General features: G+C 40.3%; 1 protein-coding gene across 1 annotated transcript; it reads right to left on the bottom strand.

Annotated features, from left to right (window-relative positions):
• Nucleotides 1-25,810: 25,810 nt before the first annotated feature.
• Nucleotides 25,811-55,924, bottom strand: HNRNPLL (heterogeneous nuclear ribonucleoprotein L like). Its single transcript, XM_081101405.1, has 13 exons — nt 55,433-55,924; nt 50,206-50,324; nt 46,773-47,010; nt 45,411-45,491; nt 44,124-44,225; nt 43,963-44,035; nt 39,526-39,597; nt 34,735-34,952; nt 31,490-31,611; nt 30,809-31,010; nt 29,802-29,859; nt 29,618-29,716; nt 25,811-27,798 (listed from the first exon to the last, which is right to left on the bottom strand). Exons 1-13 carry the CDS (start codon nt 55,613-55,615, stop codon nt 27,743-27,745), a joined length of 1,623 nt encoding a protein of 540 aa, XP_080957531.1. The 5' UTR covers nt 55,616-55,924; the 3' UTR covers nt 25,811-27,742.
• Nucleotides 55,925-72,089: the final 16,165 nt, after the last annotated feature.

The raw sequence follows: 72,089 nt of genomic DNA, 5'->3' as shown, positions 1-72,089 counted from the left end.
CGCTTGAGGTCAGCTTTACTGTTACAAAACAGCATGATCCCCAGGCAAAGGCGCAGAGCCAGCTGGGTTAGACAGGGGCTGCCTGGGCGACCTGGTTTGAGGTTGCCGTTTCTTGATTGGCCACATCCATGCTCTCCTTCCACTCCCCCTCCATGAAAAGGCCTTGGGGACATCAGAAAGCAGGCCAGAAGGAGGAGGCAGCACCGCGTTGAGAAAGGGAGTCAGAGTGAAGTCTGCCCTCTGCCCAGCCCCCACCCCTGCTAAACTCTCAAGTTGTTCCCCGACTAGGTTCCCCTGTCCATCTGGTCTGACTGCTGAAGGGCAATTGGGCAGCTTCGAGAAACCTGTGTGAGGCCAGGAAAATGTGTCCTGTGGACCATTGGCGTTGGGGTCATTGTAAGTAGATACTGGAGAGAGAGAAAGAGAGAGAGAGAGAGAGAGAGAGAGAGAGAGAGAGAGAAGAGGGGATGTCCATTTAGTGGACGTGCCTCTCATCGGCCCTCAGCTGTCTCCACAAAAGAGTCCTGAGGCGAGGTGACCTCTGCCGAGATTCCATTATCTCTTCTCTCATTTGTCACTGGCTTACTCGGGTGTCCTGATGACTTAGTGTGTAGGCCTAGGTTTGATTTCCGTCTCCATCAGAGCCCGGAGCCAGTGGGGTACAGTGAAAAATGCATGTTTGTTGAGCCAGACGGATCTGAGTTCGAACCCCCATGAGATCTCAGGCATGGTGTCGTCAGCTCTTCTGAGCTCTGGCTTCTCCCTCTGTCTAAGAAGAAAATGCCTTCCCCCTGGGGTTGTTGAGAGGATTAAATGAAGTCCTGCCCGGCACCAGAGTGGACGCCTGGTCAAGCTGTTTGGGAGGTTTGTGGGGAAATCACTGAATCCCTTCTCTAGTGTGATGGGGTGTCAGTGCTGGCCAATCTCACCTCTTTTCCAGTGAACCAAGAGTAATGAGGCCCGTTGAAATGAGCAGCCACTACGTATGGAGCTGTGTGCGTGGAGTGAGTTTTATGTACGCAGTTAACTCATGTAATCCTTACGACATTATGGCCATGCGGTGAATAAACAGAGGTCCAGAGAAGTCCGGTGCAGGATATAGAAGAGCAGAAGTAAGGAGCTGCATCCCTCCTGGGAGCCTTTGCTGACCTAGGCCTGTCCCGTCATTTCCCTCCTCTTATCCTGACACCCTAGGCCCAGACCTCAGGTAACCCCACAGTTTTTACTGGAAACTGTGCTCCAGGGCAGCCCTGACCTCTCTTTTTCAGATGACAAATTATTTCAATTGCCAGGAGCAACAGTGCACTGCCTCCATGACCCTTTCAGTCGCTGGTGTTTTCCTGATAACAAGAATTGACTGAAAAGCTATTGTTCTTCTTGTTCTTGATTTCACAGGAACTGCTATTCTGTGTAATGTCTCCATGGGCTGCCAAGAGCAGGCAGATAAAGAGAAAGGGGAGGTGACTGGGAAGAAAAGAGAGGCTGCTAGTATAAGAATCAGCAAATCATTATTTAAACAAAAAAAATAATTGTTCTTCTTCTTCTTCTTGACTTTATTATCATATTCTAGCCCACTCATCCAGACTCCCTTAAGAATGACTGCTCTGGGGGCTCCAGCAGTCCCTGGTTTACTTATAAGATCCACTTCAGCCCAACACCCTCAACTTCTAAGAGGGACCCACTTGCTGGTCCTTCATTCAGCAAATACATATTATTGAAACCCTATTGTGTGAGGAGAGAGTACAAATATTTTTAAAATACAAATTTCTGCCTTTGATTATTTTTTAGGATTAATTATGGATGAATCAGGCAAAGAGCAACCCATAGAGATCCCTGGAAACAAAGCCTTCAGTTGGGATGGCGAAAAGACTGTCAACAAACTAAAGAAGAAGAGAGTGGGGGGCAAGAAGATCAGGTGTGGGGAAAGCAGAGAAGCCGAGATTTCACGAAAAACTAATAATGGACGATTCTGGCCCATTCGACTCATGGGAGGGAGCCCAGCTTGGTGATTAAACATGTGGGCTTTTGAAGCTGCTTAATTTAAGCACCAGTTCAGTCCCTTTCTAACAGGCAGTTGACTCAACCTTTTTGAGCCTCAGTTTCCCCGTCTATAAATAGGCTAATAAGAGTGGCTCTCTTGAAGGGTCATGAGTAGCAAATGCAGAGGGAGCTGGCATTTCACCGGGCTTCATCAGCTGGTGTGGCCACAAGATCACAAGAAGCATGCAGTCAGTGGGAACCATTATGGTTCTAAATACCTCCTTTTGGCAGAAATCATTTCCAATCTAATTTATCTCTCAGTCAAGAGAAAGGCCAGATCCTTGTAGATCACCCATAGGATGACAAGTCCTGTTCCTGACTTTAAAAACAGTCCATACACCAATAAGAGATGTTAAACGCAACCTCAGAATGAGAAGAGCAGAGCAGACAGGGAACTTACACCTGGAATGGTGGGGCCCAGCAGCCCTTGGGGCCTCCCCTTGGGCTCAGTTTAAACTCAGCTGGACTTCATCCCAGGTGCACCTTCTGTTCGCAGCCCTCGGCTGTGCTAAGCAAGTTCTTTCCAAGAGTTCAATCTGCATCGCTTGCTGTTCCCTCCTCCCCACCTAACGCACATCTCCAGGCAAAACAAGGTGAGTTGATGAACTAAAAGACAAGATTGACAAGAATTTTATTTTCTCTGGGAGACCTCCTGCAAAGGGGCAGGCCGAATGCCACCTAGAGCAGGCAATATAGACTCTTAGTCGGTTAGAAATACTACTTCCTGGCGGGCTGGTAGCTTACTCTCCACCAGTGGTTCTCACACTGGAGTGTGCATCCCCATCTCCTGGCAGGTGGTTCCAGCAGAGACTGCCAAGTCCCAACCCGCAGTTTCTGATTCCGTAGGTCTGGGATGGCGCCTGAGAATTTGTCTTCCTAACAAGCTCCAGGGTGATGGTGATGCTGCTGGCTCCGGGGCCGTACGTTGGAAACGAATGCTCTACATTTTGGAGAAAGAAGCCATGACTAATCAGAGCTCCACATTATCATAGAAAAGTCCAAGAGGAAGATGCTCTTCCTCGGTGGCGCATTGCGGGGCTGGAAGGAAGCATGAACTAATGTCACTGAGTAGGTGGCGGATCGTCTCCATTGTGGCATACTTACCCAGAGCACGGGCCCTCTTCATCAGCGCACAATTTAGTTTACTTCTTAGGAACATGATGGCTGTCTCACATTTTTGTTTTTAATTTATGGGAAACTTTGGTATCCGGTATACTATAAGGGTACTTGAATGACCCACGGGCCCCAAAGCAGCACCCACTTTACGAGGGATCTCCAACCTCAGAATCACAGCGTCAGGGATGCTGCGCCTAGACCTATATAGATAGGGACTCTAAAGGAAACCGGAGTTCCTCTAGTCTCCAGCATTTGACTTGGAAATATTAATTAAATTAGTTTGTTACCATTTTGGCGCTGAGATAGTGAGATGCAAAGAAGTTCTTATGGGTAAGACCATAGCTAACACCAGCCCCAGGAGAACATTAGATGGGGACAGGGTTAGCACGAAGATTGGGTGTGAAGATGGCTGCCCAGGAGCAGAGGAGGAAAGGAGATCCCAGACTAAGTTTACGGGAAGGTATTGGGGCACCTGCTGCTGTGTACCACCATCTTGATTACCAAAGGGGACGCAGATGCAAAGGTGAGACAAGAGCAGTTCCTGACTGCCCCAAAGGGAAATCAGCAGAGACATTAACGATTTGGCTCCTGGACGGCTGTGCGTGTCCTGTTTAATTCACGGGAGCCTCATCGCTCCCTCTTGCATTGTCCCAGTTCTCCTCCCACAGCAGGCATGCTGTCTGCATAGGTCATTTCACAAGGAGACTGGGCCGCTTATTTCTGGGAGGATGTGGTACAGGTCCATGGGGGGAGAAGACAGCGCAGCCTCAGACAGAAGTACGGACCCTGAAACTGGAGCTGCCTTTTGTGAATTCCCATGGAGACTGGTGTCAGGCAACTGAGGTCAAGATTGTAAACAGGAGCCTCTGTCTGCTCCAGTTCTGCAAGCAGCGTCCAGGGGACATCCTCTCCTGGGGCTGACGCCTGAGGCCTAGAAGCCAGTTCTTGGTGAGAAACCTTGTCTGGAAAGGAATGTTACCATTGTACAGGCTCTGGGTGCGCTCCGTCGGCAGGATGGATAAGGCTGGGGGACTCAAACACATTAGCATGGGGGCTACACCAACCAAGGCTTTTGACCATATCAAGGAACTGCCGAACAAACTCAGGTCTAAAGACTTTGCTAGAAATAAACGAGAGATTTATTCAAGGGTCTTAGAGTTTGCAAACCAGAAGCACAGCGAGGCAAAAACCCACAAGGGTTCCAAAGAAGAAAGAAAAGTGAAAAGTTTTTATAGCAAAAGGCACATTCTTGAGAATTATCAGTCCTGCCTTCTGAGCACTAGGATCGATCCAGACAGTTCCCAGTCATAGGACAGACAGTCAGGATGATGGGCGCCAGGTGGTCCGGAAGATGGGTGCCAGGGGGTCTGGCCCCGCCCTGGTGGTCTGGAAAATGGATGTCCTGTGGATGTATGTGTGACTCCTTCAGGGGGTAATACATGAGTCCTTCGGGGGAATTACAGGGTTACCTGGAGGTCCGGAAGCATGTAGCCAGGCATTGATGCAGGACTGGAGAGTTCAAAAAAGTTTACGTTTCCAGGCTAGTTAGAGCAAGGAGGCAGTCTTTCCTCGTGCCACCACCTTCATAATGCTAATAATTTTCGCAGCTTGGTTAAAGTGAGTCCATTTTATATATTCCCTATCACTCTTTCCTCCAAACTTTATTTTGTTGCGTTTTACTTTAGCCTGACACTTTGCCTGTGTAATTTAGTCCTCTACAACCAGGCGAAGGTATAGGAACAGGCTCAGAGCTAAGTCACTTGCCCGAAGGTGTAGGAACAGGCTCAGAGCTAAGTCACTTGCCCGAAGGTGTAGGAACAGGCTCAGAGCTAAGTCACTTGCCCGAGGTCACCCAGCAGGTAATGACAGCGCCAGGCCAGGGCTCCTCTGACGTGACAAGACCCATGCTGTCTGCCCTCCCCGTGGCCCTCTAGGGGGAAGAGCTATAGAGTCTGTAATTAAGGGGGAAAGTGGTGCTCGGGTACTTTCCATTTCTGCAGCATGAGAGCATTATGTGAGACATAAGTAGGAGCCGTTTAAATCGGAAATGGATTGTTCAGGGAAGTTACTATAAAGAAATCCTTTGGGAAGTGATGGGGCAGTATTGCTCTGCCCTGAAATGAAAAAATGCACAGTGAGGGGGACCCTTAGACTTGCCTGCTCCTCCTGCGCCCCAACATAAATGCCGTTGTTTATCCTGATACTTGAAGGAGGAGGAGGGAGACTGTGCCCAGAGTCCTGAGCAGAAGCCCATCCAAGCATGGTGTTTGCCCTCCACCGGCTCTGCCAGGCAGCTGCTGTGTTCCCAGCATGAAGGTGGCTGTGTCCTGGTGCAGACTCAAGGTCCTCACACCATGGTGCCAGCCAAGAAGGGGGTGACTAAGCAACGTCACATCCAAACCTTGATGTCTCTTTGCCTGTGGGCTTCAGAATCTGCAAGGAGTTCACCTCCAAAAATGAGCTCCTTGGGGAGGGGTTCTCTGTGTAACTGGATCCCCTGAGAGGCTCCCTGTGGACTGAAGGCAGCCTGGCCCCCTGGGAGCAGAGAGCTTTGTTCCCCAGTCACCGGGAACCGTGCTGGATGCTCAAGGCATGTTCTCTTTGACCAGCCTTGTCTACCTGGTCCTCCGAGTGGCCCAAGGGGCTCTCATTCCCTCTACTCAGTTCTGTCCTGGTGTGGATGTACCGCTGTTTTCTCGCTGTCAGTCCAAATCCTATTCATTGTTCAAGGACTAAGTGGGAGACACTTGCTCGCCAAAGCCCCCAGGTCCCTCCGGCCGCTGGAGAGCTCTCCCTCCCATGAATTCTTCATCCTCTGTCTGCACACTCATTTGGCTTTTTGAGTGGCCCCTGCTCCCCTCAAGGTTAGTGGACTTGACTTTTTAGACTCGTGTGCCCAGAGATTGTGCTTTTCATTATTCCCCCAGCACATAGCACAGTCCAGTGTGCACAATAGATACTCAAATATTCATTGTTTGACTGCCTATATGTGAATTATGGGGAAACTTCTTTAAAAATATCCTTACTGGGCTTGCATTATGTCCTCTCAGAAATAACTGTCCCAGCTCTGAGGTGTATAACAGAGAAAGGGGGTCCGCTGAGTAGAGGAGAACGAAACAGGGTATATCTGGTCGAATGGGGGAAAGATGCAAAACAGAAAACATTCGTTATCCCACCACGTAGAGTCAACCAGTGCGTAAGTGTCGGGATATATGCTTCCAAACAATTTTAGACAGATGATAGATTTTTATAACAGCTTTACTGAGACATAATTCATATACCATACAATTGGACAGCCATATGGAAAAAGATAACATTGGATCCATTTTTCCTTTTTTTTTTTTTAAGGGGAGCAAAGAACTTTTTTTTTTTTAAGATAGGTGATTTTTTGAATATATTTTATTGATTTTTTACAGAGAGGAAGGGAGAGAGATAGAGAATTAGAAACATTGATCAGCTACCTCCTGCACGCCCCCTACAGGGGATGTGCCCACAGCCAAGGTACATGCCCTTGACCGGAATTGAACCTGGGACCCTTCAGTCCACAGGCCGACGCTCTATCCATTGAGCCAAACCGGTTTGGGCTGGATCCATTTTTCACACTAAAGACCAGAAAATTGCCAAATGGGTCAAAGACCTAAATGTAAAAACGAAACCATACAAACAAAAGGAAAAATGGGTGAAATATTTTATAACCTAGGAGAGGCAAAATTCAGAAGTAATAAGAGAAAAGATTAATAACTTTGTCTCGATGGCAATATAGAAACATCTTAAGTAAAACCAAAAGGCAAACAAAAAGCTAGGAGAAATCGTTTCAAATTATGTTATAGACAAAGGGCTAATGTCCTTAACAATTAAAGAACTTCAAAGAAGAAAAAGCCCAATAACCGGATAGAAAAATGGGCACAATATAGGAACAGGCATTTCACAGAAAAAGAAAAGCAAATGAAAATTTGTCTCCATTGCTCATAATAAGAAGATTGCGAATTTAAACTATACTGAGAAAACATTGCTTAAGTTTCAGATGGGCAAATATGCCAAAGTTTGACAATATACTCGTGGGAGAGGCTCTGGGGAAACGGCCACACTCCCATGCACCGCTGATGGGAATTCAAAATGGTCTAATCTCCACGGAGACAGTTTTGTAAGGTCTAGCAAAGTTGCTGTGCCTTTTCCCTTTAACCCGGCATCACAGTTCTAGGAGTCTACCCCAAAAATAACTACCAAAATTGTGAAATGCCATGTGCTCAAGGTTATCCATTGCAGCACTATCTGTAACAGCAAAGGCTGGAAACAGCTCAAATGTCCGTCACTAGGGGACTTAGCGCTAAGCAGCTGTGAAGAGGAAGAAAGATGGTCTCCAGAAAGACAAGGTCACCCGGGGAAGTGTGTATGCTACCTGTCTTTGTTAGAAAGGGAAGAGGAATACAAGCATACAACATACAAATAACGCCGGGAGAATAAAGCAAAACTAATGAAAGACTGTTATCTCTAAGGCCAGGAAGAGAATGGCGGTCGAAGAAGGGGAAAGGCAGAAAGCTATACATCTCTGCTCATATCTTTTTTTATAATTTCAACTTTCAGCCACATAGACATTATGCAGGATTAGAAAAACAAAATTATATTTAGAAAAGGCCACCCCCATCAATCAAAAGCAAACCGAGATAAATAAAACTGACAGTGTATCAAGTGGATTTCATAATCACATGGAGGAGAATGATTTCATTATATCCTGACTGAACAGCCCAAAGGGATAGAGCCTAGAGACCCAAAAAGTGACAGACATCTTAAACCCTCTTTCCCAGCCTGCCTAGTTATTCCACAGGATAAATGACCCAGTCTTGTCAACGAGTAAAATGTACACCAACTAGCCCGAGCTGGTTTGGCTCAGTGGATAGAGAGTCGGTCTGTGAACTGAAAGTCCCAGGATCTATTCCAGTCAAGGGCACATGCCTGGGTGTAGGCTCTATCCCCAGTGGGGGACTTGCAGGAGGCAGCCGATCCATGATTTTCTCTCATCATGGATGTTTCTATCTCTCCCTCTTCCTTCCTTTCTGCAATCAATAAAAATATATTTTTAAAATGTACACCAACTAAAAGGAAGGCATTCTTTTATGGATTAGAGAAGACTTAAGGGACCTACAGCCAAAGGCAACTGTGACAAGACAGTTTTGAAATAATCAGAGAAAATTGAACCCGAGTATTAGATAGCATTAAGGAATTGTTATTACTTGTTATTTAATGGTATGGTGAGTATGGTTTAAAACCTCTCTCAGAGATCTTTCCCTTATGTCTACAGATTTTTTTTTAAGTTATTTTTTGAAGTGTGGCTTTAAGTGAGGTTCCCAGGCATCTGGACAACAGAGCGAAGTGGTGACTTTGAACCCCCCAGGGAAACATTCCTGGGGCTCTGTGACACTCAGTCCTCCATCAAACGCCCAAGTCAACAGGGAAGTCTTCAGAAGCTGCAAGTGAGAAACTGGAGTCCTAAAGAGAATGCTTAAAAAAGGATTTATTGTATTTAAATATTCTGTTAGTGCAAGTTGATTGAAGTGGGAAAACTTTCTTGGCAAATGAAAACCAAACCGTTCAAGGCCATGAGCACAGGCTGCAGGTTCGAAGTCCAAGGCTGCCACTCCCTGCTCTATGGCCTTGGGCCAGCAGCTTACTAGTAGCTCCCTGTGCCGCTGTTTCCCTGTCTACAAAAGTGGGTGGGGGTGATAATGCCAACCTCATAGGGTTGTTGTGAGGAGGAATTAAGTTACATAGCTACATACATGAAAAGTGCTTAGAACAGTGCTAGCACATATGAAGCGCATTGTGTTATTAAATACAATAAATCCTTTTATAAGCATTTAATTTTTGGAATAAATTTACCAGCCATGTAGATTGCCCCTTTTAGTTTTCCAAAGGAAATAAAGTTTATTGAGATTCTTCAATTACTGTCTCGAATTTAAATAGTGAATGTGTCAGTGGGGAACTGTAACTATAACCACAGGTCAGGACATCCTCCCCTACCCCTTCCTGCAATGGTGCGCCCTCTTCTGGCTGATTCCCGGTGGTGCTCCGGTCTGAGGAGTGGAGGAGCTCAAGGCAGCCCTGAGGACCACCTCCTACCCCTTGGTCCAGGTTGGATGCCCTTTGCCATTTTTCCCTGTGGTGGACAACCGCCACGTGAGGGTGCAGTCATCACGTTATGCTGAAAGTCCCAACTTGTTTGCCTTGCTCGGCTTTGTAACCCCTGACACAGAGTCTGACACCCAGGAAGTGTCTTACGACCACATGTTACATTGAACTGAACTGGGTCACCCAGTGGGGAGAGGACCTAGTGCCTGAGCAGAGAGGAGCAGATGGGAGAAAGGGGTGGGAGGGGGAAAGGGTACACAGGCAAACAGCATTTCTACTTGGGGTCCTCCCAGCCCATGAAAACTTAAATCCTGCCTCAGTGAAAATATGTTTGCCACATCACCCTCAGGGTATGTCCCTTGCTTCTCTCCACAATCCTTTACTAGAGACCCCCCCCAAAAAAAAAATACAATTCTGCCCCCGAAAAACTTCAGACTGATAAAAGAGGTAAGCCTCATCTTTTCAGTCAATAGAGCGAAAAGGCAGCTGACAGAATGGGAGGAAATATTTGCAAATCCTATATCTGATAAGGGTTTAATATCCAGAATATGCAAAGAACTTCTACAAATCAACAACATCAACATCCCGCCCCCCTCAGTAACCCAATTTAAAAATAGGCAAAGGACTTAAATAGACGTTTCTCCAAAGGAGATACACAAATCACCAAGAAGAGACTAATGCGCCGGTGAAGGGGGGTGGGGAGGAAGCAGAGGGCATTCTAGAGGGCGGACCCAGCAGAAGGGAAGGTGCAGAGACAAGACTCGGCAGGACTGTCGGTACACCCTGTAGTTCATCAGACACGCAGGAAGGCGGTCATAGAAGTGAGGGGGGGATGTGCCCAACCACGCCCAGGATTCTATTTCATGTGCCATGCGGCTCCGTCTACTGTGAGCAGAGATGGAGGCAGCTGTGTGACCGGCCTCGGGACCGGTGTGTGGGTTAGCACAGGCCGATGATGCTAGGGCCACTGAAGCACACTCGAGCCGGCTGGGAGCTGTGTGGATGGCTGTCAGCACTAGAACAGGATACATTTACGGCTTATGCTTTCCTTTGTCTCAAGATATAAAATGAGCAAAAGGTCTTCTGCAGCCGATCCCATTTTTCTGTGGCTTCATGCACAAGCACTGGCTGCTTCTACGTGACCCGGTCACTGCGCACAGCCCATTCTAACCTGGATGTCTGCGGCCTGCCCCGAATTCCCGTCACTGCACAGCCCATCTCCACACCTGGAGGCCTACGCAAGGCAGCAGAGCGGCAACTGAGCTCTGACCACTCACTTGCAGCGCGACTTTGCACAAGTTCATCTCTGAACCTCAAATTCCTCAGGAAAACAGTGATTGCTATTCCTGGTGTAAGACGAAGTGAGGGGAGTAATGTGCATCAGTGTGCACCGGAAAGTGTCAAGCGACACACAGAAGTAAGAAGCAGTGGCACTGATGGATATCCTTATGCGCTGAAGTCAGCCTCTCTCCACCTCTTGAGACCCGAGGCTGTAAATGCACAGGAAGCAGACGGCATTTATGTCCCGGGAGAAAGGTTGCAGGAGGCACGTAGCAATAATACTGCCAGCTCAGAGTAAATATTGATGTTATAGAAAGACTGCTCCCAGCCCCCTGGCGTTTGGGGTCCTCCCTTTCTCTGTTCTACTTCTCTGCTCTTTCTTTCCATTTCCACGGTCCCTGTCACCATGGTGTCCAGGTACTCAAATAAACACAGTCAGCTGAACACAGAGCCATGTATGGGAAGACACGCTCCCCTTCTGGAGCCTTATCTGCGGAAGCTGAGCCGGAAGGAGGAGGACAAGGTGGACCAGGCTCCCTGGGTGATGGAATATTGAGAAAGAAGAGAAGCCAAAAGCACATATCTAGCAAATGGCCACAGGGTGTAACATCTTATCAGCTGTCTGGAGATTCAGAGTAACGATTCCTGTTCCTTGCCCTCAAGGACTTGCAGACTCTAAGGCAGACTCTCCAAACACACAGCACGGGGACATGAGATGACACCAGGGCTGTTCCTGCCAAAGGTGGACACGCACAGATGAGAGCTCATCTCCAGCACGACACCAGCCCGACCCACACGTGAGCTCTGTGTCGTCTCCTCGGGCATCCCAGCTAACAGATAAAAGCCATCACCATGGAGATGTTACAGGAAGGGGAAGCTTGTTCCAAACCAAGATGAATCTCACCAGAAAGCCAGCCCCTTTTGAGCCAGAATTTGTAAACGTCTCAAAGAGCTCAAATACATAAGCCAGAGCCTTGGTTTTAGATCCCCTTCTGCCATTATGTCACTGGGTAATCTCAAGTGATTACATAAATCTCATCTGGTAAATGGTTTTTTAAAACCCTGCAGAGCTGGCTGAATCCCTAGCACCTTGACCACATTTTACAAACCACAGGTCAGAGTATGTGAGACCAAACATCCCTATTCTGTTTCTAAAAGCAGGAGGTCTTCCGGGGGGTGTGGAGTGAATGTGGGTGTAATGGCGTTTCTGGGACCTATGCCTGTTTATGGCCACCATCACAGCAGACTATTGCAAATAGGGCTGTCCCAGAAAGCCCGCCACAAGGGATTGCACGAAGGGGTGGCCTTCCAGCCAGGAAGTTCCTTCCCATGCACGCCAGGTAGTCAGCAGCACCCCCATTGAATGTCTCCTGGAGAGCAAGGAGGACTCGTTTTAATACTGAGGCAAAAATCTGCTTCCTGGTAACTTATTCCTTGGTCCCAGTTTTTACCTCTGATCCTATACAGAATAATGTTGTCTCTTCCACAAACATTCTACGTATTTCAAGAGAGGTGGGTCCTTGCACATCTTCTTTATTCCAAACCAGAGATTTTCAACCAGTGTGCTGCAAGAATTTTTAAAACATGCAACACCTGACTATTTACTGACCTCTTTTCCCTTAGATCAGGGGTCCTCAAACTTTTTAAACAGGGGGCCAGTTCACTGTCCCTCAGACCATTGAAGGGCCGGACTATAGTTTAAAAAAAAAAAAACTATGAACAAATTCCTATGCACACTGCACATATCTTATTTTGAAGTAAAAAAACAACACGGGAACAAATACAATATTTGTATTTGCATGTGGCCCGCGGGCCGTAGTTTGAGGACCCCTGCCTTAGATCGTCAAATAAATAAATGACAACAGCCAACATAGCAATAGCTGTCAGGTGTGAATGAATCAAAATTATACCTTTTTTTTTATCAGATTGGCAAAAAATATATTTTTTGGTGTGCCACAGAATTTTAGTAATTAGCTTGTGTTCCATGAGATGAAAAAGGTGGAAAATCACTGTTCTAAACCAACCATCAGCCAGAAGGAAAGGGGTGGAGGGTGTGAGGGGGGCCTACTATGTGGCGATGGAAGAAGATAGGACTTTGGCCGGTGGGCACACAGTGCAACATACAGATTTTGTACCATAGACCTCCACACCTGAACCCTATAGGAGCCTATTAACCAATGGCACCCCAACAGATGTAATTAAATAAAATAATAATGAAAATAAACCAAATGTCTTTACTTCAACTGTTGCTGGGTTTCCAGGCCTGTCACCCAGGAGGTCCTTTTAGCTAACTGTCTGCTTGTGGACCACGCATCTTTTTAGAGAGACGGTTTGACCAGGGACAGCAGGAGGGGAAGCGCGAGGCTCCCGTAACCCACCCTAGAAGGGGAGGAAGCTAGGACATGGGCATGGGCGCGGAGTTGGGCAAACGTTCTTTTAGCCTCTTCCATTGGGGGGGGTGGTGGGGGGGATGTTTCTTACTATCCCCACCCGCCCAGAGCGGGGCTGCTTTTCTAGAAGTGTCCCTATCGTTACATTTCTTCCTTCCACCCTGTCCCTCTGAGGCTTGCTGTACAGGACACACTGCGTAGCACACCTCCATCATTCGTTCCTCGCCCGGGTCCAGCGGGACCATCGTGGAGCTCGTGAGACCATCTCTGCAGTGGCCAGTGAGTGCCAGCGGGGCCGGAGTGTCCAGCCTCTCCCGGGCCTGCCTCCGCCTCCCACTTCGGTCGCCTTGCACGCCCCCATCAGGTCTCGCTTCCTAACATGCCCACTCCCCTGAGGAGGCTTCTCGTCCGGGATCTCCAGTGGCTGTGCATTGCCTACTGGGAAGGAAAGAGCCGGCACTTTTGGTGAGCACGTGCCAGGGAGTGCCGGTGACTGACATGCTCAGCTCAGGTCTGGGAGGCCAGTGATTCCCTTCACCCGCTAGGCAGGCTCTGCAGCTCACAGCGGTCAAGGCCCCGGCTCAAGCCACAGACTTCGCAAGGCGCAGAGCTAAGGCTGCAGCGCTTGGGGAACTGACGGAGCATGCGCGGTCTAGTGGACCTGGGGGAGCACGGAGCACAGACAGCGCCCCCTAGGGGAGGGCGTCTACCTCGGTGGTGCTCAGGCCCAACCCAAAACAGGACAGGGCTGGCCCCGAAATCTCTGGTAAGTTTTAGTGGGGAGCTTGGGTTCTGTGAAGCGCAATATGGGATCCAATATACATCCACACACTGGTGAGGCCTAAGGAAACAAAATTTCGTTTTTGTTTGTTTTTAAAAAGCCCTTGAAATTATAATACACATTCATTGTAACAATTCATACAAATTGAATTACGGAAAGATTTTTAAAAGCCTCTCTTCTATGTCCAACTCCACCCACTTAAAGTAACTGGTATTACAAACATCGAATTATCTAGTCACAGTCTCATTTTTCCTTTTTACAAAAACATGGTCCTGCTCTTCATATCACTCTACCACCTGCTTATTTGCACTTAACGAAATGTCTGCTACACCATCCAACTTGATACATATAAATGTGTTTTGTTCTATTTGATGACTACACAGTATCCCATAGAATGGATAGGCCATAATTTACCAAATCTGCCCATTGTTAGTCGTGGGTTATGGTTATATCTTACCAGCTTTGTGTACTAACTGTTTCATCTACCTCCACACCATAAAATTATTCACATAGAAACATCAATGATGAGAATCATTGATTGGCTGTCTCCTGCGCGATCCCTACTGGGGATCGAGCTAGCAACCCAGGCATGTGCCCCTGACTGGAACTGAACCTGGGACCTTTCAGTCTGCAGGCTGATGCTCTATCCACTGAGCCGAACCAGCTAGGGCCTCTTTTGTTTTTAATACAGAAGGGGTTATCCAAATAGTGAAGAATAGTTTAGAAACATATCATTACAGCAGCAGAGTCAAAAGTCACCTGTAGGGGCACCGCTGTGACGGTTCTGGTTGCGGGGTAATAACTTGGCCAAAGTCACACGGCCACTGCTCGGACAGTGCCGCTTACTGCCCACCCCTCTGACAAAGGAACGCTTTCCACCAGACCCCGTCTAGCCTTGTCTCTCCCCAGGGGTCTGCTCTGGCCCCAGCTTGCTGTCTTCTCTGCACCCAGCAGCTAACTGGTGGTGGGTGCCCCCTTTCCTTGCCTCCCACCCGACCCTTGGCATTCCAGAGTGCCCGGCCTGGCATGGGATCTGCTTACCGTCTGGTTATGTGCAGGTGATGTCCACCAGCCGTGGACAGAGAGGAAACCCTGTCAGGCGCAAAGCAGATTTAAGGGGCCAAAACCTTATAAAATATTTGAGATCATCTTTAATGGGGAAAAAATACAAGAATATCTTATTTTTGCTATTTATATAAAAACATATGAACAGGATAAGAGTGCTGAGGAGAGGTCAAGGGGGGGCGGGGAGACATATGTAATACTTTAAACAATAAAAAATTAAAGGGAAAAAAAGGGTACATGAACAAAAACAAAAAACATATGAACACATCACTAGGTCCCCTCCCAGTGCCTCAGGAAAGACCAGGCCCTGGCAAGTGAGGGGTACGGAAGCTTAATTTCCTTTAGTTTCAGGGTAAAATTTCCCCTCGGCCTTATATGGAGTAAAGTAGGACACACGTGGGGCACTCTTCCTCACCCCTCACATGTACTTGGACAGAGCTGCTCACACCCTCTGGGAGGTAGTACACGCAGTCACCAGGGTTTTTAGGGCAGTTCTAACTGTGTCATCAGACCATGTGATATATCCCAACTCCTCATAAAATATAGGCGAAAGTACAGAATGACAGAGAAAACAAAGCAAACAAGACAATGAAAACCAAACAAACCCTCGCCCCAAAGGAGTACAGACAGGGCAGCACCGGCAACTGTTTCCTGTGATATTGTGTTTCCTGTCTCAGAGGAAAGACAGCCCAAGAAGGACAATGATAGCGCCCAGCCTCTACCGAGCCCAGAAGTGTCCACCAGCTAAGGAAACAGCAGGAACCTTGGAGAACTCATCTTCCCTTATTGGGCAACAATAATTATGTTGCCAAGAAAATCTTGCTTCCTAAGACTTACGCTGGATACGAAATAAAATGTAGCCGGAAAGGTCAAGTTGAGTTCAAAAGACTGGAGAATCAGACAATAAAGATTTAAAAATAAATAAGTAAGTAAGTAAGTATAAATAAAAAGAGACTAGAGAATCTCCTTCTAGTCCCCCGCCCCAGGTTTCCATTGCATGGTAACCAGACCGGAGACGTCAGAGCAAAAGATGGAAATGGCTGTGTGTGTGGAGGCCTCCCATGCCAAGGGCTGGGCAACTACCCCCCCAACCTCTGCGGGGCTGTCAGGATCAGAGGTGCAGGGAATGCCGCTCAGCAGGCGTTCATGAGTCATGCTGAGGAGCGGGGAAGAGGGGCTCATTTTGCTTTCCAGAAGACGCCCTATATCTGCAAGGCTGGTGGCACAACCAAGGTTCCAGGGGTAGTAAGTGCATTCGCGGCCTGTTCAGTGACGGAAACAGTGATCCTAACAGTCAGAACTACTCCTTATTGAGACTTATATATGCTTTACGTGTTTTCTCACTGAATCCCCATGACAACTCTGTCAACGTTCCTAACTGACCTACAAGAAAACAGACTTAGAAATGTTCAGAAACATTCCCAACGCCATACAGCTAATAAGTGCCCAAGCTGGCACTCAAGCCAGCTCTGTCAGACTGCATCGGCCATTCGCTTCACCACCATGCTTTCCTTTCTCTTTCAGTGGGCAACAGAGGGATTGCTGAGCAATTAACTCAAGAATAAAAAAAAAATTAAAAAGCAAAATTCTGTTGAAACTTTCCACAGATTAGCCAGCCTCTGCTTAGTGTTGATGTCAACAGAAACGGCTCCGGGTCAGTGCCATTCCTTCACCAGTCCCAGCATCAGAATCACCTGGTCACTTACAAAAATGGCATCTTTGGGCCCATCCCAGACCTACTGAGTCAGAATCTTTGGGGATGAGGCCCAGGAATCCTCATTTTACACTCCCACCCCACCCCCAGGCAATTCTGCTGCACACTCACGTTTGAGAACAGCTGCTTGTGGGATGACCATGCCTCTGAGTCACCTGGAAGACCCAGTTCATACCTGTTGTCCTGGCATAAATAGGAGTGTCCCCCTTTGTTCTCATAAGTGTTCCATTTTAGGTAATTTGCATGTATATATTTCTTCATTTTTATAGCAAAATCAGACCATGCTGTACATGCTATTTTATCACCTAGATTTTAATGACTTCTACTTTTCCATGTAAATAGAGTGTTCTTTTTAATACTGTTCCATATTTAGATTTCCTATACGTCTGGTTTAATCATCCACCCATGGCGTTATAATAGTTCTCTCTTCTAAACTACTAACAGTTCCTCTCTTTCTTTGTAACACTGACTTATTAAATAGACCAGGCCAGATGTGCTAGGGCTGTGGCATCTTTTGGGTTTTTCTGCAGACTTCTTTATGGTGTTAGTTTGTTCCCTTGTTTTCTGTATTACTTATCAATTGGCCATTACAGTTTGATAGAGTCAAGTTTGGCTGAACACCGTAAGTAATGCTGTTGACCTCATCTCTGCATCACATCAGGAATCAACGTAACCTCTGATGGACCTACCATTAGTGAAGCTAAGATCAACCACTTGATGAGGGTGATGACTTTCTGGTCCCGTGATATGACAGTTACATGTTTTCCCTTGCAATTAGGAAGGAATCTGTATGTATCACTTTGGTTCTGTATGACTTTTCCCATCAACCATACACCTAATGCTTTAGTCTTACTACATTATTTGAAGATATTGTTTGGTAAAAGAAAATTTTCCTAATCATCTGGAGCTATTTTTTCAACATTAAAAAAAAACAGTTCCTATTGGAAAGGCAAATTAAATGTTTAATTATTTTCCTTTACCATTTTCAAATTAAGGAGCTGCTAGTTCAATAGCCACTTGAGTCCAATTCCTGGAGTCCTTTTCCAGTATCTCCATTAGGAGAGTGAACACCTTCTGAAACAGTCTGGTGGTTGTAGAACTAAATAATGCAGTAAAGTGTGGCCACACGGCACAGACATGATTGGCAACCAGAAATATTCCCCTGAACACAGTAGCCATGTTAAGTGTTGACCTGAGCTGACTTCAGCGTTCACATCTGACCCTGAGCCACAATCCTGTATGCATTTGTCTGAGCTCAGGCGGTTCTTGAAGGGTCATGATGGAACGCACTCTGTTGCCTCTCAGGAAAGAGCTCTCGTAAGCAGAGGCAGAGCTGTTGACGGGTCCTCAACAGGGGCACTGTGTCAAGCTGTGGGACAATGATTCTGTGTTCTGACTTCGACACGAGGTGTAGGGCTGTAAAAAGGGTATTCCCAAGGGAACATACGTGGTACACTGCGGCACGTTCAACACTCTCTCTCCTCCCACCTGCTCCTCGTACACTGTGACTTTGACACTCCTGCCGGTGAGAAGTGGGGTCTGGAATCTGGGAGGCTTCTGGCATGGCAGAGTGACACTAAGTATGGAGATGCCACCATTTGTTTATTCAGTCACTTGTTGATGGATATTTGGTTGTTTTCCAATTTGGGGATATTACAAATACAGCTGCTATGAACACTGGTGTACAAGTCATCGTATGGACATACACTTCCTTTTCTCCAGTAAATGGTTAAATCATGTGGCAGGTGTGTGTGATTTGACATTTAGGAAACTGTCCAAATGTTTTTGCTAAGTGTCCGATTTTACATTCCCATCAGAAGTATGTGAGAGTTCTAGATCTCCCACACCTCACCAACACTTAGTATGGTCGGTCTTCTTAATTTTAGCCATTCTAATAGGTATGGAGTGGTAATTTCCATTGCCCTAATGACTAATGATGTTAAGCATCTTTGCATGTGCTTATTGATTATTCATATAACTTCTCTGGTGAAATGTCTGTTCTAATCTTTTTACCAAGTTTTAACAGGGTTGCTTTCTTAAGTTTTGAGAGTTCTTTATATCTTCTAGATACAATTTCTTTATCGGGTATACACATTGCAAGTATTTTCTCCTAAATCATGGCTTGTCTGTTCATTCTCTAAGAATTTTTAATTTTAATAAAGTTCAGTTTATGTGTTTGTTCTTTTATAGAACTGGTGTCATAACTGAAAAATCTTTACCTAAGTCAAGGTCACAAACCTATTTCTCCTAGGTTTTTGTCTACAAGATTTATAGTTTAATTCTTACATTTAGGTCTATGACCCATCTTGAATTAATTTTTGCATATGGTACAGGATATGGATTGAAATTTTCTTTTGCATATGCATATCCAATTATTTCAGCAGCATTTGTTGAAGACTATCCTTTCGCCACTGAATTTTTCTTTGTAAAAAAAAATCAGTAATTAATGTATCTATTTTTACACTCACTATTGTTTCACTGATCTATTTCTATCTTATACCACCAACCACTGTCTTGATTACTAGAGCTGTATAATAATTTTTGAAACCAGGTAGTTTTAGCCCTCCAACTTCATTCTTTTTCAAAATTGTTTCGGCTATTCCAGGTCCTTCCTATTCCATATGAATTTTTAGAATCAGGTCATAAATTTCAATTTTAAAACATCACCTGTTGGGACTTTGATAGGGATTGCATTAAATCTACAGATCAATTTGGGGAGAATTGGTATTTTAACTGTATTGATTCTTCTGACCCGTGAATAAGATACCTCTCAACTTTTTGTTAGGTTTGTTCCCTAAATAATTCATATTTTTACGCTATTGTAAGTGGTACCCTAAATATTTTCAGTTTCTGATTATTTGTTAGTACTCAGTGACTTTTTTTTATTTATTAATTTCTTAAGAGTTATGGTTCTGTTTTTTGTTGTTTAAAAGTATCCCATACTTGTTTTTCTCGTGCTAAGAATGTAAACTTATTTTCTTCTGCTCCCTGAATAGTCTGTTTTCTCCAGGTTTTTAATTTTGGGGGAGGTCTTTACCTCTCATGGCAGTCCACTCATATGCAAGAGGGAGACACTAAAAAGCCAACCAGAAGCTCTGCATGCATGGGCGAGGTGGGCCCACTAGTAGCCCTCTCTGCAGGGTAACTGCCCATTTCACAAGAAACCCGCAGTGTCAGAATCTAGCATCTTTGCCTTAGGCTAGACAGGCTCTCCAAAGAATCATCCAGTTGGCCCAGAGAGCCTAGTTCAAAGTCCACAACAATTATCAAGAAGCCAAACAATTCTGAATTACCAACTGGTAACCCTAAGTGGTAGCCTTAATGTTTCATCCCATCCAATGAGGCTGCGTTATTCCCTTTCTGGAAAAACAAACTATTGTCTGGCTGGCGTGTGACTCAGTGGCTGAGCATTGGCCTATAAACCAGGAGATCACAATTCGATTCCAGGTCAGGCCACATGCCGGGGTTGCAGGCTCAATCCCCAGTGGGGGGGCGTGCAGGAGGTAGCCAATTAATGATTGTCATCATTGATGTTTCTATCTCTCCCTCTCCCTTCTCTGAAATCAATAAAAATATATTTTAAAATTAGAAAAAAAAGAAAAACAGAGTATTTAGTGATGTGTGTTTAGGTTGTGTGCTTTGAATCTCTCCTCCTGTCTCATCTTTCCTTCGCTGCAGACAGGAAAGTTGTTCACTTTTGAAGACTCATGTGATTAAACTGGACCCACTGGGATCATCTAGACCAGCGGTTCTCAACCTGTGGGTCGAGACCCCTTTGGCGGTCGCCTAAGACCATCCTGCATATCAGATATTTACATTACGATTTGTAACAGTAGCAACATTAGTTATCAAGTAGTAACGAAAATAATTTTATGGTTTGGTCACAACATGAGGAACTGTATTTAAAGGGCCAGAAGGTTGAGAACCACTGACTAGGCAAACCTCCCCACCTAAAGGTCAGAACATTTACTGGCATCTGCAAAATTCCTTCCAGCATGAAGGTTACATATTCACAGGTTCCAGGCATTAGTGGCTTTCTGGGGGGCTGGGAGCCATAGCAGTGTGTGTGTGTGCGTGTGTGCGCGCGCGCACTTTGGAACCCTCAGGGTTGGAATCCTGCTTCTACCTCTTAATGGCTGAGCAATCTTGGGCAGGTTAAATTTCCCATCTTTATAATGATGGTATCTACCTCATCTTTCAGAGAATTACATCATATGTATATTTAGCAGGATGCCTACCATACATAAATGCTCAATACATGTTAGCTATTAATGTTAAATATTAAATGAGGAAACTTTTCTTCTCTCAGTTAAATTTCATCTGATTGTCCAAAGCCTACCAAGATAGTTTTTAATTTTTTTTTTTAATATATTTTATTGATTTTTTACAGAGAGGACGGGAGAGAGATAGAGAATTATAAACATCGATGAGAGAGAAACATCGATCAGCTGCCTCCTGCACATACTGGGGATATGCCCGCAACCCAGGTATATGCCCTTGACCGGAATCGAACCTGAGACCTTTCAGTCCGCAGGCCAACGCTCTATCCACTGAGCCAAACCGGTTTCGGCAGTTTTTAATCTTGATTCTGTGGCCTTCAGCATTATAACTTCCTTTTAGATCTGCGTTATCTTCCCCTTGATAAGCATGCTGGTTCATCTTAGTCACAAAGACAAGGTCAAGCTGCAGCCTTGGTACCAATGAATGCAACCCTCGTCTGTGAAAACAATTTCATGTGGGAGACCCTAACTCTATGGGTGAAGTGTTGAACGGGGGTGGGGTGGGGGGGGGGGATACAAAGGCTTTGCCCTAGATGGTTTGGCTCAGTGGATAGAGCATCAGCCCACGCGGACTGAAGAGTCCTGGGTTCAATTCCAGTCAAGGGCACATGAATTACCAACTGATAAACCTAAGTGGTAGCCTTGATGTTTCATCCCATCCAATGAGGCTGAAGGTGTGTGTGTGTGGGGGGGGGGGGGGGGGGTGTTCAGGAAGCAGCCAAAACCTTGGGCCTTTAATGACAAAACAGCTACTTCATTAGAATAAACTAAAAAAACACCCTGACCAGGTATAATATTGCTCTTGACTTCTCTTAGTATTTATTTCTGGAAGAAAAAACAAAACAAAACCAGAAATTATAACCAAATTACCAAATCAACTCAAACATTTCAAGGTTGTCTAAAAGCTTTAGCCTAAGTGATTACTGCCACACAAAGGAGTTATGTACGTTTCCAGGTCAGGAACTGCCACTCATCCAATGCTTCTATTAATTCAGTTATCAGTTCTATGATTTACATAAAAGAATTTAAGTTACATAATAGAACTGAGTATATATACACTTTCTGCTCTTGAAAATAAAGGAGTCATTAACAAATATACAGAGAATGTTTTCAGTTATAGAAAAGGATCCAGAAATATTTCACCTGGTTAAACTTCATGGTGGCATTGATGAAAGAATAGGATGGGTCACAGGCCTAAGACTGACAAAAAAACATTACAGGTTTAAAGATAGGGAGGCCCTCTGTCAAACAATTCTCAATGCTTTCATGTGATTGATTGTATATAAGCATGTGAGTCAAAGGTGAAATGTAGGCTATTATAGATTCTTAAAATATATAGTTATGACTTGTCACTGAAAAGGGAACTCTGAGGACAGGTACATTGAGCATGAAGTGGTCAAACTAGCCTATGCTCCTGGTGGTTTCGGTGTGCTGTCAAAATTAAGGTGCCTTTAGTTCTACCCTTTTCTGTATCATTTTTCTCTCCCAACTAAGTTCTCTCACATAGCAGAATGGCCATAGCAGTCACAGGCCTACCTCACACAGGCAGACCACACCCCTCAGGGAAAGCATCTACTCACCATTCTTCAACAAATCCTGCTTCACTGTCTTTGAATCAACCTAGTTTTACCCGATCAACCCAGAACCAAATTACCTTGTTTAAAGCAATGGTTCCCAAGCCAGAAAACCTGACACCCTTTTATTATGTTGAAATAATATTCCTAGCTAGGTATATAAGCCTACTTACACACACACACACACACACACACACACACACACACACACACTGGAAACCAAAACTTAAAAATAAAACCGTAACTTGACATAAAGGAGAAATAAAACTTACAATAAAATCCACATTGTGATACATAAATGCTCAGGAATGGCTATAATATTAGACATAAAGAAATGAATGTAACTGCTACAAATGAAAACTGACCCTGATGTGTTGTAATATTAACTCAAATCCCTGACATGTAGTAATATTAACTCAAATACCACTTTGATGATGTCGTTTTCCAAAATGGTGAAGAACTCTTAGAAATATTCTAAACAAAACAATCATCTTTACTTGATTCACAAGGTAGTTGCATTCCTAGAAAATTCAGGGTATAATACACAAAAATACTTTGTCTTTATATACACAAAACAGAGTTACCATTCTAGGATATGATAACACCTGATGGGATACTGGAAAGTCATGTAGGACACAGCACAATTCTTTCTGGTCCCTGCCCATCAAATATTTGTAGTATCCTCCAAACTGGGGGGAAAAGCAACCCTAGTAAACTGTCAAAATGTCCCCGAGAGGGGCAGTACAAGACTAAGTCCAGGTATGGAGGGTGGAGAGGCAACAATATCCACCACTTCTAACTTCCTCATTCAAAGTTAAAACTAAGAGAATTTCAAGTGCTCCCTCAAATAAAGGCCTTCAAATTGAAGATGCTTTTATTAGTCAAGCAAAGTCCACTATATTTGTTCAAATTCAAAGCATGTTACAATTGAGATGGCTAGGAGGGTGATCAGGTTTCAATGAACACTTGAATCCGTTTGGTGGAAATGCTAGGCTCCAGGAAAAAGCAATGACCTTGAAAAAGCAGCTGACAGGCTGGCACCATTTGGGGGCTCAGTCCATCTGGTTTCAAGATGATCTAATCTATATATATATATATAAAGAGTAAATATGCAAATTAGGCCAGGATGCCATAACGGGTCACCAGCGGAGGACAGGGTGAGGTTGCCCACGCAGGTGAGGCCCGGAGCGGAGACGGAGACAGAGACAGGGGAGGCCAGGGAGCCGCCATGTCCCGTCCCGTCGTCCTCCCCGCCCCCCCCCCCCTCAGGCCGGCCCCTCAGAGCAGCAGACACGGACAGGGACAGGGACAGGGACAGGGGGGTCGGCCAGCAGCCTCTAGGGCTGAGAGCAGGCCTGGAGAGACGGCGAGCCCACTTCCTGCGCAAGCAGTGTGGCTCCCTCACGCCTTCCATGCCTTCCATGGAATCGGCGCGGGTCCCTCCTGGTCCTGGCGGCACGCTGTGGTTCCCACCGGCTCCAGAGGAAGCGGCGGGCAGCCTACGCGCGATATCATGCGATGAGCTACTAGTAAATTTATAATTCTTTACCAAATTTATTATCAAATATGTAATTGGATATGGAATGGAATGGAATTTCAATATTTAAAAAATACTCTCAACGCCATATTTCTTTATATCTATAAAATCTACTTTTTCACGTTCTCCTAAAAGCAGAAAGATAGCCCAGGGAAGAACATTGTCGTTAAGGCTAAGAGGGAGTGTTTCCAAAGCAAGAAAGATAGCCCAGGGAAGAACACTGTCGTTAAGGCTAAGAGGGAGTGTTTCCAAAGCAAACTCCATTAACAGTGGAGATGCCCAAGTAAACTGTCAAAGAAATCACTGACGGCAACAGTACGGGACTGACACACCAGTGCAGAGATTAGCAAGAACCAGCTTACCAACCAGTCTGCACCTGAAGACTTTACTTGTCATTTGGTGGGGAGGACAGGACATTAAGACAGAGTTCATATCTAAAAGTCAGTATCACTTAAAGCAAATCTAAATTACGTAGGCCTTGTCACCATTCACAGGTTTACTAAAATCTTAGGCACAAAATACCAGTAATCTATAACACTTCTGCACAGCAAAAGAAGCCATCAACAAAACTACAAGAAAGACCGCTGCATAAGAGAACATATTTGCCAATGTTTTACCTGGTAAGGGCCTAATCTCAAAAAAATTACAGGGAACTCATACATCTTAACAAAAGATAAACAACCCAATCAAAAAATGGGCAAAGGACTTAAATACCTAGTAGACACTTTTTGCAAGTGGACATACAGAAGGCCAAGAGACATATGAAAACATGCTCAAAGTCACTAATCATCTGAGAGATGCAAATCAAAACGACAATGAGGCACCATCTCACACCTGTCAGAATGGCTATGAACAACAAACAACAAGTGCTGGCGAGAATGTGGAGAAAAAGAAACCCTCGTGCACTGCTGGTGGGAATGCAGACTGGTGCAGCCACTGTCGAAAACAGTATGAAGATTCCTCAAAAAATTAAAAATGGAACTCCCATCTGATCCAGTGATCCCACTTCTAGGAATATATCCCAAGAAACCAGGAACACCAATCACAAAGGATATATGCACCTCTATCTTCATAGCAGCACAATTTAAAATAGCTAGTATTTGGAAACAGCCTAAGTGCCCATCAGCAGATGAGTGGATTAAAAAACTGTGGTACATCCACACAATGGAATACTACACTGCTATAAAAGAGAAAGAACTCTTACCATTCACAACAGCATGAATGGACATGGAGAGCATTATACTAAGCGAAATAAGCCAGTCAGAGAAAGAAAAATATCATAGGATCTCAATCATTTGTAGAATATAATGAACAACATAAACTGATCAACAAAAACAGATACAGAGGCAGAGCAGCCTCGAACAGACTGTCAAACTACAGCCAGAAGGCTGGGAAGGGTTGGGGGGCGGGGGGGGGGGGTAAGAGATCAAACAAAGGACTTTTATGCATGCATATAAGCATAACCAATGGACATAGAAGCTAGGGGTGGGTGAGGGCATGTGCTGAGGGATGGGGTGGGCCGGGGAGAGGTCAATGGGGGGAAAAGGTTAATACTATATGTAATACTTTAAACCAGCAGTCGCCAACCGGTGGTCCGCTGACCACTGCTGGTTCGTGAGGTCCCAAAGGTTGGTGACCGCTGGTTTAAGGAAACCTTTGGAGCAGCGGTTGCCAACGGGTGGTCTGCACACCACTGGTGGTCCGTGAGGTCCAAAAGGTTGGCAACCGCTGCTTTAAACAATAAAGAATTAAAAAAACAATAATCTATAACACTGACATTCATACTAGTTTTCAGAGGGGAAGGAAAAGAGACAACTTTACAAAAGTCACAAGTAATTTTTTAAAATTAGAATTTCAATTTAACAGCAACTGTATTTATAGTATTATAAGAAAAGTATTTACAGGGGAGGAAAAAAAAGCTTTATTTATTGTCAAGTTAGATAAACTTAGGTATTAAATTGGCAATGAATGAGGAATATACACAGCCCAGTATCATACACTTAACAGTTCATATGCAAGTTACTCTTGGCATAACTTATTGGATTCCACGATAAGGGCCTAAAATGCTCTAGAGATCAGCAATTTTCAATTGATATGCTGCATGAATATTTAAAACATGCAATATCTGACTAGTTAGTCAGGGGCATTAATCTCTTTTCCCTTAGATTTTCAAATTAAAAAATGGTAACAGCCACCACAACAGCAGCCACCCAATGTGAATGAATCAAAATTATACCTATTTTTTTTTTTTGTCAGATTGGCAAAAAGATATATCTTCTGGTATGCTGCAATTTTAGTAATTAGTTTATGTGTGCCATGAGATGAAAAAGATTGAAAATCGCTGTTCTAGGCTGAATTTATATTTTTCTAAATCTTTACAGGGCTAAAGAGATATTGGTCCACTGTTGTCAAAATTTAAGGGGAAATAAAGGTTAATGTGTTTAGTTTCTATCTAAACTTTCTATTAGATAGCTCTTAAATTTGTTATAGCTCATTTCTAAAAAGATTAAGGCAAACTGTCTTCTTTATGTTAAAATTCAAAATAAAGCTTTTAGAAAAGATCTAAATGGAATTTCTATATGCAAATTTGTTTAAAAGTCTCAAGATCACAAAACTACTATTGCCAACTTGAACTTCACAGTTATTCTGGGTAGATGAAACATATTCTCCCTTCTTTTAAGATGAAAATAAAAATCACTGTATCAGTTTTCTATAACAAAAAAGCTATGACCTTGATAACAAGTGTTCAATAGTCTCTTAATCCCATGTTTCGTCCTTGCGTCTTATTTGCCCTCTGTATGAGATATATTATTTCACAAATAAAGGAAAAAAACAAAAACAGACGCACCGGGAGAAAGAATGTTTAATAAATGGTGTCGAAACAAATAGCTATCTGTTTGGAATAAAAATAAAACTAGATCCGTATACCTTACACCATATAGAAAAATACATATATTACTGATGGATTCAAGAGTAAAAAATAAAAATGCAAGTACCCAAAGTTCTACATACAATTTTAGGGGGTTCACAGACTCCCTAAAGCCCGTCCATGGATCTCAGATTATCTAGAAGAGACACCGTTAATCATAACTTCTATTAAAATCTCAATGTCAAATACTAGACATGTTTTCAAGATCAAGTCACATGCAACCAATGAAGATGAACACATTAACTCAGTGTTGTACCTTTATAAAATTCCCAAACTGGAACTAGAAACAGAGGTGTGTCAATACAAATGGACAATGAGTTAAAAAAAAAATTAAATAAGTTTGAGTGCATACTGTACAAGTGTACCCATATGTCTGTTAGCCTTTCAGAAATATAAAATCAGCTAAATCTGTAGTACTTAAAATTTAATATGTGTATGTTATTCTCAAACTTGATTAAAATACTTAATAAATACAAGTTATGTTTATTATGAATAACTGCAATATACTTAAACATCTAAACATTTAATAGGAATTCTATAATATTAAAATGCAATACTTTCACCTGCATTAATCTCATACACAATGGAAAAATACTTGCAGATAATTAGCATTAAGAATGCAAATATATTTTCACTGTGGAAGAAAAATAATAAGATTAGAAATGATATATTTGAGCAATCTACAAGGAAGCTGTAGATAGTCTACATTATGACATTCTATTTTAAAATGAAAACAATTCAATATGTAAGTTTACAACAAATTTACTCAAGGCAAAATATTTATTACAGAACAGGATCTTAAGTCAAAGTAAGCAAGGCAACATTAGATCAACCATTTTCGATTTCTCAAACGAAGTATAGCTTTAAAATTGTAATAACCATGAACATAAATTCTAACATGCTCTTCTCTTATAAATGGGATGATGTAGAAAAGCAAAGCTTCAATGTGTAGGGATTGGAACCATCTGTAAAAATTAAAAAACAAAGTTAATAGTTCACTTCTTCCAACTTTCAAGATTACCCTGAATTAACAGTAAATTATTTTACCTTTGTATAGTATTAGAAGCAGAAATATAAAGAAGAATGTCTATGTAAGGTTAAAGGGAAGATTACTTTTATTCATATCTACTAGTAAGCAAGCTCCATGAAGCCAGGGACTTTGTCTATTGCTACATTCCTATTGTTCTAAACATTATCTGACATCTAGAAGGCACTGATTTTTTTTCTTTTAGTGAATTAATAGTATCGGGATTAGGCCTATGTCCATGAGCTAAAGCTCACTTTCCAGAAAATATTACCAATGGTAAGTCCTCTACAGAAACCAATTCAAATATAACTTGGGAAGTGGGACAAGACTGGAGTGCACAGGAAGATATTAATAGGCTGAAATAAACTCAGGACTAGTATTAAATCTCTGATCAACAGGGTATGCAAATTCTAAATTCACTTCTTAAAAAAATTGGGTATAATCCACAGAAAAAATTCCATTTTTTGCATTTTTCTTTAACTTTTCAGACCAAGCAGAGATAACTCTTCATCAATTGATTATGCAAAGAAACAATTCTGGTATCTTTTTTAAGAAATCTTGTCTTTTTAAAATATATTTTTATTGATTTCAGAGAAGGGAGAGGAAGAGAAAGAAATATCAATGATAAGAGAATCATTGATCAGCTGCCTCCTGCATGCCCCACACTGGGGATCAAGCCCACAACCCGGGCATGTGTCTGACTGGGAATCGAACCCTGACCTCCTGGTTCATAGGTCAATGCTCAACCACTGAGCCACAGCTTCCAGGCTACATGCATTGCTTTCTTCTAGAACAGTGGTTCTCAACCTTTCTAACGCCTCGACCCTTCAATACAGTTCCTCATGTTGTGGTGACTCCCAACCATAAAATTATTTTCGTTGCTACTTCATAACTGTAATTTTGCTACTGTTATGAATCGTAATGTAAATATCTGATATGCAGGATGTATCTTCATTGTTACAAATTGAACATAATTAAAGCATAGTGATTAATCACAAAAACAACAAGTAATTATGTATGTGTTTTCTGATGGTCTTAGGCGACCCTTGTGAAAGGGTCGTTCGACCCTCCAAAGGGGTCGCGACCCACAGGTTGAGAACAGCTGTTCTAGAAGATCAACAGGTATTGTAGAAACCAGCTTCCAATATGGCCCCAATGATCCCTACACCTCCAGGTATTCACAGCCCTGGTATTCACAATGTACCATGGTTGGTCTGAGTGATCACAAGAAAACAGCGTAAGTGATGGTACCCCACTTCCAATATTAGGTTATAAAAGACACTGTAGCTTCTGTTTTGGTCTTTTGCTCCCTGTTGGATCACTCCTTCTGAAGGAAGCCAGTTACCATGAAAGGGGCAAGGCAGCTTGACTGGGCCCACAAACAACCACGAGTGAACTTGGAAGTTGATTTTCTAGCCCCCAGTTAAGACTAGAAATGACTACAGACCCAGACAACAGCTTGACTGCAGCCTCCTAAGAGACTCTGAGCCAGAACTACCCAGCTAAACTGCACACAGATTACTGACCCTCAGAAACAGTAAGATAATAAATGTTTGCTGGTTTAAAGTGATAAGTTTTGGGATAATCTGTTAGACAGCAACAGATAACTAATCCAAGTATTATGTGGGTTGTGGGATTTATATGCCTCGTTTTCTTTGTACTTCTCTGTATTTTTAAAGCTAATAAACGTTATTTTAAAATTGTTGTGAATGCTTCTGATGGTACCTCCCAGTGAAAAATGACACAATATTACTTACTTGGAACTCTTATCTGGTAGTGATTAAGTGCTGTAAGGGCTTCTACTGCATCAGTTTTGCATTCCCATTCTAAGAGCCCAGAAAGGGTTTTGGCAGAAGCTAAAACAAAGAATCACAAATCCAGCTGTTATTTGTTTGTCATCAACTTAACCAGAAAAATTAAAAAGAGAGAGTGTGTACTTACGTTTTGCATCAAACACTTTATATTTGATGAATGTAAGAACTTCATGGTCATTACATAACTGTTAAAGAAATATAAAACTCCATTAAAAATATAGCCAAAATAATATTTCTACCTTTTCTAAGAAAGTAAACTTTATGGTAGCATTTAAGTTTTGATCCTGTCATGAATGAAGTCATATATGTTTTTAGATTAAAAAGCTGTATGAGAAAAATCAAAAATAGTGATAGTCTACAAACTAGGTACATTTAGAACTGTACAATAAAACCACAGATTTGTAACTGAAATATATATTCTCAGAGTAGACCAGGATTTACTGTTTGACCAATAGGAGTGGAGTTCCAGAAAATCAATTATCTTCTGAAGCATTTCCTACAGTTAGGGGAAAAGGCAGGGACGTGTAAAATTTTGTTTTGTTTTGATAAGCACTGTGCTAGTTATTCCACAGTGAACATAACAGATGTGGTCTTCTTTTTTAAAAAATTTATTTTATTGATTTTTTACAGAGAGGAAGGGAGAGGGATAGAGAGTTAGAAACGAAACACCGATGAGAGAGAAACACTGATCAGCCGCCTCCTGCACACTCCCCACAGGGGGAATGTGCCCGCAACCAAGGTACATGCCCTTGACTGGAATCGAACCCGGGACCCTTGAGTCCACAGGCCGACGCTCTATCCACTGAGCCAAACCGGTTAGGGCAGATGTGGTCTTCTTGAAGTGTAAGAATTAAGAACATAATAAGAAAACTTCCCAAATGCAGGAATAAGGGTATATCATTCTAATTCCAACTCTCAAAAAGATTGCGCCACAAACCAAAACAAGAACAATGATGAATGGAGGCCAGAAAAGTTTAATGGCCAAGGAATAAACTATATAAATAAAGTAACAAACCAACAACAGAATACTATCAAAACTAGATGAGCAGAGCAAGACTTTAAAATGAGGATACCATATGACATTTTAAAAAAGAAAAGAGGGACATTTTATACAATTCGTATGTCAGTGCCCACCTTCGTGAAGGTCTCTTCTGTGACACACAGTGGAACGTTATAGTAATGCAGCACACACGAGGGCGGCTGGATTATATTCTTAGATGCTTGGCCAGCACTTGTAAAGCGATTGTTCTTGCTCATTGCAAAATCCTTGTAGCTACTCGTACCATCCTCCAGCTCAAATATTTGACTTGGAACAACTGAATGTTGTTTAGACACACTGAAGATTGGAAAGAAACCAGTACAGAACATGTATCTTGTTAGAAAAAAGCAGCAAGTAGGCAGTCTCATAATGTTAACATATAGACCTCCATCAACCTTAACAAAAAAGCACACGTAGCTATTTAAACACAGTTTAAATATTTAATATTTTGAACATGTACTTAAATATTTAATTTTAGTTAAATCACTCTTATATGTTAGACATTAACTAGAAAAAAATCTACTGAATATGTTCTTATATTGGAAAACTTTAATATAAAATGTGCCCATTTAAACATGCTGTTTTATGATCATAAAACTAAAAACCAGTCATAGGTAAGCAAAATCTGAATTATATGATCCTAAAACTTTGTCTAAAATAACAAACACTATAGGTGCTAGTTTCAGATGTGCCCTCAGTTACACTAACATATTCTGAAATTGAAATTATGTCTTTAATAAAAAAGATTTTTAAAATTTACCACTTAGGATATTTACCAAACATTAAGTCTTTTCCCAAATAATTTGACATTGTTAAGGTGTGTGACAGCTCTTTCCACAGCATATTCATCACCCATTTCTACCAGTGCTGTACCAGGAATGGTCTTCATGAATTTTACCTGTAAATACAAAATCCCATAAACGTGACCATTTAATTCCCTTTTATAGTAACAGAAATTTCTAAAAGATAATATGGTTTAAGTGGTTGATGACAAATACAGAAGATCACCTGGAATCTTCAACTTTTATTCTGATATATTATTACTAGACACTTTTAACTCATATCAAAATTCAATAAAATTTTTTTAAAAAGACTATAATTATATTGTATAACACATGGAAGAAGAGCACAGGCTTATCCTGGGCTCTGTTATTTATCAACTGTGTAACCTACAGCAATTACTTCACTTCTCTGAGCTTTAAACTTCCCTATAACATGGAGATAATAATACCTGACAGGATTCAACATTTTTTCATTTAACAAATATTTATTAAATACCCAAAATGCTTTGATAAGCACTGTGCTAGGCTCTCCCCAGTGAACATAACAGACCATATCTTCTTGAAGTTTATATGCTAGTAGGTAAGTCAGAAATTTAAAAGTAATAATTACCAAATATCCAGAGTGCTATTGCAGTGATATACAAAATCCGATATAAGAAATAATACAAGATGGCCTCGAGACAACATTTCCAGTAAAAGGCTTGTGCAAGGCAGAGACAGTTTAAAAAATAGGCAATACTTCACAAGTTTTCATAATATCTTGGGCAGAGGCCACATTATCCTCTTACATCATTCCAATTTTAGTGTAAATGCCGTAAGGCTTAGATGAGATAAAGTATGAAAATCACTCGGCATAGTGACTTTCCGACCCCTTGGAAAGTCTGTAAATAGCTATTAAGTGCCACTAACATCTATGACATCTTGAACATGCTTCCTTATCAGTTAACCTCAAAGGAATATTGTCAATGTACTTACAAAACAAATGCAACATAGCATTTATATTCACCATCACAACTTTCAATGGGCTATCCTAGCATTTTTATACTACAGCTATACTTGAACAAAATTCAGCTGTAGCAAAACATTTCAGTTTCATTTGTCTTCTTATGGGCAAAATTTTTCTCCATTGATTAAATCCAGTAACATCTACAAATCTAGTAGTAAGTAAATACATATGTGAAGTATGTAGTTCTTATGCTGGTAAATCTTTAAAAGAAGTTAGGTAAAATTAACTATATGGAGATATTTTAATAATATGATGGCTTGAGTTTAATGTATCATACTGTATCATTTAAAATGTTTTATAATTATTGATATGTGGAGTGAGAGACTAGAATTGTTCAAATAACATACAGGAAACTTAAGTTTTATTAGACAAAGTGATTTGGGTTTTAAATCATACGATAATCCTATCCTGTCCTATATAATAAAAGCCTAATATGCTAAGTGTCCAGTTGACCAGTCAGCCATTCAACCAATCAAAACGTAATATGCTAATGATATGCTAAAGTCGCTCAACTGCTTGCTATGACGTGCACTGACCACCAGGGGGCAGATGCTCTGACTGGTACGTTAGCTTGCTGCTGGGGTCCGACCAACTGGGACTGAGTGAGACAAGATGGACATACCCTGGAGCCCTCCTGCAGTCCCTCTCCAGCTGGCCAACCTCCCATGTACTTCCCCACCCCCAATCATGCACCAGTGGGGGTCCCTCGGCCTGGCCTATGCCCTCTCACAATCTGGGACCCCTCGGGGGATGTCAGAGAGCCGGTTTCGGCCCAATCCCACAGGCCAGACTGACGGATCCCACTGGTGCACGAATTTGTGCACCAGGCCTCTAGTCAGTTTATAACATAAAAGACAAAGATCTACTAAAGATGTTGATTAAACTGACTCATTATCTACCAATGTGAAAAACACAAACAGAAAAGTAACACTATGTAAAGAAGGTTAAAATACCCATTAGCCCATTTAGTTACCAAGCATGAGGCTCCTAGACCTTACTAAACACCCAGGTGTCTAAGATAAATGTCTGTATGAAAAAAATCTGAACTATTTTTCCCAATGTTGCTAAATCTGTCCCATGTAGTCTTAGCTAGTTATAATAAGTAGAAATATTCTATATGTATCCCCCCTACACCAAATGTGGATTTAATTTTTTTAAATGTTGTCAAATAGTTATGTTGAGGAAATTATTTCAGAGATTTTTCCAAGTTCCTTTCTCAAATCAGGGAAGTTTTAGAATTAAAGTAAGAACTAAGAGTACCAAGAAACTCACGTACTTATACTTTTTTGTTGTGAAAAGAACATTAAAAAATCACATAAAATAACAGAGAAAGCATCATTACCACAATATTGAAATTCAAATTAGCAAGTGATTCAAACAATTAGTAACTTAAGACTACCAATCATTTTCCCAGTTAAATTTCCCACAATGCTTTCAAAAATAGTTTAACATCTGCTTTGTGACAGGGAGTATCCTAAGTATTTCTAAGATTATCAATGAATAAAACATCACAGACCTGGGGGGGAACCACATAGTTAGTTATCTGGTGAAAATAAACTTAAAATTTTAAAGATCTTCAAAATATGTTTAATTTAAATGTTTTGCTCCTTTTGGAGTATAAGCCTCCAAACAGAAAGTTCTGGAAACAGTCTATCAAAATGGGTCTAAAAGTGCACTGTTCCTCAGAAGATATAAGAACTCTAGCACTTGGGAGGCAAGTATATAAATCTAGACTTGTGGCTAAGTCTGAGACATATTTATGTATGGTTCTTCTAAATTCCACAGTTCAACATGCTAAATGCTAAATCTCTTTGAAATTATAAAATAAGACTTATGCCTATAATACTCCAGTAATTGATTAAACTGTTTTAGACTTCTATTTATATTATTTAAAAAAATAGTTTTAGTAGCAACAACCTATACTGATCACTTACCTACAAAAATAATTTCTGGAGTTCCTACCTAATGGATTTTTAGCTCATGTGGGTCATTACTAAAATAACTTGAATGTTCCTAACTCAAAGAGAAAACATATAGGATATCCCCCCAAAATGTATACACACATTTTGAATAATTACAAAGGCAGTGTTTATCAAAATACATCTCATTTTCAAAACTGAGCTATCAGCTGTTAAAGTGTATATACATTTTTTAGGACACCCTGTATTTGCTGCCTTTTCAGATTTTCTTACTATATTATCTTAGCAAAAAAAATTGTAAAAAAGAAACTTACCTTTTCAATATTTCCATATAAGCAGAATAGGTTGAAGACTCTTGAACAATTCATTTTTAGTGGATGTAATCCACTAACCATCACAACCGAACCAGAGGGATTTCCTCCATGCATGTAAGAGGAAGAAGCCTGCGGTAATGGATATGCAACAAGCTCAGGTGTATCTCGAGAGCCCATTCTATAACGACTCGGTAAAGGCAACAACGGACCATGCGAGCCTATAAAAATGACCAAAAAGAAAGGAAGGAAATAAGGAAGGAGGGAAGAAGAGGGGAGAGAGAGAGAGAAGAGAAAGAAGAGAAGAGAAGAGAAGAGAAGAGAAGAGAAGAGAAGAGAAGAGAAGAGAAGAGAAGAGAAGAGAAGAGAAGAGAAGAGAAGAGAAGAGAAGGAAGGAAGGAAAGAAAGAAAGAAAGAAAGAAAGAAAGAAAGAAAGAAAGAAAGAAAGAAAGACAACTTTAGCAAATACAACATACCACGCAAAAAAATAAGCTCTTACTATAACTAGACTGACGTATGGCCAAAGAAAACTCAGATGTGTGAATGTTCAAATATAACCTGTGTGAATTAATAAAATTTACATTTGTACCAGATCCCATATACATAGGCCTGCATGTATCTGCATACAACAGGTTTTGCGTTTCTGTATTTTAAAAAAAATAGCAGTTTAACCCCCCAAAAAAGTATATAAGTTCAGGCCACAGATAGGGAGGGGGAAATCAGAGTAAATCTTTGGGCCACTGTATATACATTATACCTCAAGTTTTTAAAAAAATCCCTTCTGCCAATGTCTTTTAGAGGATAATACAATAACATATACAGTGAAATCTAGAACACTATATACAGATATAACAAAAAGAACATCTTTGTTTCTCCTTTAAATATAATTTACTATAATGTACTTTCAGGTTAGTATTTTATTCTACTACTAATTTATTTAATATCACACCTATTCAGACCCACTTTTTGCAACAACATCAAGAACCAGAAGAAAATGCCTGAGTACCTGAACCTGTTGTCACAGAAACACAAAAATCTACATCTCTTATACTGCAAATCCTTAAGAATTCACCTGCTAACTTCAGAGTAGTTCTAAACAACTTCATCTGTTTTTCCCATCCACAACAGATTGAAAGTAACAAGAAAAATAAAGCTCGAGTGAGTGAAATAGACAGGAATCAGGGAGTCTGGAGAAAGTTCTTACAACATAAGAACTCAATGGGGCAACTAAGCTGAAGATAAATAGCTCAGAAATACATCTAAGGAGCTCCTGAGTTAGTGATTATAAAAGCACATTCTTGAAACATGCAAAAGTCCTCCTGATGGGCAAGAAACCAATTCAAAATCCCAAGTCCTTTCCTCATTTATCAAAAGTGAAGAGTATATAATGCTTCTGACTTTCATTTTTATGAGACTAAGGGACACTTGTCATCTACTGAGTTACTAAGAACTACTATATTCTGGTATAACAGCATGCTACTAGAGCTTATGTGGACTACAATTCAGTATTCTAAGTATAGCTGCCATTCATAACATAGCAACACCACCACTGGGCACATGCAAATGGTGTGAATTCCTGCAATTTTATAAAGCAGTGATTTTCAACTGGTGTGCCACAAGAATTTTTAAAACATGCAATACCTGGCTCTAGTCAGGGACACTGACCTCTTTTCCCTTAGATCGTCAAATAAAAAAATGACAATAGCCAACATGACAATAACCTTCCGGTGTAAATCCATCAAAATTATATCTTTTTTTTGTCAGATCAGCAAAAAATGTAATTGTGGTGTGCCGAAGAATTTTAGTAATTAATTTATATGCGCCATGAGATGAAAAAGGTTGAAAATCGTTGTTATAGGAGAAAACTTATCAATGCATTGTCATCGGTGTTGCCTTAAGTTGGTCATGGTTTTCAACTGCTCTTCTGCTGGTAATTGGTAGTTTATCAAAACAATCAATATAGGTCAGGGTGAGTTACTTGTAACTATACGTATTTTGGCCTCTAATTTAAACTGTTATACATACACTGGGGTCATGTATCAATCATTATTATCCCTCTTAGAAAAGTGCACATACATATTATATTGCACCCCACCACTTGCTTAATAGTAAAGTGTACAATAATGACACTTTACTATTATCACTAAATTTTCTTTTCCATGGAAAGTGGCAAGATGTCTGGTAGATGGGCAGCAGAAACCTTCCACTCTACATAAGCTGGCCAAAGTAAAAAACCTGGACATCTACTATCTATGTAAAAATCAAATTCAGTGCAAGAGTATCACTTAAGTTTATAATTAGCCATCAGAATTAAATTATGTTATAGAACTTAAATTGTTGCCTACATTGTTTAGGAAAATAAGAAAAACACAGAACTATCCTAACTAGTTCATGCAAAAAAGTTTGGTGCTTGAAAAACTAATGCTTCAGGTATTTAAAAAATTCACTTATGTGAAAAAATGCTACATAATAAATAGGCATTATTAACATTTTGAAGGCATTTTCTATCTTTGATATTCTAAAATCTTTGGTCCAGGAACCACATCCAAAGGTCCACAAGCTTTTCTTGGGCTCACCCCAAATAAATCTGTATGTTTATTTTTGCCACTTCTCAAGTATAAGGGCTTTTACCAGTTCACCTCATAGGCTGGGCTTCCCAAATTAAAAAGAGCTAAAGAATTCTGAAAGCACAGATTTAAACTGTTATAAAAATTAAATAACAAATTTAATCTAATTAAATAATTAAATCTCTTACATACCAACATAAAGGAAAAGCCACATGTGATATGGCACAAAAATGCAAATAAGCCTGTTTTGCGGAACTGCTAAATCTAAGGGATACAGCTGTGATTTGCAGGATTTCTAAAAACGTTCAGTATCACTAGCACCCACTCCCATCATCACCTTTCCCCAATTTCACACCTACTTCTCTGCCTCTTTATTCACTTCTCTCTCTTTCTCTTTCCCTCTCCCCCTCTCCTTCTCTCTCCTCCCACCCTACTCCCGGTCCCTCTCCCCTCCTATACCCTATTTTTCATACTTCTCTAGGAAAGTAGAATTATTCTCAGTTAAATATTTCAATGGACATAGCTCAGAATGGATGCCCTACACAACCCCACCACAACCATTCCTCTTCAGCAGTATTCTCCAGAGACTGAAAGATCCCTATTTAATAACATCATCATTCCAAAGAATTTTGTACCTCATCTCTTTAAGTAAACTTGTGCTTTAAAATTTACACACACACACACACACACACACACACACACTCTAAATAAATTAGGGCATGAAACTGACAGAGTATTGTATACTAGGCTTTAAAAATATATAAAGTTCTTCTAGGGCATAAAACGTATTTTTATTTATACAATTTTACAATAAGATAAATTTTATAAAGGAAGGAAAACCTGAAAACTCACACTGAGAAAAGTATGTGTCAACACTACTCCAGTAGACTTCTTTGCCCTTCATTTATTCTTTCACAGATTTTTCTAGCCTGCTTTGCCAAACATTAATCAATTTTAACCTTCAGCTGACACCCATGACACAGTTATCTATTCCACAACTCCACTACAGACTTGTGGTTAGCAATTCTTTTGTAACCCTCCATTATGCAAAGAACAGTGGGCTCCTAATAAGTGTTTCGTTACTGCAGGGTCAGAATTATCCAAACGACCACTGTTAACATTTACACTGTCAAAGAAACTAAGACAAATTATCAAGCAACACACTCACTAAACTGTCAGTCCGTAGTAAGATTTTCATTCTATACACCACACTTACTGTTTTGATATAGCATATTGTTTCAACGTCTTCTGCCATAAAGACTACTATAGAAACTTCAACAAACACAAACGTAATAAATTGCTGGAGTTCAAAAAACAACCACAGGGAATAAGCTAAAATTCACAGCTAAGAATGGTCATCAAGCATGTAGGCAATTTGAAAATATTTCAGACAATAGGCAATACCAGGGACTTTTCTATGATAAAGTAATTTCCACTTTCTATTCCAAATAGCACTGGACTTCAACTTTAAACCACAAAATAGGAGTCAATAAAAACTAAAAAATATTTAAAACCACAGAACTTATAACCAGTTAATCTTATCAACAGCAATTCTCAACATCTACTCACAAGAACAATAGCCTGAGAGCTCTCTTTCCTGAGGAAGAAGATTATTCTAGGCTGCATAATCTTAAACTTACCAACATAGCAAACATTAAAACCAAAGAATTTTCTTTTTAAAAAAAAAACTAAAGAAGTTTTAAAAGAGAAGTTAAATAAAACTAATTTAAAGCCAAAATACCAACTGTAGAACTAAAATAATTAAAGATCTAACCAGAAACATGTTTCCTTTTCAATAAATACCCTTCTTCCTGCCTTTCTTACTCAAAATTCCTCTTTGTTCATAATTGCTAGAATAAAAATACAGTTTACTGAGCAATAATACTTCTTTTTGGTCCTCTAACAAAACCAGAGCCCATTACTAATCAAAACCAAGACAAAACAAAACAAGGTATAATGGTAAAAAATTAAAAATTAAAAAAAAAACACTTTCGAATCCCCAAATAGTAACTCTCAATTATCTCAAGAATTATATAACATATCAATATTCTAAAAAAAAAAAAAAGATTTTGGACAACTCCTTGGGAATACATTCTAAGGGACCAATCCCATATAAACCAAGTCAAATGAGCAGGAAATAGAGAAACAAGAAATGTGCCATTCGTCAGAAATGCAAAAATGCTAACAGTTCATCTATACTACCTTCCTTCTGCCTTGACAAACTTACCATAGCCATCATGTCTAAACGAAGAAGGGTGTTCTCCCAAAATGGCTTGTCTCTGGCGACCCTTTCCTCTATCTGACACAAAAGTAGAAACATGGTTTTAACAATTTTGATCCAAGTACTTAACAGAGTTCTCACATGGGAAAACCCATTCAAAACATCCATTACAATTCATAATAAAAGAAATATCATTCCTGGTTAACTTTAAACATCCATTATATCCATTTTAAATACAAACACCAAAAGTTTAAGAAAGTACTTCTATCTAACAAACTCCACTTAACTTGAAAATATCTTTTTGGCAGATGCCAAATACAATCACACTTTCAAAATTAAGAAGAATGGATACTTTTCAGAAAGTGAATGTACACAATGCTAGAGTTTGACACTGTACAGAAGTTTTTACCAATACATGTCTTTAAAACAAGCTTTAAGTGCAGTACTTTTGAAAGACAGTACCTGAATCATACTATTAGCTTCAACAGCAACACATTTTCAAAGTGGGCTTCTTTCAAGAAGTTCAGCATAAGCCAACAACAACCTGTATTACATGGTTTCACAATCAGTAAACACAGAGTATTTTGTATGTATATACACATATTTACAAACACCTACAGACTTCAGAGCTGGAAATTTGCACATCACTGGCCCAGATTATAGCATGGACTGGTCATTGTGTATAGATCTTAACACCAGGCAGGACTATGAGCACCCCCCCAACGTTTAAATATGCCAAGATAAAGCTAACCAAGGGGGCTACATTATTGGATGAGAATACTACAATACTCCTGAAGTATAATTTTTATTTTAGCTACATCTTCAGGGAAGGCATGCCAATGTTCCCAAATCTAATTTGAGGTGTCAATAAAAAGTAAGTTTCTAAAATAGCACTTCCTATGGTTGGTTAGTAAATTTTAAAATCCATTGTACAATACTTTTAGAAAATTTGCTGATCAAATTATAGTGCCCGGTAAGATTTGTTTAAATGTATCTTGAGAGTCTGGTCATTCTAATCTTTGAAAATTCAAAGAGAGAGAGGCTCTTTATATCATCATAGTCAACTAAATGAGATTTATGGGAGATGAGAAATACTTTAATTTTCACCTCAGTCTAGAGAAATATCATTTTAATTACCTATTCCAAGTTATCACAAGCATTGATAGGGAACTAAGGTCATTTAGTTCCATTTTTATTCAGTGTGTAAATTTTCTTTACATCGTCCCAATCAATTGGGACCATCCAGTCCAGGGGTGGAGAACATCTGGCCCTCGGGCCACATACGGCCCTCAAAATCATTTGGTCTGCCTCTGCCAAAGCATTAGGCGTGAGTTAATTGTTTGACCAAATATAGCAGGCTAATTTTTACGTTGATAATTCTGTATGGCCCATGAATGATGTTATAAATATCCAAATGGCCCTTGGCAGAGAAAAGGTTCCCTACCCCTGACTAGCCTCTGCTTACCCAAACCAGTAACAAGATACTCACTACTTTCCCTTACATTTTCAGGAACCTAAATCATCAGGAAATTAATTTTTGTATTATATAGAAATTGGTCCTCTATCCATATTCTATCCCATTTGGGGCCTCAGATTCATTCTTTCTCCAAAAACCCTTCCAAGTGCTTCAAAGCTATGATCCTCCCACTCCATTTCCCCAAAGTCATTTCTTCTCCAGACTAAACATTCATAGTTCCCTTTTTTCATTAAATCATCATCATTTAAGTCTCACTCCTCTTGAATCAATCCAATCTGCTAATACATTGTGCTAATGTGCCTCTATTTAAGCATGCCACCAACACTAAATACAAATCTAATCTAGAAATTTTCAACCAATATCAGCTTGTTTTCAGGGCTCCATTTTAATTGAGATAGTTAATAGTGTGCTATAAAGGAAAGAGCAGTGGATTGAGAATCAGATCCCCACTTAACCACTAACTTGCAGTATAATCACAGAAACAATCTTCATTCATAAAATGAAGGAGTTAGGATAGGTATAATCTCCAAGTTATCTTTCAGCCAAACATCCTCATTATTAATCATTCTCTTTATTTGAAGCATTCACTACCTAATATAAGGTCACAAAAAATAGAAGAAGTGTGCAGAAGAGTCATACACTGAACACACCAGTCTATAAACAGTGTTTGTAACCTTTCTTGGTTTCATCAGAAATCTGATGGAAGCTGTGGGCCTTTTCCCCCAAAAGATACATATATAGACAAGTTTTGCTTAACATTTCAGAAGGGATTCTCTGGAGTCCAGGCTAAGAATTCTTTACACTGAAATGTAATTTAGGCTGAAAAGGACTTTAAAAATGAGGTTATATTTATAAAAGTGCTTTGTTTTGGTAGAAAAGTTACACTTCAATATCAACTTGAATAGAAGCTAGTCACTACAAAAAAAACTGCTATCGTCTTGCCAGACCACAAAAATTCTTTTCCCTTGAAAGCATAAACAACTAAAATTCTGTTTGACATCCTTTAATTATACTTCACTATTTAAATATCTACCTTACACATTTCTAAACTTTTCTGACTGCAATTCCCTGCATGAAAAATTAATGTAAGCTGGCTTTGTACAAACTTTTGACCTTTTAAAAGAATAGATGTTAACACTATCAAAATAAGAAGTATGTCTATAAATGTTTTAGGAGACATTAAGAAAAATGTAACCAAAATCACTATTTCAACTAAGTAAAACAACAAACCCTAAGTGTTCAAGAACTGACTATAATTTGACAGAAGTGAGAGATTTCTCATCAACCACTTGTTCTGCTGTTTGAGTACTAAGACTTTGTTTTCCAATACTGTATTCAACTGCACCAAGCCTGTACCAAGCGGATTTCTGTGAGTAGTGAAAAATGTGGGGGTCCAGCCAAAGCTGCATTACAAAACAAATCTTTTTGTAACCCCATACATAAGGCAAGATAATTTCCTGAAAATTGAGAATTAAAGGGGCCAATCATCCAAAAGTCCTAAATATTTAGAGTCCAAGGACCACTGCATTGTATTTTTTCTTTGGGCAAGAGTACATACTCTATCATAGAGTCCCTACTGCCCAAGATGTTTCGGATGCCATAAAAATTTTTCCTTGTTTATTAAATTTACAGACATACTCATCTTGGTGAGTTTTCCCAACATATGGTTCAAATGCTGATATTGTAGTTGAGATGTAGCCAATATTGCAGCCCCCTTGTTTTTACAAGATCCACATTTTAGTCTGTATATTCCAAAATTGCCACACACTTAGTTGAACAAGTTTACCAGTAAAATCTATGCTCATGAAATCTAGCATTTGTAGATTATAGGTGAAAATGTATCTCAAATGAACTGCTCTTATATTCAGATTTATCAAGTTTAAAATATATTTTTCTACCTTGAACAGACATGTTACTTTCACCTACATTTGAAATGTCAAAATTTCTAGTTACACAAATTAACATGAGTGATAACTTTAAATTGTTACAAAAAGTAACAACTTATAAACAGCCACTTTACAAAAATCAAACCACACAGAAAATTGTCTTTTACATATCATGCACGTTTTCATTATATGATTCTATTCAATGACCACACTGGAGGGGGAAAAACTCAAGTGCAGCAAGTGTGCACCATTCTAATCCTTTTATCGTTAATATCTGTGTGGACTGGTTGAGCATTATCAATTCCCAAGACCTGTAGATAAACTGGCCCTGGTATTTGCCAATTAACAATTTGAATCTAAGCTGCAAACAGTTACAGTAATGGGCATTAATATTTACAACATTGTAGGTAACGTCTAGTATCCGTTAGTGTAAAATCTTAAATTCTACAGCTGAAACCTTAAGGGAAACCAGACCAATATATACATACAACTTGAACACATGGGCACAGTCTATCATGGTGTTCATCCCATGCAAGTCTGAAGTACTGTTAAGTGTCCTCCTTTACAAACTTGGGTGATGGTGCATGCAGTATGCAGTCAAGGTGAATTGCAAGTCTGAGTTTTTCAGAGGGCTTTTTGCTGATGCCGATGTTGTGCATGATGAAGTGTAGAGTCAGCCTGCTGGAGTCCTCTATCCTTCTTAATGCCTCGTCCAGCTTGGGGGGAAAGTCCTTTCCATAGAGAAGCAGTGTGCAAGTTTGAAGTTTGTAAGGAATATTCTGAATCAGTTTCCTCTCCTCCAAAGAGAGAGAGCTGCTTGGAGAAATGCAAGTCCTTGAACTGCGGGCGTGCTTGTATGTGTGGGCTCCTTTGTTGAACTAAATATAAATAGCTCAGTACATACCAGTAGGGGGCACTAATGTTCAAGGTGATTTTCCAGCATTGCATGGCCTTTGCAACAAAAGCAGTCACCAACATGTTCATTTGAATGAACTAGCTCAGCTCAGGAAAAAGGAATCTAACTTCATGTACAATTTTTCAGCAGATGTAATTACATTCTAAAATGCATAAAATACTTACCTCGTCTTCCCAAATATGGTTTAGTGTAGTCCCAACTGTCATTGTCATTCCTAATAACATTTAGACGAGTTGGCTGTTAAGATTAAAAAGAAAATTCAAATTTAATACATAATACCAAAGCATAAATATTTCTTTGGTGAAGTGTTGAAAAAAATATTTACCCTTGCATATTCAATCTTTAGTGTGCAACATCCAGCATATATATCTGCTCCATTGAGTGCTGCTTTAGCTTTCTGGGCACAAAGGACTGATTCAAACATAAGCTCTATTAAGGAAATCTGGTTTAAGATGTCCAATATTTAATCATTATCCAATCCCTAGAAAAGGACTTAAAAAATTAGAAATAACTCTTTCACTTCTAGAAATGTTTTACCAAATAAAATTTCTAGATGAATTTTAGTAGGAGAATTTAATTTTAATACCAAAGGTACCATTGCAGGGTACATAAGGGTTTAAGAACTACGTTGTACACCTGAAACTAGTATAACATTGTATGCCAACTGTAGTTTAAAAATAAATTTTAAAAATAAATTTTAAAAAAAGGATGATATTAAAAGTAACATAATACAACCTATCTACATAAAAATCCTTCTAAGTTATCAGAAGTACTTTTTAAAATGGAGAGAAGGGAAAGGGGCATGGTCACATTCCCTAGCAAAAGAGAACTCGCTATCTCGAAACAGGCAATATTTTACTCTTAACATTACAAAGAACCAAAATAATACAAAACAAACATTTAATTTTTATATATTTCTGAAAAGGCAGGGTTTTATAATCATGTAACTATCTTCATTTTGTTTTTTAAAATTACGTGTCTATAATTTTTTAAAATCTATAATTCTTTCCAAAAAATAAAATCAAATCACAAAAATGTTAAGAAAAAAAAAAAAAAACCTCTCCAGAAGCACCATTAAAGAGTTTGCTATAAAGCCCTAACCTTTCTCTATGCATACGTTAGGGTTTTTTGTTTTTTTTTAATATTTTTAAATGGGATTGTACTTTATGTACTATTTTACAACTTGCTCTTTTTATTCAACATATAACAAATTTAACAAAAAAAAATAGTTCTTACATAAACTATGACCATCTAAGATTCAATAAAGAAAAGTAAGAAAGGTTCTATTGATTCTAAAATTTTGGTATTTCCAAACGACCTATTTTAAGAAGAGCTTCAGAAAAGTTCATTCAAGATGAGTTTTAAAAAGATAAAAGTGTATATATTATCAGTTATTTTTTCCCCACTAAAAAGGCAAAGCACTGGATTGTTTCATGGTAGCAAGCAAAATTCCCTATGGGTGTGGAAGTTTCATTTTTTAAATCTAAGAAAAAGAGATTGAGAGGGAATAAACACCATTTGCCTAGAAATGATTACATAGGAAAAAATAAGGTCTATGTTACACAGCATTCACACATATCAATAAAAAAATTATAAATAAAGGATATTCAACCATTGCTTGTATCCCATTTCTCTTGAATATAACAATACGTTGCACTTTTCCAACAGGGTTGCATACAGTATATAAAACATCCTAAGAAGGAAAGGAAAAGATTTCTTCACATTTTGTTTTGGAAAAACATTAAAGCTATACACTGATTTCCTTTACTTAAAAAACTAACAAGGGTGGAGAGACAGGCTGGGAGACGACAATGGGGGGGAAAAGGGGACATATGTAATACTTTCAACAATAAAGAATTTTTTAAAACTATCAAGATATCACTTCTATTAATTACTAATTAAACTTTAAAAATTGTTATACTTTAATAAATCTAAAGTTACTTCCTCACCTACACAATATACCCGCACATTAGAGAAGTTCCAATGAAACACATTTGAACTTGACCTATTTGATCTCTAAATGAATCCTCAATTTTTATTTTCTAAATAGGTGACTAAAATGCTGGATATACACAATTAACACCAAAACTGTAATCAATTAACTTATTTTTTCCAAATATCACCAAGAAATGTTTCATATTACAATACTGAATTACAGTAATAAATACTTAAGTGGTAGTAGAATAGCTCAGTATCCATTTTTCAAGGAACAATGGCTATTCAGAAAAGACACAGGGAAGAGTATTTATACAGTGTTAGATGGCATTGAACAAGATGCCTGAATCATCTAAGAGAGAACTTAAACACCTTCTTAGGAATAATTCTTCAACTTTCAAGAATTACCATTAGGTTCTAGGGATACAACAATAAACAAATCAGAGTACTTGTACTAGGTTACGTTATATTCTTTTTTCCAAAACACCAAATACTGCAAATATATTCGCACTGTCTATTAAGCCTAAAATATTATAAAGATAAATGTCTAATTAAAGTTAAAGCATAAAATACGATTTAAATTTATGTCCCAATATCATATACCCTTACTAGAAATGGTACAAATTAAAGAAATAAGGCCGTTTTTTAACAGGTTTATCAAAAAACCTTATAATAATGGCATATGCATCTTACAATATACTATGGGAGTCTGTCATTACCTAGTAGATGCTTGTGAAACATGTGCTGGCATGAGTGAGAGAGAGAATTCTCAGATCATTTCCAAGTCTGTAGAATTTCTTATTAGAAACAGTTAACACTGATGCTTTAATGTTCTTACCTAATAATGACAACTGTGCTTCTGACCTTTTTAGCACCATTTCTTTGTTCATTAAGCTTAATAGTCAAAATTAATTTAATAATTCTAAAGACAACCACTATTTTTAAATATTTAGATGGCAGTAAAGAAAACTATGTTAGTCGTTCTAACGGAAAAGTCCAAATCACTTTTGATTTAGTCTGGCATATTAAAAATCCATACCACTGTAATTGGATAAAGAGGATTCTGAATTGATAATAGAAGAACTTTGTTGCCTCCTGATGGATCATCAGTATTTCCTGGCCGAGTGATCCTTTTGCTTGTAGAATAGTTGAAAAAAGCCTGTTGACCAGCAATGTACACAGGTTCATCCGCAGCAAATGTCACACATTCTTTGGCACTATCTATGTTCTCAAATTCCACGAGAGCCTGCCGTTTAAATGGCATCATCATCACATAGCTGGAAAGAGATTGGGAGGGAATACCCAAATACAGTAAGTTCAATTAACATTATTTGTTTTCAATCAAGTAAAAGCAGACTTTAATAAATTACTATCTACTGATTTTTCCAAATAACTGCACACACTTATAACTGACTATACTTTCACTTATCTTACTAAAAACAGAGAACAGATAAAAAAAACAATGGCAAACTGACCAAATTTCTTCCCTAAATCTCACCCAAAGTATTTTTAAATATTAAAGAATGTGAAAAGATATTTATTAGAACATCACACATATTTTAAGAATACACTTAACTGTCTGGCACATAATTTTTTTTAAAATCTTTAAAAAGCATTAATATGAGGAAGATTGAAAGACCAAAGAGAGAAAAAAATAACCAAAATGGCTAAGGGACATAGTGGGTTCTTTCAACTTACAGCTCAAGACATGTTTACTAAATTTTAAATGAAAACAGGGAGAGGCAGAAGATTTACTATACAAATTAGATCTCAAAAGTTCTGTTACAAAATTTTAAATTGATCACTATCTAGCATCCTCTCCTTTAATGGGAGTGGGGAAGGGAGAAAGAGAGACTCGGCATATATTTTTAAATATTCTTTTGATTATAATACACAAATACACTATAAAATGAAGATAAATAAAAAATATAGCAATTTTATTATCCTGACATAATCATTCTCAACATCTTGTTATAGTTTCTCTTGAACTTCCTTCCTATGCATTTAACTTTTAGGTATAAACTTAGCAAATATTGAACTTGATGATTCACCCTTTTAGTATGAGCAGTTTCTGTATAATCTTTATAATTATACATCACAAAATAAATAAACAAATAGGAAAAGGTTCTATAAATACATTTTGAAGCAAAACACCTGCTTTTCACTGGAGACTATTCGAGGTTCCTTCAGCTTCAATAGCAGTTACTTATTCAATATCATTTCATACAATTGAAACTCCTATTATTCATATTTATGTCAATTAAGCTCTTAATTATACACTAATTTGTTTCAATTATTTCACGACTTTTCTATCCACATAACTACCAATCTTGAGGGCAAAACAGGGTACTATGCACATTAACTGAATAACATCCATACGTGGAACACTTTACCATGGACAAAGTATCAAACAGTACAGAGTCTAAAAAAGAACAGGCACCCTAACTGGTTTGGCTCAGTGAATAGAGCATCGGCCTGTAGACTGAAGGGTCCCAGGTTCGATTCCGGTCAAGGGCATGTACCTTGGTTGTGGGCACATCCCCAGTAGGGGGTGTGCAGGAGGCAGCTGATTGAGGTTTCTCTCTCTTTGATGTTTCTAATTCTCTATCCCTCTTCCTTCCACTCTGTAAAAAAATCAATAAAATATATTTAAAAATAAATAAATAAATAAAATAGAACAGGCTACCCAAAAGTAACTCAAATTACTGACCAACTTAAACACATAGGTCTACTTCTTTAATCCCAACATTCAGGTCATGGTCATAAATAACATAAAAGTTTCCATCTCTATTTTCCCATCAACATGTTTTTCCCACATAGCTTTAGTATTTCTTGGCTATAAGAAAATAACTTTAAAAGCCCTAAATATATAAGAACAGAAGAAAAATAAACCAGAAATAACCATCTCTTTATAACTCCATGGGACAATGCACCACATAGAAGGTCCTTATAGTGAATGGAGTTAGTCTGGTGCCAACACCCAAGCCTAAAAAAGGTCAAAGGAGTCTGCTTCAATACATAACTCTCCAGACAGACTATCTTCCAAGATCTACTCTATATGACTAAGAAGTGATATGGTAATCTTAGTAATAATTCAATAAATGGGCTTTCTTATGCCCATGTGCATTCCCAATTTGTACCTCCAAGGATAAACATTATGTGTGTTAGTGATTTCTGAGGTATGTAAGTTGAGGATAATAGGTTTGCCAAGTTATCTACCTCTCAATGAAGTCACCAAAGAAATTAATAAAAAAGATGTCATGATAGAAGTTATCACCTAAAACTACTACTCCTTTGAAGCAATTATTCCTTTCTGTTGGATATCTCTAATCACTCCCTCACTATCTATCTATGTATTATCCTTTCAATACTCAAAAACGCCATATAAATATTTATAAAATTGAAGCAACCAAGCCATCTCAGCAAATATATTGAAATGTCTCTCCTGTTTATATACTTTGACTTAGTCTGTGTCACTGAGGCCTACAACAAAACTCCAAACATAGTCATCAAGGAAAAAAATAATAAAAATCAACTCTAGATTATCCATGCTAAGAAGAGAGCAATAACCAAACATACTCCAAAAATAATTTAGGAAGAATTTTTAAGTGTCTACTTTTGGTAGCAGTTTCACTTTTCTAATTAAGTTTTCACTTAAGTCAATATTCATAAGCACACACCAGCTGTGTGAATATGGAAGCCAAGCTAGGATAAAACACTGACTGCTCATGACCTGCAAAAGAACTCACCACAACATGTAACTAAGCAAATAATGCCTACCTTTCATCTACACACTTTTAATTGCCAGTTCCTAAATATTCCAAAATAATATTTTAATCAGTATTTAAGCCCTCGCCAATGATGCTAAGTGGTCAGAGCATCAACGCTCGCACCAAAGGGTCTTGGGCTCGATTCCTGGTCAAGGGCACAAACCTGGGTTGCAGGTTTCATTCCTGGCTCTTCTTGGGGTGTAGCTCTTGTCAGGGTGCGTGTGGGAGGCAACCAATTGATGTGTCTCTTTCACATCAATGTTGCTTTCTCTCTCCTCCTCCCCCTCCCTCCCTCCCTTCCACTCTCTCTAAAAAGATTGGTGGGGGGGAAAAGAAAGGAAAAAAAAGATTAAAAAAAAGACAAAGATTGGTGGAAAAAATATCCTTGGGTGAGGATTTAAAAAAAAAAAATCAGTATTTATGTAATCAACTCATTGGTTTAAAGCAGTGTTTAAGAAGGAAGGAATCATGGACTCATCTGAAAATCAGATGAAAGAAGCAATAATCAATTTTACATATACAACCTAGTTGGGAAATAAGAGGTGATCTGATCAAGGCCACAAAAATACATCCATGCAACATCCCGTAAAGGTTAAAAACAGGATTCCAAAGAAATTCAGTGATAACATCAAGGCAGTAGCAACCCAGCTGCTGGCTCTCCCATACTGTTTTCAATCTGCATGAAGTCCCTATTGTCCTTACCATATTGTCCCAAATTTTTCCAGAGCCTCCACGAGGTCTGCTTCCACCACAGATTCACAGAGTCCTCGAACATGGACAACGGGTGAAACAGAAACTTTATGATGACTTCCACCTGCCTCCTAGCAAGAGAAAATAATTTGTAATTAAAAACTTAAAAAACCCAAATTGTATCTCTTAGTACATTCAACTTTGTCTTAAAAAACAAACATTTTTTTTTTTTAAGTTGCGGTGAAGCCCTAGGGGAGGGAGCATGATGGAGAGGGTCAATGGGAGGGTTTGAAAAAGGGGGACTTGTGTGATACTTTCAATAAAGACAAATTTAAAAAAAAACACACACACACATTTGCAAAAGGACCTAAAAGTAAAATCACCAATGAAATGTCTGGCATGAATATTTTTATTTCTTAAAAGGGAACATTCTTTCTCAATAAGAAGTAAAAATTAAGTTATTTAATAACTTACTTCAACTTCAAGGAACTCTCAGAAAAAAACTTCAGCAGATAACACAGAGAATGCTAAGATTGAAAATATTTTATATTCATAATTTCATAATTTTACCCCCATAAAATCAAATTCTCAAGAAGTCCAAATGAACAAAAAGTCCCAATTTAAAACTTTTCTTTAATATAAAGATTATATACTTTATTTTTTCTGTAATATAGATTTATATAATCTTTTGTCCTTATTTTTAATTGGTTACCTAATCCCACTACAACTTGAAGTTACTCAGCAGTACACGTGACAACTTAAGTTTATACAAAGTATCATCTTTGTTGAACAAGGAGTTCTCAGAATCACCAGCCTTTGGGGCTTCTATGGAATACTCTGCATCTTTTAGTATGCCCAGCAGGAAGTTTTAAAATGTAAGTATATGGTCTTAAAACTTATTTTAAAAGGGACTATGTAAGAGAGTTATTTTTAAAATTAAAATAGTTCTCATTTACTTATTCAAGTTTTATTAAGACAAAGATTTATATTTACAGGTAGCCGCTGGGCACCTCTCTTGCATCACTTCAGAAATTATTTCCATATACAATTCATTCATATATATATACAGGTATATATGGATATATAGTACAGAGATAGCCCAAACATCTATTAAATGAAAGGTTTCTTTGTCCTCCAAACAGACTAATCTAAAAGCACTATAAAACTTAAGAATCATTTAAAGAAAATTAAATTCCTTTATGGCTATTTTCAAAGACTTGCCAATTTTTTTCATTATAAAGACTAGAAAAGCCGAAACCAGTTTGGCTCAGTGGATAGAGCGTCGGCCTGCAGACTGAAAGGTCCCAGGTTCGATTCTGGTCAAGGGCATGTACCTGGGTTGCGGGCACGTCCCCAGGGGGTGTGCAGGAGGCAGCTGATCGATGTTTCTCTCTCATTGAGGTTTCTAACTATCTCTCTCCCTTCCTCTCTGTAAGAAATCAATAAAATATATTAAAAAAAAAAGACTAGAAAAATAGACTTATGCCCTGCCAATCAAATATTATGTCAGAGTTAAAAAAAAAAAAAAAAAACTGATTCAAATACGTAAAGTAACCATGGGACAATGCTATATGATTGGTACAGCCAACAAACAATTTCAGTCCTTTGCAAATATTAATTCAATCCTTGAAATTGCTTTTTGAATTGAATTGCTTAGTTTAGTCTTTTCTATGCTATCAAGGACAAACTTGAGTAACACCAATCTTAAGTGCAATTTTGACAACTGGAGGTTGAAGACCAAGTTCTATTAAATAATAGAGATGGGAAGCTTCAATGTAAGAGGAATAAACAGGACGCATTAACATCTCTTCATACAGAACAGCAGCAATTTAACTGTAAATTCACAAAGGCCAGGCACAACGTCCTTACGCTTTTTGTTTTCCCAACATCCCCATGCACAACCTTTGGTCAGGAGCCACTCAACTGTCTCTTCCGGCCTATGATAGGATTAAGAAAGACCAACCTCAAATTCACTAATTCATCCCCCAACCAGACACACAGACCCACTGCCAAGTGATTATCTATTCTAGCCTCTCCTTAAATGACAGGAAACACACTACCTGGAGAGACAACCCCTTACACTTCAAAAAAGTCTTCATAAGATTGCATCCATTTCTGTCTCCCTGTAGAGTACTATCCAAAATGGCTTCTGGAGTCAGATCAGCTTTTGAATCTTTGGACACTTACTGGCTCAGTGACCTTAGCCTAGTTACTTAATTTTTCTCAGTTTGACTTAAAAAAAAAAAAAAAAAAAAGAACAGTATCCTCACCATGTAAGATGTTGGCACTCTTACCCTTATCTATATTTCCCTCTTCTACATGAGAGCCTTCAATTACCTATAATGGTTAAATCACACCGCTAAGTTTACCCTTCAGGATAAATGTCCCTCCAGTTTCTTCTATCATTCCTCTTATGATGTGATTTTTTTAAAATATATTTTTTTTTTATTTCTGAGAGGAGAAGAGAGGGAGAGATAGAAACATCAATGAGAATCCTTGATCAGCTGCCTCCTGCTGGGATGGAGCCCACAACCCGGGCATGTGCCCTCACTGGGAATCGAACAGTGACCTCCTGGTTCATAGGTTGACGCTAACCACTGAACCACGCTTGACGGGCTTAAGATGTGATTTTTAAGTGCCCTCTCCATTCTGGCAATCTTTCTCTGGATACTTAAGAATTTATCAATGGAGTATCAAGAAAGGAGTACAGCATTTCCAGATATTCAAGATTATCCCTTCTTTGACTTTAAAGACTTTATATAGACCAAGAACAAACTAGTTTTAAGGGGCAGCTGCAAGTATTTTTTAACTCATACTATGCTTAGAGTTTATATTTTTTCTTAAACAATCACATCTCTTTACTTGGTCTTTTTCTTTTTTAAAAAGAAACAATACAGCAGATCCAAAATATGAGAACTGCTTTAATTTTCCTATCCAAAGTTTTTAGGTATATTTGATCACCTAAAAATTAAAAAGAAAAGCCATGTGATTCGAATTGCTTTTTAAAAATAACCTTTTTTTTCCTCATGTACTACAAATCCTTTGGTTTTGCCTACCCCGACTCCCCACCACCACCCCCTTCTGGTAAAACACACCAAAAAGAAAAAAACTTCTTCCAATCCACATTATTATATTGATATTCTCAATCAGTCATGCCTCCCCAACTTCAGAAATAGCACAATGATTAGTTGTGGGAATGAAGTAAGAGATTAAAAAAAAAAAGTTGATCAGAGGAGACAAACATGGGCGTTGGGGAAAAGAGAATGTTCTCTGTATTTGCTAGTTATAAGATAGAGCTGGAACAGGGAAAGAGACAGAATCGAGTCTCTATGACATCATCTAAATCCCTGAGTCCAGCCATGCCTGAAAGTAGCGCCACAACTTGGCTTTCCCAGTTAAATGGGCCAATAAATTCCCTACCCCTGACCTCTTTTTGTTTTGCTTAAGTTCACCCCAGTTGCTGTGTCTGTAACTGCGAGCTTTGAAAGTTACATTCAATTTCACAGAGGAAAAAGGAAAGCACTGATGATGTAATTTCACTGACTTGCCAGTGTTATATCACTGAGAACTGCACCTGCCACATACATGGCAGGGGCTCAAGCATTTCCTTAATGAGTTAAGAGATCACAGTGATCATAATCCAACCATCTCGTGTGGTCGGTAGCAAACTGAGTTCCAAAGCCAAGGCACATGCCTTGCTTGGGCTGCCGCTGCTATTAACAGCTCTTTTCACTTTGTACTACCACGAAGAAATAAAGCCAAAAGATAGTAATACCTACTGCTTTTCATTTCTTTCCCAAAACTAGGTCTGAAAGTCATTTACTGTAGCAGTTTATCTGAAGATTTTACTGCTCCAGGGCGCACATCTCTGAATGTTTTATTCCACACAGTGAGTTACTATGCTCACTGACACGGTCTCTAAGCTTTCCCTGTGGGAGCCAAGCTAACGAAGTGACTTCATCCATCTCCCATCCCATATTCACCCAGTAAATCACCATAATATGCCTATCATCACTGTAATTTAGATTATTAAAGTGTATTAATGTATCTTAAATTCAAACTAGATTCTCTACATAATATATATTCCTTTCTTTGGAAACCCTAGGATTTACATTTTTATCTTGGCATTTTGCCATCTTGCAAATCTATTTAATAAAAAGTGAGGAATAAATTTTCATCTCATCAGCAAATAAACCACTTGAACAATGTTTAATTTCCTGTTACTCACTAGCAGAACAGAGTAAAAGGGGGAGGGGAGGGCAAAAACAAGGGGGGGAAAGACAAAAAAGAAACAATGAAAAATAAAATCACCATTAAAACGTGTTAAATGTTTACAGAACATCTAAGTCATTAAGATAGCTTATGCACCAAAAGGGGGCAAAAACCATTCCTTGGCTCGTTTCCTTCAAGTCTCCATCCAACCGAAGCTGAGTTACCATTTGCTGCGGATAAAACCGTGTTCCCCTTCCTTATGCCTCCAGCGATGTTTGATGAGAGAAAACAAGAATCCAGGAGCGTGTGTCTAATGAGGTACAGACCGTCAATGAAGAAGGGAGGTGGTTTTAAGATTTGTTTTACTTGAAAGTAAAAGGATGTCCTAACATCCACCGATGCATATTTTTTTTTTTTAACCGAAGAGCTAAAAACTGTACTCGGCAATAATCATAACACTGGGCAGAGCCGAGCCTGCACGCCAGACCTGCCAAGAGCCAACATGTTTGATTGAAACCTTCAGGGGAACGAGGGTGCGAGCGCCAGAGCCTAACTCGCCATTTGGACGGACTCTCCTCCGGCCCCGGGCGCGCAGACGCCACGCGACCCCGCGACCGTGACCGGCGCGCGGATGCTGCGGGCGGACGGGCTGCAAAGACCGAGGGGGTCGTTCGGCCGCCGGCCCGCAGCCGGGAGAGTTCAACTAACAAAGAGCTCCGCGCGCACCGAGGCCCCCTCCCCGAGCGGAAGCAACGCCTCCCCGCCGCCCCTCCCGGACCCTCTCCAAGTTCAGGGCCGGCAGCCGCCTCGCGCCCGGGCCTGCGGCCAGGCCGGGGCCGCGATCGGGAGGCGGAAAACGGGGAAGGCCGGTCCTAAAAGCCCCCGAAGGGGCGAGCCGGCGCCTCGGTCATCGCAGCGGCGAAGGGAAACAGCGCGCAGGAGGCCCAGAGCCCGTCCCCGCCACCGGGCCCTGCTTCCCGGGGAGCCGCCAGGCACGGCGGGCGGACGGGGCGCCGCGCTTTGTTACCGGCTGCGAGAAGCTCCGGCCGCCGCCATCGCCCCCGCCCCGGGGCGTCGCTTCCCGGCGGTTCTCGCCTTCCTCGGCCGAGTAGTCGATCTCCCCCTCCTCGGTCTTGAGGCGCTTGGCCTGGCTCTCGTACTCCCGATCCTCCTCGTACGTCTCCCGGGGGGAGGAGGAGGAGGAGGACATGGCGACGGCCGGAGGGACCGGCGGGCAGGCGGGCGGGGGTGGCGGCGTGGTGCGGGCCTCGGGCCGCCGGTCAGTCCCCGCGCGGGCAGCGCGTCTGCGGCCGGGTGTGCGCGGCCGGGCCGTCCACTGGGGCGGCGCGCCCAGGAGCCGGTGGCTACGGAGAGCGCCCGGGGAGGAGGCTCCCGAGCGGCCGCTCCCTTGTGTTAAGGAGCCAACATTCGGCCTCACCCCGCTCCGCCGTCTCCGTCCCACCCCGAGGGAGCGAATCTAAGGATGGGACGCGACCGTGGCTTCCGGTCTTCCCTCCTCCCCGGATCCGCTGCCCGCCGCCCAGGCTCAGCCTCCGCCCCCGCCCCCGCCTCCGCCTGCGCTGTCGCCGCGCAGGATGGAATCCAGCCGCAGCCCGCGGGAAGCGCCCCCCACAACCTTTGTCTCCTTCCCTATTGGCAGGTGGAAAAGCCGACCAGGCTTCCCATTGGCTACACGGACTGTTCGTCAAAAGCCCCCACGGCCCGCCCTCGCCTTCCCGGTTCCTTCCCAACTCGACCCCGGCCGGGGAGTCCTGACCGCGCAACGCTCGCCGCGCGCCTGCCGGGAGCGGTTGCAGCCACCGGGCGGTTGGCGCTGTTAGGCTTAACCTGAGGCTGCACGGGCGGGGAGGCCAACAAAGGTGTTCGGGCTGCGGGTGTTAACCGCCCTCATTTAAATGCTTGTATTTGTCATGAAAAAGAAGGGAAAACCACTAGGCTTCCTGCAGATCTGCCTCACACGGCCCACAGCTACAGGAGGAGAGGGGAGGAAAGGGCCTGGAACTGTGACAGTAGCCTTCTTCCTATGCTGTGTGCAAAATCTGATAGAAATGGTGGGCGCCCTGCCCCTAACTGGATATTGGAGATATTTAGTCGGCATTGACTAAATGCAGCAAGTGCTCGGGGAATGTCAGTTTGATCAGTTCGCACTCATTTGTCCTCTGGGCCTTTCTTCTTTCCTGACAATTGTAGGGGACTAATCTGTGTAAGTTCTTGATCCAATTAAATGTTTTAAACCTTCCATATAACATTTCATCATCCCAACCCTTTTCTTTATGGACGAGCTGATCTACGTCACATTATTAATTTTTGAAAGATACGAAAGCCTATCCCAATTCCCTTTGGATCACAGCTCTCTTCCTGTGGAGCCTTGAGGACTCTTCCAAGCGTCTAGTTGCTACTTTCTCTTTTTGCAACTGGGCCCTTTGTACTTACCTCTTAGGATGTTCTGTTTAAAAGACTAAAAGCGCGTGAAGACAGGAACTGCTCTTTTCACCTTTGCAAACCTAGTTCCAGGACAGTCCCCTGCACAAGTTAGGGCTCAACGATACCGAATGAGTGGTCCTGGGGAAAGAAAGATCCATTGTATCTTCCAAGAGAGTCACTGGCAAATCTAATGCAACCTAATGCCCTTTGTGACTTAATCCTTGGAGGGCTGCTGAGGGTCCATACCCAGCAATTTCACTTCTTGGTATCTATCCAAAGAAAACACTGCCTTGAAAGTACATGCACCCTTATGTTCATTGCAGCATGATTTGCAATAGCCAAGCTATGAAAGCAATCTAAGTGCCCACTGATAGATGAATGGATAAAGAAGTTGTGGTACATAGATTCAATGGAATATTACTGAGCCATGAAAAGAAGTGAAGTCTTGTCATTTGTGACAACATGGATGGACCTAGAGCAGCGGTTCTCAACCTGGTGGTCGCGACCCCTTTGGGGGGCGAACGACCCTTTCACGGGTCGACTAAGACCATCGGAAAACACATATATAATTACATATTGTTTTTGTGATTAATCACTATGCTTTAATTATGTTCAATTTGTAACAATGAAATTGGGGGTCACCACAACATGAGGAACTGTATTAAAGTGTCGCAGCATTAGGAAGGTTGAGAACCACTGACCTAGAGGATATTTGCTAGGTGAAAGAAATCTGATAGAACAAATACCATATGATTTTATTTATATGTGGAATCTAAAGCTACAACAGAAACAGATTTATAGATACACAAAACAAACTGATGTTTCCCAGAGGGGAAGGAGGTGGGGGAAAGGGCAGAAAATATGAAGGGGAATAAGAAGTACAGATTTCCAGTTATAAATCGGTCATGGTGATGTACAGGACAGGGAATATAGTTTTCAATAATGTGATAACTTTGCACGGTGTCAGATGCTTACTAGATTTATCATCGTGATCCCTTTGTTAAATATATAAATGTTGAATGTATTGCATATATGAAACTAATATATTGTATGTTAATCAGATTTTATTTTTGTTATGTTAACCATAGTTTATTAAAAATAAAGTCACTTAAGTTTTTCCATTGTCCTTGTCCCTCACACTCTTTCCTAAATGTGGCTCTTCCTTTGCTAGGTGTGAATTGTCTCCTCTCCCAGCCTCGTTCTCTCTCCTTTCCAAAACATTTTTTTACCATTTTTATTTGTTGCTGACAGTACTTTAACACAGTGTTTTGTACTTTATAATTTATACTGCCTGTCATTTTGGAATCCAATCGCAAGCTTTTTCACACCATAATGCTACAATCAAATCTGTGTATGGCTACAAGTAATCACTAACAAATAGGAACTAAAAAATTGGGAATTTATGTTGTAAATTAAGATAGAGTGAAAGTGGACAGAAGAAATATGAAAGAGGGAGCTGCAGAGCTGCTGCAGACCAGGAAATGTCATCGGCAGAGCACTGGGAAGAATGAGAGGAGCCTGAAGTCCTTATATAAACATTCCAAATAGTTTGTGTGATGATGAAAATATTTTAAATTCTCAAAGCCTTCATCCAACCTATGGATTCTACCAGGTTAAAGTGCAACTCTCACACCAAGCGGTAAGGAAACCCAGGCTTGCTGAATCTTGCGGCTATACTTGGTGTTTACTTCACGAACTGTAAGTAGAAGTCAATATGTACAAGTATTAAACTTAATTCTTTTTTGGACTAGCTTAAATCAAATTGTTAGGTTAAAAAAAAAACACTGAAGAAGCAAAACTTAACATGTTTAAAAGACAAAGGTCAGCACATTGACCTTGGGTGACCTTTGAGCCTGCAGTAGATGAGTTGTTCAGACTGTGACTGTAGGTTCTTTGATAAGAAAAATGCTAGCTAGCTTATCCCACGAGAAAAGGAAAAGAATGAGGGCACAAATTGTATTCTGCCTAACTTAACTTAGATGAGATAAAGAAATTATACACTGCCTGTAGTCAGACATGCCTAAAAGACTCAGAAACAGCTCCTAAACGACATGTCCATCTGGCATCTTTTGTACTACTACATACAGGCTCGGCCAAAGAACCAACGGTCTGAGTGCTTAATTCATTGGTCTGCTGTTGATTGGGGTAGGAAGCAGCCTTGAACTCCCTATGCCATAATTCAAGGAGGAGTCAGGGGTTATACTAGAGCGGGAGACAGGTCCAGAACAGGCCTGGGGAAACTGATAGTCAAGGTCGTTTGTAATCTAGCCCCAAATTGCCCTTTAGTTTTAAATCTCATTGCTGATTATGTAATTTATAAGACATTGTACTAAGTGATGCAGGGACTAGAAACTATTATGAGCTGGTCCCTGCCTTCTCAGTGCTTGCAATCACGTTGAGGAAAGCTTGCAATCAAGTTGTAGCCCAAAGACAGGCTACAAGGCCCATAGGATATACACGCAGCAATAACAATAACAGCCCTTTACATTGTGTCAGGCGCTGTGCTAACTGCTACAAGAATCATGTCCATAAATGCTGACAGAAGCCCCCCAACAGAGGCGTTACTACTGGTCCATTTTACAAGTAAAGAAACAATGTAGGAGAGGTTGAGAGACATGCTCTAGAAGACACAGTAAACTAGAGAGCCAGGATCGGAACCCAAGCAATCTCATTCCAGAGCCAATACTCTTCATTAAGAGGATGGATGATTTAATTATTGTGTTGACTACCATGAACAACATAGAGATCTAGTTTATAGTCACTTGTCATGATACTAATTCATTCACTAATTTTTACCAGGGCATATACAACTTTAATTATGGGAAGGGGTAAATAAATGATCATTGTCACCATTTTTATTGGTTTAAGGAAATTCAATTATCTTCCATGGGAAATTACAAATATAATGCACTGTTTTAGTGTTTGTTTTTAAAATGTAATTTCTATTTTTAAAAAAGCCTCAGAAATTATGAGGAACGTGTCACCATTTTCTACTGGATGCATCATTTGCGCAGCTAAAGATGCAAACTATGAGCTCTTCATACCAAAACTCAATTTCCAATATTGCTGCTATTTCATTGAAAATACAAAACTTTTGTTTCCTGCCTCAGCTCCTAAAAAAATCAAACAAAACCTTCAAGCACACTTTATCGTGGAGTCACGTTTCCAAAGGACTGGAACCAGAGAGGTATGTCTTAATTAAGACACATTTAACATAAATCCAGCTTAGAACAAAGTCCTTTCAGAGACTAATCAGTTAGTTGCTATGAAACTTTGTCCAATTGGAGTACCTTAGTTGTGATGATGTCATTTCCCTTGTTTGACAGAGATCACCAAGAAAGTGGCACTGTGGTCCTCATACCCAAATTAGCCGCTTCACTTCCACGCACATTTGGTTAGTTATGGTGAAAAGAAGCCACCGTTCAAACAAGATGCACCCCACGGGAAGTGCCTCAAACACTATTAGCTCACTGAGTAGCCAAGTGTAACCACAGCAGTATTCTTTCAAGTGCTATGGTCATGCACACCTGCTTTGGGGTCAGAGCTGCCACCGTGTTTAGCCTCTTTAAAAAACATAGTGATTTGTGATAAATCTGCAAAATTAAATAGAATGACCTTAGAAAAACTAGCTCATATACGACATACTGACAGGTAAAATTCAGATTCTTGTTATCAGTTTTAGCCACTTATCCTTAGTCTTAGAAACAATACTTAAATTAATTTACCTTTCTCTCTGACTCAGGTGAATTGATAGCGCTTTAGAACTAATCTTTAAAAATAATTTTTACTTTAAAAAGTCACATCACGGCATCCTATCCCCAGTTGAGACTAAATAGAATTTATCAAAGTGAATTCATCTTGCATGTGGCAATAAAGATCAAACAAAATTAAACAAATAGTTGCTCGCACTTAAAAAGGTATTAAGATAGAATGTGAAATAATTGGTAGCCATCAGTAACTCTTAATAACTGTTGCTAAGTTTGAGCTCTCAATCCTTTCTGTCTTTTTTTTAATTTGAGCAAAATAAAAAATATCTTGGAAATGGCCCACCTCACCCCAAGAAGTCAGCTGTAGTTCACAACTACATCATGCCAACCAATGTCTGGAAGCCACCAGGATCAAGAAGCTGCCACCTCCACAGCCAGCTCCAGAACATACCATACCATCTGATACCTGAACCAGCAAAATGGATGCACTCACTATCCCATGATGTTCACAGAGCTAATGACTGAACAGTGGGGTCCCTACTCAAGAAAAATAAAATGCCTCCACAACCAGGCCTATCAGAGAAATAGCTCTCCACATCTTCCATGGAAGCATCTGGTTGTTGAAACCTAAGCACTTCCATCATAGCTGCAAGAGAGTCAGGAAGATGTGACTGGCTTACAGGTTTCTGCAATACAGGAAGCATACTTGAATCTTGAAGCAGGGATGAAATGCCTATTAGGTGCAATCCTCCTTCTCCTCCACACTCACCTAAAAAAATTGAATGTTTGGCTTAAATAGACCACACGTTCTGTACCACACATTTATAGAATACTAAAAAGTTAGATGTGTATATAGATATGTATGTGAGTGTGTGTGTGTGAGAGAGAGAGAGAGAGAGAGAGAGAGAGAGAGAGAGAGCACACTCCATAATAGCAGGAAAGTTATAGAATCAAACCTCAGATCCTAGGTAGCCCTATATATTCACACACATGTAGACAGAGCTGAGAGAGAATTTGAAAAAATTTTAAAGGTACTTTTAATATGATGATAAAGTCATTAAAACTTTTAAACATTCTCTTTAATATTTATATGATAAAAATATTAAGAGGGTTAAAATAAAATTGAGTACTATTATGATTTACAAACTCTTCTAAGGAATTTTAATCTTCAGGTTACTATACATTTCATTATTAGAGATAAATTTAATCTCACCACTATCTATAATCATAGCATCAAAAGAAACTTTATTTAGATGGTTGCAAAAATCATTTTTTTAAAACCCCAAAAGTCAAATTGATATGCAACTCAAATGGGGAAGAAGGACAGAATGATTCATTAAATAGAGGATGTGATTCTTATTCTGCAGAATGCTTCTTGGAGCTAGCTCACATTCAGAATTGCTACCGATTTCAAAGGAAACTTTGTACAAATTAAAAAAAAAAATCTGAATTATTTTGTCACTGATCCCATCACTGGATTTGGGTCAAACTTAATGTGTTTGGCCTCAATGGGAAAGTAACTGAAAATATTTTGACAATGTCCAATTTTATTTTAAAAATGTGTATTAAGCATTGTAGCTTCCAACATTTGCAGAATACAGTGTTTCATTCTCACTTTTGATCAATGATTAACAGGAAATAGAGCCTCAGTTGTGAATATGTGCTGAGTAATTCGGCAAGTATAAAATGTATAAAATGTAGAACAAAGAAAGTGTAGGCTACGTGAACACTGGAGGATTGGGAAAGAATAAGGCCATTGTCGACATTTATAGAGCCATTCTGTTCCTTGCTCCATTAGAACAGATGATTAAAAACTGTTTTTTGAAAGTCTCAATGGCATTATTCTGAAAAGCCATCTGACTGAGAAGCAGGTGATCCGGTGACCCTAGGACTTGGCGGAGAAGGGCATGTGTGTGGCTGACACACAGCCTCTCCTGATCTGGGGCATATATTTGAAGCTGTAAACAAACACAGGGGTGTTTGATGCTTGACTTAGTTATGCCTGGACGCTTGGGAGAATTTGGAAACTCCACCCAACCCACTTGGTCCTGTGGACTCCTTAGATCCTTGTGAAAATAAATAAATAAATAAGTGTTAGAAGCAGAAGTTAAAGAAATTTTCTCAGGATACTTAGCCAGACTGGGTACATGCAGCACTGTTTTGAGACCCAGGTCATAAAAGACAGAAGGGGCTGGGGACATTGTCTTCATTTCCTTCTGAATGGATGGAGCAAGGCACGTATACAAGTGCTGTGTAGGGTGGAGCAGTAGAAAAGTAGCATTTACATGGCGGGTCCCAGCAACAGGTTCGGTGCCTCCTTCAAACAAACTTTGAACAGGAAACCCCACCAGGAGACTGGGCCACCACAGGGAGCTGAGCATGAACTCTACTCACAACTTCCAAGTTAACCGGTGAAGGTGTCGTGAGAGGAAGTGACTGAGGTCTTTCAGGCAGCCATGTGTTATCAATGTGCCTTTTTTCTTTCCATGGACTGACTAGGCATACGGACATTCAGACTGCACCTAATTTGCAAAAATGCTCCACCAGTGCCCAGTTTTATAATCCGTATGTATTCCTCACTTTATAAAATAAATATTTCAGAAAAGTTGACTATAAATAAAATGTAAAGCGAGTCCTATGTTCTTAGAAGTAGCCATTTTTAAGGTATAATGTACATACACAGTGACCATTAAATTCTTTTCCAGTGGGGAAAATATTCTAATACGTTGGATTAAAAACTTCTGATAATGAAAGATATTGAGATGCAGGCTAGGTCGGATAAGCCAATGGGGGCACATCCCCTACTCTAAAATGATGCCTCCACTGTTAGCCACTGCCACATTTTCATGCTCACAGCTGTCAGACTTTTAAGCTGGGATTTATAGAGCCTAGAGTCGGGCTGTAATAGCATCATTTCTACAGGTTCTATGATCATGACACCAAATTAAAGTTTACTTAAAATTATATAGAACAAATCAGTTCCATGTTTATTCTCTTTTTTTTCAATATTTTTATTTATTTCAGGAAGGGGGAGAGAGATAGAAACATCCATGATGAGAGAATCATTGATCGGCTACCTTCTGCATGCCCCACAACCGGGAATCAAACCACTGAACCACACCGGCCAGGCCCATGTGAAGTATGGTAGCAATCATCTCAGGTAGAAACTGTAGTTTAACTCTAACCCTGCTGTTTGGTTTCTGTACTTATTGCTTGCTAAAATAATAGAAAAGTTATCTTAATTTTCTGAATTATATAAATCACCCCATTCGATTAAATACCCTATTGACTGTAATGTGAATATCCCATTGGCTGTGGTCATACTGGTCACATTTTGCTTTACCTGGGAAGGACAGCGCAGTTATCCCAAGGTCAGAGGCTCCAGTTAACGTGTCCCTGTTGGCTCAGTGTTCCACCCAAAAACTGTGATTTAGATCACATGCTTAAGTAAACTGCTTCTGCTTCTGTAAACTGCTTTTTTGCAAACCAGGTTCCTCATTCCAAACCTTGGGATGGAACCAATACTTTTGTGATCTTCGCCTGTATAAATCTGGTGTGGGGGCTGGGGCGGGCACTATGAGATCTGGGAGAGCGAAATGCCCCCTCATAGTCCCGGATTTGCAATAAATGTGACTCTTTAATTCGACTTCTTGAGGCGTCCTTGTGTGATTCGCGGGGTACATTACAACACATGTTTATTCTAAAAGCTTGTAATGTTTTACGGAACAGGTTGGCACACAAGGATAAGATTCTAGTCCGCCATGGGAAATGAACCTGTAATGGACATCTCTCATTTCTAACAGTCTAGCTCCTCCCCCTTATAAAGGAACCCTTCTTTTCTGTGTGAAACCAAAACTATGTGCCTTAGTTGGGGTTCAGCTCTCACTCAGTGTCACACAGCCATCATCACAAGGTTGTGCAAGTGACCAGGCCAGGCCACTCAGAGTTCGCATTTCCTTAGCGTCATTGCTTGTTTCAGAGGTGTGTATGTGACAGAGCAGAACATAGCGGAATCGCCTCCAGGAGTGTTTTGTCAGAGCCATTGGGAAAGACTGTTCTTTTTGCTGGATTTGCTAAACTGGGAGCATAGGTGTCTGGAATTGAAGTAGCCTGGAATGAAACTGTGAGAGTCAGGAACATAGTGCTAATGACACCATTTGAGTCCCTGGATCCAGTTATGTCTGAAGCTGGCTCTATGTTAACTCTCCTCTCTTCTGCTCTCTTCCACTCAGGAGGCTCAGTTACTCCAATCCCACTATAATTTACTCAGCTCAGCAGGAGTAAAAAAACCCACCATGTCCAAGACCTGAGTTCCTAGAGTTTCCTTCCAGACAGTGATGCCAAGGAAACAACTAGTGAGACACTGAGAATATATGAGCCTGTGATTCATTATCTTCATTAACGTTAACCAATCAGGGAGAGAGACAACAGGTTGGAAGTACCTAGCTCTCTCAACCCCACAGGTTTTAGATCATCCTTGTTACAAACAGACACGATTTTCCTCATGACATTATTCTACTCTGTGGCCAAATCCTTTCTAAAGCTTCTCTGAAAATCATGTGCAAAACTCTTCTCCAGAGAGTCCCCCAGGTTAGGTTAGCTAGACTACCTGTGGCTTTGCCCCTAATTGTTACATCCTTCATTCGCATGTGGTCTTTGTCATTATCACAGGGAGGGCGTTCCCTTGCCAGAACCAGGATGGCGAAAGAGCACATCACAACTTGAGTGCAGCTTGACCCACAGCAGGTTCATTTCCTGCTGTGTTCTTGGTTCCCCTTGCTTTTGCGTTCATAAAAACAGACATCCTGCAGTCCCTGCCCATGTCTCTCCTTGTTATGTTTCTCCTTCCAAAACTACTGACTCACATGTTTGCTTTGCTCTGAATTTGCTAATTTAACTTATTTTACTTCTATTGACCAATGTAAGTAGTTTTTCTTCTTCCTACACAACAGATTATCTCTCTGAATTTCTCTTATAGACCAAAATTGTCCAATCAATCCTCGGAACCTACCAACTTTGCTAAGACAACAAATTCTTCTTTTGTTTTAACCTGTTTGGGCAGGGTTTCTTTCACAAAAAAAAAAAAAAAAAAAAAAAAAGATTCAATTTCCTGCCACAGTCTGCTGAACTATTAAACCATTTTCAGGGGTTTTCATTCCTTCAACCAATTATTGAGATGCTCACCACCATAAGTCCTGGGGTTCAAAGTCAGGTTAACTAGAGAAAGGAAGGAAAACAGGTAGAGTGACCACACACCAGTGCTCGCTCCAAAACACCAGTAAAATTACAGTAAAGAAATACAGTGAAAAGGTATTAGCCCCTGTGGGAGAACTCACTGAGATGCAATATGACTCTAGCAGCAAAGGTGTCTGGGAAATGCTGGACTCTTAGGTCTCCGTAGCCTCAGGCTTGGCTGACTTAGAAAACCGGAATGCCACCCAAAGATAAATGTCAGGCCCCAGGAAGGAGGTGAATGAATGTATAGAGTGTGATAACTGCCTGATGTTATCTGTTCACCTAGGAAGGCACTGTTCTTTCTGGTTGTCTATGTGACTTCGCACCATATGGTTTTACTATTAACCCCTATGAAAAAGAGACTCTGTCCTGGGAGAGGTATGGATTCCCCCCACCCGCCGCCGGCCACCACTGGGAGCAGCTGCCTTGTCCATGTATGTAAGTTTCTCCTATTAGGCCCCGGCCAGGTAGCTCAGTTGGTTAGAGCACCATCCTGATACACCAAGTCTGGGCACCTACAAGAATTAACCAATGAATGCATAAATAAGAAGAACAACAAATCAATCTCTCTCTCTCTCAAAATCAATCAATAAATTTTTTTTTTAAAGTTTCTCCTATTAAAGCTCTTATGAATTTGAACGGGCTACATGCCAGTTCTTTGGAATTGATCCTGAATGAGACTTTTGGGGTTCTCCTCCAACAACAAAATGGAGAGAAATAGAAACAAAGAATATTCATCAAACTCATGAAAGATAGATAGTGAATGAAGAAGTCACCAATAACGTAATAGAACAGAAGAATCAGGAAATTGAACAGAGGGGAATTTCAATGACTAATGAACTAGAAACGGAGAGTCTCAGTGTTTGGAGGCAGTAAGGTTCACAAAAGGTGGAAGTGAAGGTGTGACTCTAACATTAGTGGGATTGGTAGGCCATATGTGTGGAAAATAGTTGCACCTCTAGTCCCAGGTCCCCTTCCCAACGCGTAAGTAGCCAAACAAATATTCTCCTCTCTACTCACCACCCCACAGGAGAATAGAGGATCATACTCTGGAGAAATTAACCCAAGAGGCTCTGGAGGACAAGTCATAGTGTTGAAAGCTGGTATATTATGTTAGAATCTGGTATATTATGTAAGCTATATACTGAACTATGGAAGCCTCAGGCACCTCCCTGTCCTGCTCACAGAGAGCAACCAGCATATTCCTCCGCCCAATCAGAGATTTCTCCTCTGGAGAAACTGGACAGACCCAGAGGAAAGACCTCCACACACTGACATCAGAGGGTCCCTCAGTAGTAATCAGGCTGGTACACTACCCAGTCATCCTACAGCAAAGCCTTCCAGGCAACAATCCCTGTCCTTACACCCAGAGCTTCCCAAGAACTTTTTCATGAGGCAGTCTTAAAAATGAATGGCCAACCAATGAATTCAGACATTTGAGGAAAACCTGCACACGAAAGGTATATCCCAAAATAAACAGGGGAAAAAAAATGAAATTCAGGTGTTGGAAACCAGAAGTTCTTGACCCTGGAAAGAGTAAAGTCGAATGCTTGCAAGGATGTTTGATCAGCAGAGCCCTCAGTGTCTCACACCAGCTAGGATTACATTCAGTTGCAAGTAACAGAAAACTGAACCACAGGGGCTTAAAAAAATACAGCCATGTGCCTCTTCATCACATGATAGATCCTGAGAAATGCAGCGGTAGGCAATTTTGTTGTTGTGTGAACATTATAGTGTGCTTACACAAACCTTGATGGCATAGCCAGCCATTATGTATGTGCTATACTTTTATATAACTGGTAGTGCAGTAGGTTTGTTTACACCAGCATCACCACAAACATACGAGTATGCATTGTGCTATGGCATTGCAATGGCTACCACGTCACCAGGCAATAGGAATTGTTCAGCTCCAGTATAAATGTATGTGATTTGTCATTGACCAAAATGATGCATGATTACAGTGGTCTATTTTCTCTCACAAGAAGAAGATGGAGGTAGCAGCTGCAGGCATTGGTTCGACATCTCAATTAAGTCAGAGATGGTACTTCTGTGGTTTTCTCACTGTAACCCTGATGGCCCAAGATGCCTGTTGCACTTTGTCATCACATCCTGTTCAAGGCAGGAAAGGGACGGAAGGACTCAAGGATGGTGCCAGCTATAACTGTTTCTGCAATATCATCTTAATGGCCAGAGCCACGTCACATGCACCACCAGCACCTGGAAAATTCATGCTGGAATGAGCCATTGTTGCCTTAACAAAATCAACAAAAAAAAAGAGGGAATGTTCACTGAATAGATAACTAGCAGTCTTCACATCGAAAAGTACTTTTCTGAAATGTGCTTGTTATCTAATATCTTACAAGGTTATAAATGATTTTTGAGTAGCAACATATCTGAAGGAAGACCTGAAAAATGTTCCTGGAGATCATGGAGTCTTTCTTCCAGACAAGAAGAGTTTAGCCTTTCTACAGATGACATCATTTAATTATCTTTCTTGTAACAAAGTTTAGGAAAAATCCACAGTGCCACGGATACTTGAGGCTAAAACAATAAATGTATATAACATTTCCCAGCCTTATTTCTCCCTTCTAACTTGAGTTTTAGATTTCTGCCCACCTTACATATGGTGAATGGTGGCTCACCAAAAGCATCAAGAACAGCTCTTCCACAATTGCTAACAGAATCCTCATAGGTGAATGTAAGTAACATCTAGGACAAGTTTCAAATGTGGCGACAGGAAGCATACTATAGATTTAAATGAGAACTTGTCCTTGTGTTCACAACTCCCATACTCATATCCAGTACATGCTGTGATGAAAACTTATTCAACTCTATCCTTCGAGAACTCAAGCTCCAAACACAGGGATCTTTGATTTGTTTCTATCAACAGTTCCAAGAACAGCATCTGGAATATAGTAGGGCTAAATAAATAGTTAAGTGAATGAATGGATCTCCTGACTTCCTCTTTTCTCCTAGCTTCTCTATTCTACCTCCCACTTGTGTTGCAGAAGAAATCCTTGTACACACTGATAGCAGGATTGCAAATTGGCACAGCCACTATAAAAAACAGGGGTTACTCAAAAACGTTAAAAATAGAACTACCATATGACCCAGCTGTCTCACTTCTGGATATTTATCCAAAGAACTCGAAGACACTAATTTTAAAAGATATATGTATCCCTATGCTCATTACAACATTATTTACAACAGCCTCAATATGGAAACAACCGAAGTACACATGGATGATAAATGGATAAAGCATATGTGATACGTACACAGTAGAATATTATTCAGCCATAATAAGTAAGTCCTACCATTTGTGAGAATATGGATGGATCTTGAAGGCATTATGCTAAGTGAAATAAATCAGACAGAGAAAGGCAAATACTGTATGACTTCACTTATACAGTATTTGTCTAAGAAATTATGTCATCTAAAGAAGGCTAACTCAGAGAGTAGAATGGTAATTGCCAGGGGCTGGGAGAAGGGGTAAATGGGGAGATATTGGTCAAAGGGTACAAACAAACTTCCAGTTATAAGATGAACGAGTTCTGGGGACCTAATGTACAGCATAGTGACTATACCTAACAAATACAATCCTTTGGCATTGCTAAGAGAGATCTTAAATGTTCTCACCACAAATTTTTTTTTTTAAAAAAAGGTAATTATGTGTTGATAATGAAGGTGTTGACTAACCTTATTGTGATAATCATTTTTCAATCCAATATATACATGTTTCAAATCATCACCTTGCACACCCTAAATTTACACAATGTTATATATCAATTCTATGTCAATAAAGCTGGGGGGGGCGGGGGGAATGATGTGCTTATAGAACTGTTTTCAAGACCCATTTTATATCCTTTGATGCTGGTGACAACAGTCCCACGTGGGCACACCAACTGCTAGTTAGCTAGACAGAAGCTTTGTTAGGGAAACAGGTGTCAGCAGCAGCACAGTCTATTTCCAACGATCATGACCCGATGAACTGCATTTGACAATTCCTAGTCTAAACCCAGAGTCTTCAAATGGCAAGTGGGCTCTACTAAAACCAGGAAAATGCTGCTGAGCCTCTGGCAGCCATCAGCCAGTCCTGTTAACAACTTACTTCCCTCATAACCTTCTCAGACTCCCAGCTCCTACAAAAGGTAAGGGGCCAGCCAGCATCAGCTCTGCTGCAGGCCCTGTGGTCTCTGGAGAGACACTTCCTCCCACCAACGTCCCCCTCCACTGTACCCAGCCCCCACGCCAGCCCCTCCTGTGACCTGAGACTTTCAGGAAAGCACTTAGGGCAGTGGTTCTCAACCTGTGGGTTGTGACCCCTTTGGGGGTCAAACGACCCTTTCACGGGGGTCGCCTAAGACCATCGGAAAACTCATATATAATTACATATTGTTTTTGTGATTAATCACTATGCTTTAATTATGTTCAATTTGTAACAATGAAATTGCGGGTCACCACAACATGAGGAACTGTATTAAAGGGTCGCAGCATTAGGAAGGTTGAGAACCACTGACTTAGGGGGTATGGATCACTGCTTTAGAGGATGATGAAATCAGGAGAGGGTCTGAATCTACATGGCAAGTCACGTTCCAGGGCCATTGTCTAATTCTTGGTGGCGTCACAAAGTGTCTTAAACTCAGCAGAGTGGCAGCCTGACTGGAAAGGAAATCAGTAATAAAAATAGCATCTAATGAGTTGAGAACATACCACACGCCAAGCATTTTGTTAAACACTTGGCAGACATTATCTCATATATGTAATCTTTTCAGCCACCCTGGCAAGTGAAACTCTTAATATCCCATTTTACCACTGAGGAAAATGAGGCTAGGAGGTTAAATAACTTGCCTAAAATTATACAGCAAGTAAATGATTGTTAGAATCATTTTTTTTTTTTTTACATTGCAGGTAATGAAAAGCCATTTGAACTAAATTAAGCTCCCCTCATAGACCAAAAGGAAATTTAGCATGTTACCAGGAACCCAAGGGTCAGGAAGTAATATCAGGCATCAAGAGGGACTTGACCCAGGAAACAGAAGCCTGTTAGGAGCAATGAGAATGCCCAGGATACATGTGAGAGTACTTCATCTCTCTCCCTTTCTATCCTCCTTCCAGAGGTCTCTCGCCTACTTCTCTGTACAGCTTCCTCCTCGGCTCAGGCCTGCGCTCCGCTCCAGGCGTATGTGATGCCAAGTATAGTTGTCCCCACGCCCACCTTGCAAGTTTACTTGTTCTTAATTGAAGTGGTCACAATTGTTAAGTATTAGGAGAGAGAACCAATCCTCTTCCTCTTCTGATCCAATCCAATGTGTCCAGTCAGGCAGTCACACAGTGCAAACATGACTGTAGGACACAGGCCTAGGGGCAGTTCTCAGAGGAGGCTTTCGTCTGGACAGACGTCCCAAAATGTGTATTCCCCTCGGCTTGAGGTCAGATTGGAGCCCAGGTTTTTCCGACTCCAGAGCCAGAGTTCTTAACTACCATGTTATTCCAAAAGAAGGGAACTGAATACCTATTGGATATTCACCTTGTTAAAGTCATCACAAACAATGTATTTGTAATGTTTTCTGTATTAAATTGGATAGAGATTCATTATAATATTTCATATACTTTGTGTATGTAAAATATTTCATAATTTGAAAGCCAAAGCATCATCAAATATTGAGATTATTTTTAAAAAAATTTTTTATTGATTTCAGAGAGGAAGGGAGAGGGAAAGAGAGATAGATCATCAGTGATGAGAGAGAATCATTGATTGGCTGCCTCCTAGACAACCTAAACTGGGGATTGAGCCTGCAACCTGGGCAAGTGCCCTGGAATCGAAACATGACCTCCTGAGCCACACCAGCTGGGCTAATATTGAGATTTTAGAAAAAAATGTCAAAAGGACGCCAAAACCGGTTTGGCTCAGTGGATAGAGCGTCGGCCTGCGGACTGAAGGGTCCCAGGTTCGATTCCGGTCAAGGGCATGTACCTGGGTTGCGTGCATATCCCCAGTGGGAGATGTGCAGGAGGCAGCTGATCGATGTTTCTCTCTCATCGATGTTTCTAACTCTCTATCTCTCTCTCTTCCTCTCTGTAAAAAATCAATAAAATATATTTAAAAAAAAATGTCAAAAGGTGATCAAGGACTTTAATTTTTAGCAATATTGTAGCCTAATTGTCCAGAGTAAATCTCCCAGTAAAAACACCTAAAAAAGCTGGATAAAGACTTTTATAATGCGCATTTTTTTTAAAAAATTGTTTTTTAAATGCATGATTGAGCTGGCAGGAATATAAAGGAAATCTGTGGGGGAC

The sequence above is a fragment of the Myotis nattereri genome (assembly GCF_964212035.1).
Source record: "Myotis nattereri genome assembly, chromosome: 10".
NCBI lineage: Eukaryota > Metazoa > Chordata > Mammalia > Chiroptera > Vespertilionidae > Myotis > Myotis nattereri.
This window is presented reverse-complemented; position numbering and strand designations above follow the sequence as displayed.

Excerpts from the sequence above, each read along its gene's own strand:
- HNRNPLL (XM_081101405.1), bottom strand. The coding sequence starts at position 55,615 with ATGTCCTCCTCCTCCTCCTCCCCCCGGGAGACGTACGAGGAGGATCGG. Across the intron at positions 47,011-50,205 it reads GAAAAATTTGGGACAATATG|CTATGTGATGATGATGCCAT; the intron begins GTAAGGACAATA and ends ATCTCTTTCCAG. Across the intron at positions 45,492-46,772 it reads CTCTTTATCCAATTACAGTG|GATGTTTTATATACTGTATG; the intron begins GTATGGATTTTT and ends TTTCCTTCTTAG.